This window comes from Physcomitrium patens, chromosome 13, assembly GCF_059467195.1.
Source record: "Physcomitrium patens ecotype Gransden chromosome 13, ASM5946719v1, whole genome shotgun sequence".
Lineage (NCBI taxonomy): Eukaryota > Viridiplantae > Streptophyta > Bryopsida > Funariales > Funariaceae > Physcomitrium > Physcomitrium patens.
In genome coordinates, this window is record NC_143422.1 from 1,462,070 (window position 1) to 1,530,128 (window position 68,059).

General features: G+C 34.7%; 11 protein-coding genes across 27 annotated transcripts; 6 read left to right on the forward strand and 5 right to left on the reverse strand.

Annotated features, from left to right (window-relative positions):
* Positions 1-1,013: 1,013 nt before the first annotated feature.
* Positions 1,014-3,527, reverse strand: LOC112290188 (vesicle transport protein GOT1). 2 transcript variants are annotated; one of them, XM_024536223.3, is made up of 6 exons: positions 3,289-3,527; positions 2,643-2,734; positions 2,186-2,266; positions 1,763-1,860; positions 1,477-1,558; positions 1,014-1,283 (listed from the first exon to the last, which is right to left on the reverse strand). In XM_024536223.3, the coding sequence occupies exons 1-6, from the start codon at positions 3,317-3,319 to the stop codon at positions 1,245-1,247; spliced, it is 423 nt and encodes a 140-aa protein (XP_024391991.1). In that variant the 5' UTR covers positions 3,320-3,527; the 3' UTR covers positions 1,014-1,244. The 2 variants fall into 2 exon arrangements, with proteins under 2 accessions (XP_024391991.1, XP_024391992.1); XM_024536224.3 differs by having other exon boundaries at positions 1,014-1,382.
* Positions 3,528-3,808: 281 nt separating this feature from the next.
* Positions 3,809-5,250, forward strand: LOC112290189 (uncharacterized). Of its 2 annotated transcripts, none has more exons than XM_024536225.3 (4): positions 3,809-3,974; positions 4,328-4,511; positions 4,679-4,769; positions 5,010-5,250. In XM_024536225.3, exons 2-4 carry the CDS (start codon positions 4,343-4,345, stop codon positions 5,101-5,103), a joined length of 354 nt encoding a protein of 117 aa, XP_024391993.1. In that variant the 5' UTR covers positions 3,809-3,974; positions 4,328-4,342; the 3' UTR covers positions 5,104-5,250. The 2 variants fall into 2 exon arrangements, with proteins under 2 accessions (XP_024391993.1, XP_024391994.1); XM_024536226.3 differs by lacking the exon at positions 3,809-3,974 and adding an exon at positions 4,065-4,202.
* A 1,480-nt stretch (positions 5,251-6,730) lies between these two features.
* Positions 6,731-8,481, forward strand: LOC112290226 (tubulin-folding cofactor C). Its single transcript, XM_024536308.3, has 3 exons — positions 6,731-7,232; positions 7,371-8,118; positions 8,326-8,481. Exons 1-3 carry the CDS (start codon positions 7,047-7,049, stop codon positions 8,445-8,447), a joined length of 1,056 nt encoding a protein of 351 aa, XP_024392076.1. The 5' UTR covers positions 6,731-7,046; the 3' UTR covers positions 8,448-8,481.
* Positions 8,482-14,916: 6,435 nt separating this feature from the next.
* LOC112290507 (uncharacterized) lies at positions 14,917-17,710 on the reverse strand. Of its 3 annotated transcripts, none has more exons than XM_073538026.2 (4): positions 17,586-17,710; positions 16,265-16,341; positions 15,870-15,954; positions 14,917-15,672 (listed from the first exon to the last, which is right to left on the reverse strand). In XM_073538026.2, exons 1-4 carry the CDS (start codon positions 17,586-17,588, stop codon positions 15,247-15,249), a joined length of 591 nt encoding a protein of 196 aa, XP_073394127.1. In that variant the 5' UTR covers positions 17,589-17,710; the 3' UTR covers positions 14,917-15,246. The 3 variants fall into 3 exon arrangements, with proteins under 3 accessions (XP_073394127.1, XP_024392595.1, XP_024392593.1); XM_024536827.3 differs by having other exon boundaries at positions 17,452-17,614; XM_024536825.3 differs by having other exon boundaries at positions 16,995-17,599.
* A 163-nt stretch (positions 17,711-17,873) lies between these two features.
* On the reverse strand, positions 17,874-23,709 carry LOC112290506 (putative methionine--tRNA ligase). 2 transcript variants are annotated; one of them, XM_024536824.3, is made up of 15 exons: positions 23,521-23,709; positions 23,180-23,324; positions 22,836-22,989; positions 22,523-22,678; positions 22,168-22,398; positions 21,672-21,815; positions 21,450-21,540; positions 21,010-21,116; positions 20,788-20,902; positions 20,226-20,413; positions 19,931-20,059; positions 19,603-19,743; positions 19,258-19,369; positions 18,861-19,108; positions 17,874-18,619 (listed from the first exon to the last, which is right to left on the reverse strand). In XM_024536824.3, the coding sequence occupies exons 1-15, from the start codon at positions 23,660-23,662 to the stop codon at positions 18,287-18,289; spliced, it is 2,436 nt and encodes an 811-aa protein (XP_024392592.1). In that variant the 5' UTR covers positions 23,663-23,709; the 3' UTR covers positions 17,874-18,286. The 2 variants fall into 2 exon arrangements, with proteins under 2 accessions (XP_024392592.1, XP_090111274.1); XM_090255148.1 differs by having other exon boundaries at positions 23,415-23,709.
* Positions 23,710-25,541: 1,832 nt separating this feature from the next.
* On the forward strand, positions 25,542-27,128 carry LOC112290159 (photosystem I reaction center subunit II). The gene is made up of 2 exons (XM_024536157.3): positions 25,542-25,793; positions 26,214-27,128. The coding sequence occupies exons 1-2, from the start codon at positions 25,683-25,685 to the stop codon at positions 26,754-26,756; spliced, it is 654 nt and encodes a 217-aa protein (XP_024391925.1). The 5' UTR covers positions 25,542-25,682; the 3' UTR covers positions 26,757-27,128.
* A 4,237-nt stretch (positions 27,129-31,365) lies between these two features.
* Positions 31,366-32,590, forward strand: LOC112290187 (uncharacterized). 2 transcript variants are annotated; one of them, XM_024536221.3, is made up of 2 exons: positions 31,366-31,510; positions 31,942-32,590. In XM_024536221.3, the coding sequence occupies exon 2, from the start codon at positions 31,981-31,983 to the stop codon at positions 32,158-32,160; it is 180 nt and encodes a 59-aa protein (XP_024391989.1). In that variant the 5' UTR covers positions 31,366-31,510; positions 31,942-31,980; the 3' UTR covers positions 32,161-32,590. The 2 variants fall into 2 exon arrangements, with proteins under 2 accessions (XP_024391989.1, XP_024391990.1); XM_024536222.3 differs by lacking the exon at positions 31,366-31,510 and adding an exon at positions 31,530-31,655.
* Positions 32,591-32,665: 75 nt separating this feature from the next.
* On the reverse strand, positions 32,666-33,582 carry LOC112290186 (uncharacterized). Its single transcript, XM_024536220.3, has 3 exons — positions 33,328-33,582; positions 33,044-33,132; positions 32,666-32,877 (listed from the first exon to the last, which is right to left on the reverse strand). The coding sequence occupies exons 1-3, from the start codon at positions 33,482-33,484 to the stop codon at positions 32,752-32,754; spliced, it is 372 nt and encodes a 123-aa protein (XP_024391988.1). The 5' UTR covers positions 33,485-33,582; the 3' UTR covers positions 32,666-32,751.
* A 1,424-nt stretch (positions 33,583-35,006) lies between these two features.
* Positions 35,007-39,673, forward strand: LOC112290455 (SNF1-related protein kinase catalytic subunit alpha KIN11). 5 transcript variants are annotated; one of them, XM_090255150.1, is made up of 7 exons: positions 35,029-35,245; positions 36,244-37,131; positions 37,252-37,436; positions 37,711-38,028; positions 38,274-38,459; positions 38,664-38,753; positions 38,895-39,673. In XM_090255150.1, exons 2-7 carry the CDS (start codon positions 36,897-36,899, stop codon positions 38,985-38,987), a joined length of 1,107 nt encoding a protein of 368 aa, XP_090111276.1. In that variant the 5' UTR covers positions 35,029-35,245; positions 36,244-36,896; the 3' UTR covers positions 38,988-39,673. The 5 variants fall into 5 exon arrangements, with proteins under 5 accessions (XP_024392470.1, XP_090111276.1, XP_090111275.1 ...); XM_024536702.3 differs by having other exon boundaries at positions 35,007-37,131; XM_090255149.1 differs by having other exon boundaries at positions 35,102-35,245; positions 38,664-38,992.
* Positions 39,674-49,234: 9,561 nt separating this feature from the next.
* LOC112290858 (large ribosomal subunit protein eL21x/eL21w) lies at positions 49,235-50,673 on the forward strand. The gene is made up of 2 exons (XM_024537641.3): positions 49,235-49,535; positions 50,330-50,673. Exons 1-2 carry the CDS (start codon positions 49,299-49,301, stop codon positions 50,585-50,587), a joined length of 495 nt encoding a protein of 164 aa, XP_024393409.1. The 5' UTR covers positions 49,235-49,298; the 3' UTR covers positions 50,588-50,673.
* Positions 50,674-52,192: 1,519 nt separating this feature from the next.
* On the reverse strand, positions 52,193-55,904 carry LOC112290131 (uncharacterized). 7 transcript variants are annotated; one of them, XM_090255151.1, is made up of 7 exons: positions 55,576-55,896; positions 55,404-55,479; positions 55,052-55,108; positions 54,061-54,764; positions 53,710-53,844; positions 53,227-53,297; positions 52,193-52,899 (listed from the first exon to the last, which is right to left on the reverse strand). In XM_090255151.1, the coding sequence occupies exons 4-7, from the start codon at positions 54,676-54,678 to the stop codon at positions 52,614-52,616; spliced, it is 1,110 nt and encodes a 369-aa protein (XP_090111277.1). In that variant the 5' UTR covers positions 54,679-54,764; positions 55,052-55,108; positions 55,404-55,479; positions 55,576-55,896; the 3' UTR covers positions 52,193-52,613. The 7 variants fall into 7 exon arrangements, with proteins under 7 accessions (XP_090111277.1, XP_024391892.1, XP_024391889.1 ...); XM_024536124.3 differs by lacking the exon at positions 55,052-55,108 and having other exon boundaries at positions 54,256-54,764; positions 55,576-55,904; XM_024536121.3 differs by lacking the exon at positions 55,052-55,108 and having other exon boundaries at positions 55,576-55,898.
* Between the last annotated feature and the right edge of the window lie 12,155 nt (positions 55,905-68,059).

Consider the following 68,059-nt stretch of genomic DNA (forward strand, 5'->3'; position numbering starts at 1 on the left):
TATAGGCAACATAGTTAGCTTGGTCTTCAGGCTAACAACATATGTGGCACATGGCTAATTTATTGATCACATTTTTAATCCAAAAAATTAATTAAAGATACCTATAAAGTCAAAGAAACGTCTATAAAGCTTCTAGGAAGCTTCTATAGAAGATATTATAATTTTTTTTTTTTTTTTTTATCTACTTCTATTTACTTCTACTTATTTATACAGATAATTACTAGCTTACATGCATATGTTCGCAATAATAAGTAAAAGTTAAAAATATAAAAGAATTGATTTTTGCTTTAGTTGACTATAGCTCTAAGATAAATCTTATATTCAAAGATTTTTATAAAAAATAGGAAATGCTAATTATTACAAAGCATGGATAGATAATATAAATAATTAATAATATATTAAGTAAATTATATGGTATTTGCATAGATGTTAAAATCTAGATTGGTGATGTTGTGATAGAATTAATTTTTTTTTTTTATTTAAGATACAATATTTTATCCAATAATTTTAGAGTAGCCATCTAGGGTAATTTTATTTCCATAATGTAAAAAGTTACAAAATTTTATAATCAAATAAAAAAGTTCGATTAGTTTGATTAAATCTATTGTATAGTCATATGATTAGATTAGATTACCACAAAAATCAAAATCAAGCAAGGTTGATAATCTTCAGTGAAGATTATATAATAATTTTCTTAAAATAGTTACAACACTTAATTTATTTTAGAAGATATAACATAAAATGCACCAAAATTTAAATTATAATATAATAAAAAAATTGTTAAATGTACACCCCTTGTGCCACACACCCCTGCACATACACAATAAAATCCTTATTTACACTAAAAAGTGTTAGGATAAATTTAGTATAAAAGATTCTTTAATTGAAACTAGTTATCTTTTTGAAGTGAATAAAAATAATAAATTTCAAGTACAATTTATTATAAAATTTTAATGATTATAATCAACAATCAAACAAAATTAAAAATAAAAACTAAAAAGCATCACAAACCATTGTACACAATTCTTTTAATATAAGTTTGCTCTAAAAAGTTTTAACATCTACTTATCTTGCGTCACTCATGGAATGGAAGTCTCACTCTGTATTGCAACTATCATGAAGTATTGCCGGACTTGCATATGTAACATAAAGAGAAAGGGAAAGCTGAACTCTTCTAACATCAACGGTGCTTTTAATCCCACCATCCTACTTATTTGGGACATGATCAGAAAACTCTAAAATGGTCAAACTGGCACCCTCCGCTCCCGAAATCGATCAAAAAACTGCCACGCCGAAAACCTCGTCAAAAACAATGCCGACATATGTAGATTGTGGTAAATCTCGTTCAAAATTGTGATGAACCAAGTCCACCACCATTATTTCTGACACATTCACACAGTATCTGTTCACTACGTCTAAAGGATTCACTTGTACACAAGGAACAAAAAGGGCGAGATATCGTTCGGTACAACTTACCGAGGTAAAGAAAGGTTGTCGAAGAATGTTGCCCAGAATTGGAACTCTGTATAAAAAGACCAATGCTGTAGGCCAGAAACCACTGCACCATCGCAAGGTGAACATGCATCAGTAATTAGAGCAACATAGTAGTACATGCACACCTCACAATTACATTGCAGGTCCTCCCACGGTTGAACTAAGAATTTCTAGAAGTAATCAACGCTTTCTTACTATGCCCTTAAAACTTCCTGTCTCGTTTGGAGCAAAATTCAACCTGACTGAATCAATAATAAAGTGATCTCACCTAAACAGCAGAACAAAACCATACGTCTCTATTAACATGCCCACAATCGCCCACCCAAAAATGACCAGGGCAAAGCCCGCGGCAAATAATATGGAACCCTGCAAGAATGATTAAACACAAGAGCATTCAATTGTAAGTAGGCAGTGGTGTATACGATTGTCAACTACTAGAAAGCGAGCAAGTGCAAGACGAAGTAAAAAATAAATAAAAACAAGAACACCTTCCATGTAGTCACAAAACAGTGACAGTATGAAACAAACCAAAGATGCAGTGATTATTTCTAATCCGAGAGGGTTATGAGATTGATGTGATACCATATTTTGGTCCTGCACCTACTCAAGTAGAATACAGAGAAGCAATAGAAATCAATGAATTAATGCAACGGCTTCATAAGGTGATGGTATAAGGTAAACCCATAAGTACCTTATAATTGCGAGGCTTGAGGAAAAATGACACCGTCCCTTTTATACCAATGGTGATCATTACTCCTGCTACGAATAGTATCTGTCCAAGAACAGATACAACAGGTCATGGTCAACCTCCGTGCCTTGCCAAAAGACATAGATCTATACACAAAATCAGAACCAAAATTGGCCCATTAATCAATGCAGAACAAGACGGAGGTAAACGCTGTCATGGCCGATCACCTGAGACTTAAACAAGCATGTACAAGAAAATCAATTTGATAGTGACATTGTATGAATCGGTACGAGGTCACGCAAGTTTTAACTCGTTCAAACAAACGAAGAAAAGTCTTCATCTTCTTCGTTAGTGTGGGGATATTCAAATGTTGAGACCTCACGTCTAAACTTGCTGCACTAAGGGATTGAAGAAAAACACCAAAAGCAGCTGGGATTGACAAATTAACATCATTTCTTACATTGCCCATGGCCAAGAGTCCTTTGTCGAAGAAGAAAACAACACCCAAGAAAGTGAACAGAACGCCGAATCCCGTAAGCCCAATTCCAATCTCTGTCCCCACCCAAATTGTCAATTACATGAGCCAAATCCGAGCACATATTGTTTAGAACATCACCTTGTTGATGATCCAGATTAAGAAAAAAAAGATTTTCACACCTTCGCGCACAACTCCTGAACCCGCTGCTCAGGAGGAAATATGGCACTCGCCGTCTAAATCTGTAATGTTACCCAGATTTGGAGCCCTAAAACAATGATCTGTTCGTTTCGGTGCCGAGGGTAGGCCGGAAACCACAGATATGAACGTTGGACATCCTTGGACAAAAAACAAACGTCGAGAATGGAAGGATTTGAACAACCAACTAAGGATCGATGCACGGAGCAACAACCTAACTGAATTCAAAAATCTCATTCTGCTTAAAGGGTTTCCTAGAAAAGCGAAACTAACACCCCAAGTTAGGGGTTGCTTGACAATATCTCCAATCATCATGACATGTCACAGAGTCAAATAAAACCCTCACAAATGCTGCTCAAGGGTTTGCACCCAAAACCAACAATATTAAAATACATGGGAGATGCGTTCGATTAAGGGCGAGAGAAAAGCTTACTTCTTCGATCGTTCATCTCGAACCCCACCATGGTGACTGCCTGCTAGACAACAGAAGAGTGTTGAACAAGGCAAAGAAGAACAAGAACAGAGGTAAAATCTGAGCGATAGACGGCAAGATAGACAGGAGGGAGGCCCAGCAGCGGAGCAAGTGCAAAGACGCAAGCTAAGAAAGAAACGTGGAAAGGAACAGCGAGAGCCAAAAAATGAAGCTGCGAGAGAGAGAGAGAGAGGGAAAGAGAAAGAGTGAAGGTGTCGGCGGGAGGAGCAAGGAAGCGGTAAGTCCTCCCTGTGACCAAAGCTCCACACCCAACAGGACAGAATCCAACAAGGAAACGGTAATGGGCATCAGAGTTTCTGCGATAAGTCAGCCCAGTTTGACTGTGCGCTCTCCAACCCTCCTTTTTCAAGAATTTTCCTCCCACTTTGTAAGCAAGACCTTTTCCGAAATCCAGGATCTCGACAAGAACAACAATTGAGCATGTGCATGTAGAGATACTGTCGAGGCTAATTAAGAGTCTAGGAAAACTCGGGTCAAGCTCTCCGAGTAGAATGCGGAGAACTTCAAGCAACATTCCGATTCCGTAGAAAAAAACAAAAACCCAACAAAGTCTACTTTTAAGTGACTGGAGTGAGCCGTCTGCAACAGTCGGGACCTGTTTTGGTGCAATTTTATGACCTCCACAAGTAAGCAGATATATCTCGTACTGCTCTTTTATTAAGCATTCTTTAACTGCCCCACATTCCTCATAACTAGTCGACATGAAATGTCTTGATGTAGCAATAGCAATTTGAGATCATGTCCGTCTGAGCTGTGTAATTGTCGAACCGGTTGCATGCCCATGTCGTGTTTAAAACACATACAGGGGCCCAACGAGTTGAAATGAAGCTTGGAATCTTCGTAAGGACCAAAAGGTTTGTAATGTTCGGACTGGGAGATGGAGGATGTCAGAAGATTTTGGGTTTGATTGTTATGAAATTCACAGTGCTTGTGATTCGATCTTAAAGTAAATTTGATGGGTGACTGGGCGTGTCAACAGATCTTCATCAATGGGATGTGCGAGAGCAATGTTGGTCAGGTTCTTAACAGGAGTTCAGAACCTGGGGTTTGGTTCGTGTTGAGGAGATTGATCACTGGATCTTACCACTTTGCGATTCGATCTTTCCAGCAGGAATATTGTTTGCGTCTTCATGATTGTCTGGCGAAGGCACTTACTGTTACTGGTGCAATTCTAGCGTGTTTCTGTTGAATTCCTTCCGACTGCATCCTTGAAAAAATTTTAGTTTCACGTGACAGATTGTTCCACTTCAGAAAGTACGCTTCCTCAATTGCTTTATGCATGGTGCATAAATCCAACTGAAAAATGCTTCATCAAATTGGTATTGCACAGGTTGCACAGGATCCATCGACGCTGGTGGTTTTAGCAAGCACTTCCTCACATCTTACTGGTGGTCGAGCTCGTTTCTCTCGAAACTATCCAGGTACGTAAGGCCAATCACGTTAACTTCGATATCTTACAATTTCCACCAAATTTAAGCTGCTGCAACTCATCAGAGCGCTTCAATATTATATTCCACTATTGTACTATCAACGTTCTGAATAGCAAACAGGAGTTAGCAATGATCGTTGTGTGTGTGTTGTATCAATGTTGACATGCTGCGTCGATGGACTGGTCAAACCAAGTCATTATAACCCCCTTGTTTGCCTGGAACCTCTTGTAGCAACCTCATTTGCCAGACAAATGACGGCCTGGTAGAAAATGGAACTTGGAGCGGATTAAAAGTTTGTGTTATCCTCATGGCCTTGGTCTGTTGATTGTCATCTCGCAAATGTTGCTCGATGTACTCGATGTAGGTCCTTCTACCAGCTGATTTCATGTCAATTCCCACCCTGGTAAACCTCCCGAACGCTGAACCCTAAACCCTAAACTTCATGGAATCTGTTCATTGGACAACCTGGATCTGCGTGGCTGCTTCAAGTTAGTTGTGCAGATTTCGAATGCTTTTGACCTTAAACTGTTGTGGGTTGTACCCATTTCAGTCTTTCCTTGATCTCGTTAGAACAGAAATGCTAGGCATGCTAGGCATGCTAGCCATCCTATTGCATGACAGGTTTAGAGTTCAGCGTTATTGATTGAATAACAACTCTTATACCATAACTTAACTAATCTAGGATTGAGGGTTGTTTTTATTCTCATAGATATTTAGTGCCTGTTTTGTGTTCAATCCCTCTGGTCAATCTACATTGGTTAGGTCTAGGTTTGTGAACTGTCAATGCCTCCAGTTCTTGTCCTCACTTGTTAATTCAATTCATGTGCATTGAGCATGAGTGATCTTTTTTTTAAGTGATGATTGAATTCATATATATATATATATATATATATACACACATGTGTGTTTGTGCATGTATGTGTTGAACTTTTACTTAACCCTGTTGTACATACACTTGCTCATCCAGCACCTTTCTGTGAATGGAATTCTATTATTTCTGTTTTTGTTGTAGATTTTCATGCATTTGTCAGTAGTTTTTGCCTTTGATTTTTTCAAATTTGGAAATCTTGGTAATGAATGTTGCTTTGATATTTAAAAATTTGGAATTGTTTGTTCATCTATACTTTTGTTATCCAATGTATGTAGAAATTTTGATTCAGCCTTCATGTGCAGTTTCAAACTTCTATTTTTGTATGTGATCATAAAAAATTATTGTTCTTGTCATTATTTACTCTAAATGTCGTAAAAGTTAAATTAAATTAAAAACTATGGATTTGTCAACTTCAACATCCATTTTGAAGATTTTCTTTTGAGTTCTAAATAAGTGTTGTTATTGGGATTGTTTATTATAAGATATCTCTTCAAAGGTTTATGATTGGTTTGTAGCAAATTTATAACATTGTTTGTTTTAATACATCCATGTCATATATATATATATATATATATATATATACATTTATTTATTTATTTATAAACACACACACAGTTATTCACTTATTTCTAAATCCTTCCTCAAATTAAAGTCATGAGACATCACATTGATAATGGATACATGATGCCAACCTTCAACAACCATACACCCAGAGACTTATTTCACACACTTTGAAACCTCACACATAAATGAATTACCAAAATTGAATGTCCCACATCTCCAAAGTAAACACCATTCACTAAAATCAAACCCACTTGAAGAAACTTAAACGCTATAACACAACACATGAATACAATCGAATTAAAAAAAAAAAAACAAAAACAAAAACAAAAATTCGTCTCTGAAATACATAATAACATACATATTCACCTTCAAAAAATGACACCAAATAAACAAAGCATAATTCTACTAAAACATTTAAGAGGAAGACATAAATTAAAAAGTTTCAACAAGCACAGAGAAGGGCATCTTAGGGCATCTCTCTCTCTGTCTCTTTGGCACAAGATTTGCATCGACCACACGAATCTTGTGCCTCCACCGTTGCGCTTGATCGACGAAAACGAAGACGTAGTTGCGGTTACGCGATTTGCACCAGCCATCACTCGAAGCGTTTAATGTTTGTGGGTGTGCGTATTCACGATCACATATGCACATATATTATATGTCTATACATATAAGTATACTAAGTTAGTCAGATAGATTGTGAGATTTGTGTTTGTTTTTGGTTTTGGGTCCTGTCTCTCCGCCCGCTTTTGTGTGTTGGAAAATTGGGTTAGAGGTGGAACGACTTGGTTGCGCATGTGATTAAGGAGATTACCGTGCGGTACGAAGGGGCGATGATGAGTCAGGCGCTATCCCCCGCTCTGGAGAAGAAGCGGGCCAAAAAGGAAGAGCGATTGCAATCGCACCTGCAAACCTATTTGAATGATTCTTCCGCGCGTCGTTCGCTGGTTGCCGCTTCCTCTGACCCGAACGAATCTGTTGATGGGTTCCTCGCTTCCTTCTCGCAATGTCGCGACCAGGTTCTCGCGATCCCTGTCGTCCTGCGTTGTGTTTATTTTTATTTTTATTTTTATTTTAAAATTTGCCTTGTCGCTGCAGTTGTGTTTTCTTTCCGGAGAGTAGTGATTGATTTCTCAATCTAGGGGTTCTATGTGTAGGTGGAGGATAAGCTGAGTGCAATCCTCGCCAAAAAGTCGAGCAAATCCGATGAAGGAGCCTTGGAATGTGTTCGAGAGGAACTGAAGAGCTTGTCATTGGAAATCGTCAACATGGAATCATTGGTTGCAGATTCTTCCTTCTTTTTGCCCACTTATATTATGCAAAGCTCTCAGTCGTCGATAACGAAGTTGAAAGAGGAGATTGAGGCGACCACGGCCGAGCTTCTGCCGAAGAAGAAGTTCTCTTTTCGTAGCAAAACTGCCAAACCAACCAAGCCCGTCGAGAAGAGTCAAGAAATTCTTCCAGCTATACCTGCTACTGTTAGTGATAGCAATTCTATTGGCCCAGTGCTGAGCTTTTATGGTATCAAGGATCAACATGACTGCACTCTTGTACGCTATTCACAGGATCTTGAGGACAGAGAATTCATGCTTACAAACCTTAGTAACTGTAAGATTTATCTGAAAGGTATGTGCAGAGCTCTCTATGTGAACAAACTTAGGAATTGTCTCGTGTGCACTGGTCCTGTGACGGGATCTGTGCTCATTGATGATGTAGAGGGCAGTACATTGATGCTTGCATCTCAACAAATTCGAATACATTCCACGAAGAACACCGACTTTTATCTTCGAGTACGCAGCCGACCTATCGTTGAATACACAAGTTCTGTTCGATTTGCTCCTTTTGCATTTCGTTATCCCGGTATTGAAGATGCACTCCAAGCTGCCAATCTCCAGGAGGAAACAGGTGCGTGCTGAATCTCAAACTACCTATCCTTTCGCTTGGATTTTCATACGTGATGTGCACCTAAGGCCATAGTTTTCATGTTAAAACCATCAGTTGTGAAGGTATCCTGCAGTCTCCTCTTGGTCGTGTATGGAAATCATTTTGCACATTCATGGGTAGCCTGACCTCTCATTCTCACAACAGCTACTTCTCATATAATGATGGCAGGGGAATGGGAGAATGTAGACGATTTCAGATGGTTACGAGCAGTGCAATCACCGAATTGGAGTATCTTGCCTCCAAGTGAGCGGATTTGTATAGATGAAACAGACAATGCTTTGAAGATCTAATCCTATAAAAGTGCGTTTGCACTTCTTACAAAAAGGACGGACTTATTGTTTTTATTCTGGATGCAATTCACTTCACAAACTTCCTACTGTTAGAGAATGCTGACATAGACGGAACACAAGCTAGACATCATGCGTCTTGGATGTGGAGTTAAGTGATTTTGAGTGTGCTTTGAATATAAACAGTCTTTATGCTCAAGTAAGCACAGCTAAAAGTTGCAACGAAATTTGGTAATTTTATACAGTATACCCGTGGCCCTTGCGTGTAGGAAGTGCGCCAAATAGACACATGTTTTAAGATGAAACTACGGCGATTTTTGGTGCTTAGGGTTGTGTCAGATTGGAATTAGGGTTGTTACAACCAAGAAAGCGTGACGTCCTTGAATGAATCGCCTCACCATGACAAATATAGTAATATTAACAAAGAAGTTAGTTTGATTATAATCGGACATGCCCAGTAGGTACTGCATTTTGGACAGTGAATGCGAAAGAATGCTAAGCGATTGAACACGATTTTGCTCCTCCTGGGTTCTGAGGGTGATCGCCAATTCTATCTCGTTCTTCTTCCTTGGTTTCTTGAGGTTTATCATTGGAATCCGTATCAGTCTCGCACGGGTTGTATGCCGTTGAGGGTGCTGACGCGCAAGTCGACACTGGAGCAAGCTGTGTTGGATCGTAGTACCCAATTCAAAGCCCTCGGGAAGTTGTTGAAGCAACGGTTGCAACAAGTCGGGCACGTCGTACTCCACGATCATGCTCTCTCCGTGAGGAGGATTCCATGGAGACAGTCCTCAGAACCTTTTAGGGTCGATGCAGAGACGAGGCCCAAACGTGGGTATTCACAGGTAGACCAAAGATTGATTTGGTTTTCTGTGATTCGACACAAGCATCCCCAGAAATTCTCAGTCCTGAGCAGGCAAAAGATGAGGTAATCCAAACCTCACCAAGTGCTGTTGTGGTAAACGAAACATTTAGGGAGTTAGAACAGCAGCAGAAATGAACAGGCTAGAATTCTAGAATATTACAATAACTAGAACCATGTACAAGTTTTTAGTACCGGGTGTAAGTGGAGCTATGGAAGTCCATGTTGAATGCCCAAGGATCCCAACCTTAGGTGAGTTGCTGAGGCTTTTGCGCTTCACCAACACCACAAACTTCTGGATTCTGTTAGCAAATTTACATAGAGATGTGGTTGTAGTATAGGATGAGCACTTACAATGTGCATCTATTACCTTGCAAAGTACCCCATGAAAATGAAGGCAAAAATGTTAGTGAAAGTTGGTACAATGCCTACACCAAAAGGTTATGAAGCACGAGGGGTTATCACCTGATAATGCCACAAAAGTTATGATGCCATTATTCTAAGGCAAAAATGACATTCACAAGTTTGGAAGACATAAATAATTCCTGTGGCAACACTGAAGGTTTACAACGATTGCACAGAAAATTTTGAGCGCGCAACAAGTGCACGGATTTGTGTAAGCTGTTATTCTAAGATCCCAAATACCTTGTCGTTAATGTCACAACAGTTGAGCTTCTCAGTGTAGATAACATCATATGGAGACAATTTGAACTGATCTGTGCAGCGTAGAGAGCCATGTCAATTGTGTAAACAAAGTGGGTATTGATCCAATGATAATTGATTCAACAACTATATATATATATATATATATATATATATATTCTCTTGTTTGTATGGATTTTTTAATTTTTTAATTTTTTAATTGTTTTCACTTGAGTTGTGCTTCATGGTTTGCAAGATTTTCACAATTTGTAGGTTTTTTCCGTGTTTACAATTTGTTGTTTGTAAGTTGTTTCCTTGGATATTTAGTTTGTCTTGTGTGGAATGATAAGTTGGATATTGTTGGGTTTTTACCATGTATGTTCTGTTGTGATGTTTTGTATTTATTTTCACTCCTTAGTTCTAATCTTCCACATTAAACTGTGCTGTGATGAACATTACAAAAAAATTCTATCATATGATATTTAATGTCAATGCAAAAGACTAGCAATTGAAATATGTTGGGATCTTCTAAAATAAAAATAATATCACCAAAAATTCTAGTAGATTTTTATCTTTTGCAGTTGAATAAATGTTTTTAGAGACAGTTCACTTCTTTTATTGAATAGTCTTTTTTTTACTTATAATTTTTTTTTTCTTTTTTTCTTTTTTTAAAAAATAAATTTGATTATTGCTAACTCATGAGTCTCAGCCCAAAAGCTTATAAAACGAATTATACTTGAATTACAATCAAACCACAACAAGTTTTTTGGAACGGATAAAGAAAAATAATAAGTTTAGTAAAGAATATAGATTTTTTTAGCTTCTTAGAAGTCTTAACAAACTAAACTTGGATGCTATAAAACCTAAGACTACATTTTATTTTTCTAAATTTAACAAAATAGTTGTGTTATGTACATAATTTTGTTTTAAAAATGTATCTTGGAATTTATCGTCAAAGAAATGTTTTATGCAAATCCTATTTTTTTTTTAAATCATAAAAATTATTGAAAAAAACCATAACTTCTAATTAATAAATTATAAAAAACAGGGTCTCTTATAAAATCATTGAATTAAATTTCATTTTCTTTCTTTCTTTTTTTTGGAAGTTATTTATGTAGTAACAGAATTTATGACCTATTTTGCTTACAAATTAATAGATGTTGCATTAAAATCTTCATTGATGCTGTCTAGAATTCTATTTTAAGTTTGATAAAGACCTTTATTTGCTATGTTTTCTAATACAACAATTAAGAGTTGTATTAGAAAATATAGCAAATATTATGAAAAAATCAGTTTAATATCTTCTAATAGATTATTTAATTTCATCTTTATTAAGATTTTTATTTTTTTTAGATATCTATTAAATTATAATTGACCTTGATTTGAAAACAATTAGAAATTTCTTGCAAATACAATTTATCTTTTAACTGCACCATTAAAATAACTCAATGTTTAATAAGTTTAATAAGCATATAATTTACTTAGATTCCTACTCTATTACAAAAAACCATGTATATACTAAGGAAGAAATACCAACAATAAATCTGAACTTAAAATTTTATCTTTACTACCTTATAATCATTGTTGCAAACAAAACCTTTATAATTCTTTTATAGTTCTTTTGATAGTCTTTTCTAAATTGTAACTTTACAACCTTATACTAGAGAAACCATCTTAAAACTAATTTCCTAATTATATCTTATACTTATGAAAAACAAATTGCTTGTATGTCATAGATTCTTTATTTGGAGCTTTGAGATTAAATTTTGACCTTGTTTTATAAACCAACGTCTCCTTGGTACTAATCCTATAGTTTTTATGGTTGATATCAAAAAAACATAATCTTAATTTTTTTTCATAGAGTAATTACATTATTTTTTTTAATCTAAGCTAATTTTTCTTGAGTTATTTAAAATGCTATTAAAGTAAATATTTTAAGCTGTAATCACATCTCTTTTTTTTATTATTATTTTATTTGATTTTACTCAATTGAGCCTAATTAAACAAGACCAAAGCCAAGGATAATTAAAGATTTGGTATTTTGAACTTGTAATATAGTCCAAGTTGGATTATACTTCGAATCTCTAAGCCAAATTACAAATAAGAAACTAGTTGGAAATTTTGTGATGGAAAAATAGAAGCACTTTTTAGAAATTTAGGAATTTAGAAAAAAAAAAAAAAAAAAAAAAAAAAACCCAAAAAAACCCAAAAAACACAAAAAACCAAAAAACCAAAAAAAATAAAATGTTATGACTCTTAGAAAAATATAATTTTTTTTATAAAAATTATAAAAAGAAATAGAGTAATTTAGAAGAATATAAAATTGTGTATACCAAAGAAGAATATAGTAATTGAGCTACTATCTTATGATTAAAAAAATATATCATTTATAACATAATTTTTACCTTTAATTTAAAACTTTTTTATTCTTTGAGAGAAGAATAACTAGAGATTATATTATGTATTGTGCTACTACAAAAGTATGTCCCCAAAAAATAAGATCAAACCTTTAAAAAAACTAATTAATGAAAAAATTGATCATTTAAGATTAAATAAAAATTGATTTTTTAATCAGAATTTTTGATGGTGTAGAAGTCCCTTAAAAACTTTAACAAATTAAAACTCATCAAATTTAGAGTAGTAAGGCAACATAGGTAATTGGTTGAAGAAAAGAAGGTCTTTAAGCTAGTTGAATGGTTTAAGACTACAACACCTTATTTCTCTTTTTTGAGTAAAGTTTTTAATTGCCTTGTTTACATTACATCTTTTTGGAAGTAATTTAGTAAAGGTCATAGTCACATTACAATCAAATGTTCCTATTTAGATTCAATTTAAGTGATTTCTTTCTATATTTTTATTTTTTATTTAAGTAAATTTATAATTTATTTATAGTAATTAAATAATTAAAATAATAGAAATATATAATATAAATTTTTATTATTTAAATGATAAATAATTATGTTATCAACAATGAATAAATAATAAGAATTTATAAAGATCAAAAGAAATAATTTAACAAATAAAACTTAAGATTGAAATTAAATAGAATATATTATTGGATTCTTACAGTAAAAAATATTATCTTAATTTATGATTAATTTTTTTTCTTTTCTAATGATAATTAAAATAGAATATTATAATTAATATTAATATCCTTGCTTTAAATTAATTTTACATGTTGAATTAATTACATTTATTTTCTTAAATAATAGAAAATTGATTTTATGCCTCTTGAAATTTATTGGAATTTAAAGTCCTAACACCAAGTGCTAAGAAGATTTTTAATAGATTAAGTGAAGATAAAAATATTTCTTAGAAAATAAAATTAATTAAAAATAAAGAAATGATAAGAATCATTAGACTCAAAGGTGGATTCGGAAGATTGTAATACATAAAAACTTGATTTAATCTTCTATTGTAGGTTCTCATAATTTTGCATATTTGATGGCCTTAGAATAAGCATAGACTTCTAAATACAAAGAATTGTAAAATGATAAGTAAATTAATTTGCTAAGAAATGTTTTCTTGAATATAAAATAAAAAATATAGTGTGATTTTTGTATATTGTAGAATATAAAGCATTTAGATATTAATACTATAGAAAAGAAACACACTCCAAGAAAATTAATTATAGACATTTAAGACTATATATCAAAAAATAAATATCTATAATTGCAAACAAAAAGTACATTTTAGTGACTATATATTTAACAAAATATGAATGACTATAGATTAAAAACATGTATTGATGGCTATAAACTTTTACAATACATCAGTGATTTTAGACTTAGAATACGAACTAAGAATATAGAATTAAAGAACACATCAATGACTATGGATTAACAAGACATATTAATGACAATTAATTAAAACATGTATTAGTGAGTACATGTATTAATTAAGAGGAAAATTACATATATGCACATATCTATGCTATTCTAAGCAAATCCTAAGCCTCGGGAATTATAGAAGATTTATTAACTTTTCATCAATAACAATTTTTAAATAATCGTTTCTCACAACTTGATTGTTTTCAACTCATACAATAGAATGGACAAACCAAAGCGTTTGAATGCAATTGATAAGATATAAAAAAAAAAAAAAAAAAAATAGATCTTATAAATTTTTAATATTCATTTAACTCATTAAAACAAACACAACATACTTGAATAATCAAACTTCATAAGTTAATACTATACTATGATAATTTTTCCATATAATGTGAAATTTAAGAAAACCAATAGGTAGGTACTTTCATTTTACTACATAGACATCCCTTATCTCTCCCTCTTATCTCCCCTCTTATCTCCCAATGCTACACACTCCTACAAAAATTAACTAGTTTTGATTTTAAATAAGTTTATTCTATTCTTTAGTTGATATAACAAATCACAAATTTTTATATTTATATTATTCAAAATATAAAAAATTGACAAAAGTTTGCAAGCACAAAAAAATTGAAGACTTCCATAATATGGAGCCATAGAATGCAAATAAATAAAGATATATCAAATTTTGGTATTGGATTAATGAATACAACAAGAATCACGGTTTGAAATCATAATTGGTTATTTTTTGTAGAAATGCATATGTGGAGGTGAATAGCATGAAGGATGTCTCTGCAATAAAAGAAAGGGTATTCATTTAATAGTTTCCAATTCTAATAACCAACATAGCTTTGTCATATTGCATAATTGCTACCATGTTCTACACTCTCCTTCCCTTGGCTTGGCTATTTGAAAATGATTAAATGACAAAAACACAATGCCTATTAATACAAATGTACCTAGCTTTCTTTATTACTTTAATGGATGAAATTTTTATTAACCATGCAAGAAATACTAATTAAGGGATATAAGTTTAAAACTTAGAAACAACCTCCATTTCAAATACATTCATACAAATACAAAATGTTAATTAAAGAATATCAAATATTTGCAATACATTGATTGATACATGACAACAACGAACATTGAAAAGATTCATAATCAAGTTTGAAAACACCACCAATTACATATCTACCCATAACAATAGCAATAAAAATAAAAATAAAAGACTACAAAATGTATCTGTGTTCTACAAAAAATAAGCTTCAAAATGTGGAGTTTTTTGCACAGAATTTTGGAAGGGTCACTTGTATCAGAGCTCAAACCTGAAATGTTCGTGCATAAGCAGATGGTACCGCATCCCAAAACCATATCAATCTGACTTCAAATGTTTGAGTAATACTGCTACCGAGATTTTTAAAAGGGTATGCGAGAAAAACGTCCTGGTAAAGCAATAAACTGGTTGCAATGCTTAGTCGGAGCTTTTCAAGTAAGAAGCCTCAGAGTCCTCTCCAGCAGCTCCATTGCCTTCTCTCGCTTGTCCCAACGGAGAAGCCCCCGCCTGTGGACCATCGTTTCTTGTGCTTAAGCTTGTTGGGGTCCCCTCCCGGGATTCCTCAGGCTTTCCATACTCGGATACACTACCTCCTGTCTGATTACCGTTGCCTCCTGTAGAGTTTTTCACCAAGTGCATGTCTGAGTTTCTCTGGGGAACCATACCTTGCGGCTGCTGGCTGTGGTAGGACTGCTGCTGCGGTGATGGTGCGTTTGGTGACCCCTGTTGGCTTTGTTGCATGTATTGTGGGATTGAGTTTCGCTGATTCATCATCATCATCTGCTGCTGCTGCTGCTGTTGAATATATTGCTGAGAGGGCTGCATAGATTGTCCTGATGAGACCTGCCAACGCAGATTATATTGATTGATGATCATGAGACTTAAAAAGAGAATTTGAAAAAAGTACGTCGACAACTTGAAGGTTGTTTTGGTGCACCAACATTGTGTAATGCATGCATGGTCCCCCAGAGAAACTCAGACATGCACTTGGTGAAAAATTCTAATCACCTAAGTGGGGTCAGTGGGGTCAGACTAGGCACCTGAGTTGAGTTTTGGCTCACTTGAGGTTGTGCATCCGCAATGGCTGCGAGGTACATAAGATTCTGCTGCAACTTTGCTTGATACCTGCATACAGACCGTTGTAAGAATTGCTGCTCCAGCTCCACCACTAAACAGCAGATATTCTACACTCTTCGCAGACATGAGACATGAAGACATATATCAACAATGCCGCATATGCCGCATGACCAACCATGGTCACGGGCTCCAGGAAAGCTGGAATTCAAGTTTGTCTCAAACAATCAACAGAATGAAAGTCATCAATCTACAAGAAATTCACCAAACGATAAGCACGGTTCCCTCCTTTCCTGGTAGTTCAGCTCAAATTTGCTACTATTGTACTAACGAAAAATATGATTGGAAGTTAGAAGCGTACATAGCGCATTCGTTCAGCTTTCCAAGGTTTTGATTGTCAAGAATCGCGAGGATAAGCTGCTTGTTCTCGTCCAGATACTGCACGTCAATTAAGACACACAATCAGAAAAAGGTCAAAGTGGGGGATTGTGTCCTACAAGGTGCTTCTTTTCAGAAAAATAAAAAAGATAGAGTAGACCGCTGCTGATACCGACTGGTTACTCACGATGGGACAAGTATGTAGCCCTCATATCTTCAACTGTTCGCCAAAACCCATGGTATGTTTAAAAGATAGCGATACATTGTGGGTAGATCTAAGTAAAACCAAAACCTCCAAAATCCTAAACCCTCTGTTTCTAGCTTTTAATCAACAAATATCTCACAATGCCACATGTTTCCCACCTCACGCGCATAGGGATGAATGCGGGGCAATATGAGTGAACAGGGAGACTAACCACCAATGCAACTAGAGATCTTAGCTTTACTTTCAAAGCCTTTAGTTCCCGTAGAACCGCATCACCGGATTTCAACACTGGTATTATGTATTTATGAGTGCCCATTCGATACAACATTGACCAACAATCTTACATTCAACACGAGTGCGCCCGATGTATTCTCATATAATGACAGTTCCAAATTAACACCGAACCCTAAGTGATCGCTTCACATTCCTGCACAATTAAATGTTTTCCAAAAACACCCCAAAAAACTTGAGATCTCTTACAATGAAGAAAACCAAACATACGACAGACCTTCTGGATTAGCTCCGTGGTAATAGACGTCCCCGTATACGCCGCCATTTGCTGCATGGTTCTCAATTTCCAACACCAGAATTTCCTGTTTTTTTTTGTTTTTTTTGTTTTTTTGTTTTTCGTTCAACTTCTACCCTCACTCCTCATCACTCGCGCCAAAACTCCAAGCACTAACGCCCGAGAGCTCACAAACCCTACTCCTACGACCACAAATGCCACAAAGCACACTCAATCTAAACCGAAATACATCACCCGGGAACAGAAAGCCCAAATTTACGAAGGAAAAACTGGCTAGCGAGGCGCAGAGAAATAACTTTGTGAAACGAAGTATTTGACTACCAGTTCGGTAGGTAGTGAAGACGTGAAATTAGCTGAACGCCAAAACAAAGGCAGAGAACGGCGAAAACACGGAGCAGGCTGAAAGTTGCACTCCGCCAGTGCCTGTCGTGTACAGTACCTTGGACCCTCGAAGCATCGGATTGTGAAACAGTTTTAGAATACACTGGAAGCACTAGAATGAACATTTTGCCTGCTGAATGTCCATACAGTTCTCTAATTCTGAAATACACGTAGTTTAGATGGAGCTATTACCATGGGAAATTCAAGTGAGGAAACAAACAAAAACGCATCACTGTAGAAATAAGTTTATTCTGTGATTATATGTCAGAAGTATATGGCTGTAGCATGCTTCTAGTAATGAGCTCTGATAGTTGAGTAAAATATGCAGGAGCGTCTTGTCTAATTTATGCTCGGCCGTTCTCTTGAGATCGTGGATTGTCCTCTGTACCTTGTATTAAAACAAACTTACATTTTTAGACAATCATTTTGTCGATCTCGAGTAACACCGGAGATTTAGAAGGACGATACGAAACCAGTACAGAATCAGGAAAATTTCAAGCTTTGATTTAGGGTCTTCAAACAGATTCCGTAGCTTTTCTAAATAGACATCGTAAAATAGCCACTAAATACCTCACTGAAACAATTCTGGAATAAATATCTGTTTGTCGCTCTCTAGATGTGTCACCTTCTAGAGTACCTCGCACGTTTTATTTTACGATTTAAGGCTCATTGCAATTAAATCCCTTTTGAAAGTACCTTCAACGGCCATAATTTGGCAGCGTGATTTTGAATACCCAACTCAAAAGACGCTATTATACATTCTTTCACAATCTAGACGACGGTTGAAAAACTTGAGCACAGGGCCAGTTCACTGCAAAATTAGAACCAATAAATTGTATCCGTTGCTAGGAGGGACACTTCAATGAGGTGCACTGGGGAGGCACCTCGTCAAACTACTTGATCCCGCCGTTAGCAATAGTTTGGACTCTACAGATTCCAGAAGATGTGGTGAAAGGTACATCTTTATACTGAGCAACTAGATCACTTCCGGTGTGAAGGTCAGGTTGCACACTCTCCCATATCTTTTTCTTGGGGTTAAGAACATCGTCTGGTTCGCCAGTATAACCAGGGAATGTTACCCTCTCGCCCACAGCAGCGCCTTCAGGAGGGGTAACGAGCTCAACCACAGTATGGTCAGCGTTTGAAGCAGCCAAAACCATTGCTTGAGACTTGATTCCTCTCATAGCTGCTGGCTTCAAGTTACAAAGCACACACACTTTCCGATTCTGTAAAAACATTACCCACCATATTATTCATAGGCAAGCACGCAATACCTTTTTAAGACGTACAGCCACAGTAGCTAGCAACTACATGCTTTGAACCACAAAACTTCGAAGGACGAAACAAAAAAACCACATTGAGTAGCAATAACACAAATCAACCAATATACTAAAATCAACCTCCCACATGAACATCAGGCAGATGTAAATAATCTTGATAACGTAGTCTAGAAGGTAAAATACGTACCTGCATCTGCTCAATAGGGATGAACTTCACAAGTCCACTGACGACCGTCCTAGGAGTAGACTCTCCTACATCAATCTGCTCCACATAGAGAGAGTCAGCATCTGGATGTTTTTTCACGTCCGTAATAAGACCAACCCGTATATCAAGCCTTGAAACATCCAGAGGCAGATCCTTTGCAACAGCCGGAATCTTCTTTCCCGTTGCAGCATTTCCACCTTTCTTTCCCTTGGTGTTTTTCTCTGGTGCAACTGACACAACACCCCCAACACAGGCGGAAAATAAGTGTTCCATAAGAGAACAAGATTCAACACAAATAGCCAGCATCTCAAGGTTACGTAATCGACAACCAATAGGTCGGGAGGTTCGACATCATTCCTCGTTGAAAACACTAGCCTACCTGTAGATGAATTCGACACAGACAGAGCCTCAGTTGCAGACTGCAAAGCTGCCGCTCGGTCGGCCTGGCTGCCAGCAAACTTTTGTCTGTAGCCTTCCATTTCGTCGTCTTTCTGCAATTACAGAAAATTCAAGCTTTAGTGAACTTCGCTACTGGCTTTAAACAATCCCTAAGAAACACAACCACGAATGAAGGCTTCACACTTTTACTTAAAGAATACGCACCAACCTAAGGTACGGTACTTTAGGATACAGAATGCAAAGTACAGAAGTTTGAAGCACTGTATCTTAACCATAGTCAGGATTTGACAGCTGCGCACAAACATGACGGGAGGGCAAGAAGTACCATTTCAGCAAAAATAGGCTCAGGACTGCCGATGGAGTGACCTGATTGGACCAGCATCCAAGGCTTATAAGCTCGTTCCAGTTCATCGTTCTCTTCCACGAGAGACAATGTTGATACAGGAAGATTTAGTTGCGCAAGTACCTGATAAGGTAAAACCGCAGTTTAGTCTTAAGAATTGTGCAAGTACGTTCACAAAAGAACTAACACATACTAACGTACTCAATACCCACATCTCGATACAGAAAAGTTTGGTTACCCAGCAGCTGTCTACATACTCTAACAGCCACCTGAAAGGAACGAGAAAAGCCCTCATTTACTACAAGCATACCTTGTGAGAAAATGATGGCATAAAAGGCTCGAGGAGTGTTGCCAACAGATGTACCAAACCGACTGAAGTCTTTAGCACTATTGCACACGAGGGCTTGTCCTCCTTGTATAGCTTCCAGAATTGACTATCCTGTTCTCAATTAACGACGCAAGAAGTCAGAACAATTTGTTATACCACACTGAGGAAACCTCGTTGTGTACAAAACACTCACTAAAGAAAAGAGGAATAAACTTCAGTTTCACCATCAAAATTCATCTTGAAGCACTGAAACGATATTATAATCAAAGCAACATGCCTGCAGATACTGGTTGCCAAGACTGGATACTTGCATAGCGGCCTTCAGACCACCCTTCAACTTCACAGCTTCCATGCTTTTAATATATTCATCTACTGTGCTCTTGACCTTAATGGCAAGATTTCTGGTTAGTTCATGCTCCTCTGGATTGCCAACTTCTGGAACAACCTTCCCAAAGCCTCCTTCCCCTGCACTCAAATCCAATTCCAAATGATTTTGCTGTAGAGGAAAGTCGAGAAATAGAAGGTTGTTTTCCACCTAGCAGTATAAGGTATCAAAAGAAAGGCGTGGTTAAAGTAAGTTCAGTGCAACATATGCACAACCGTTCACATATTGTCGGACTTCTAGGCCAGTAGGGCTGCAACGAGAAATTAATCAGAGTGACTGACCCCCTAGAAAAACACCTTAACCCAGAAAAGCACCACCGATCTTGCTTGAGGCTTGGGATTATCGAAAACTAGGAAGCTGGCAAACTTTAAAACAATTAGCAATGAATGACATAGATCTACATAAACACGTAAATGCAACATTCATGCATTACCGAAAAATCAGGTACTTGTACCTAATGGCTTCGCTAAGAAAGATAGCGTCCGATGAACGAAATTGCCTAAGTTCTTCAGCAATTCGTTATTTTGTTTGGCTTGTAAATCCACCCATGTAAATAGTGTGTCAGAAACCTGCGAAAGTACACTTGAGGCAATAAGCAGCAGAAACAAGCAAAAATATTTGAGAAGCTTTCAAGGGTTAAACACGATGCTGTGTAGGACAGTAAGGAGGGAAAAACCTCTGGCCGGTTTGTAAGAAGGTAATATCTCCAGACTTCGACAGGTATGTTAGTACTTTTAACATCATTGCCAAACACACCAACCCCTCGACTTTTAGAGAACTTGCCTGCAGAACAGGAAAATCCATATATGAATTACAAAGACAAGCAATTACTACCCAAATAACACCATAAGCAAAATACGTGATTCATATCTGATATTTCCATCAGCCACCACACACTAAGGCCAATATCAGATATAAAATTAACCCAAGACAGGTAGTGCAAAAAACTAAAACCACCATATACAGACACCATAGATCAGGCTTCGCCTACAAACTAACAAAGAAATAGACTATGTATAAAACATAATGATTACAATGCTAACTCTATGGGTAACACACTAGAAATGTGAACACTCAGATGTACAAATATGCGAAAATTCAAACAAGAATTCAGACCTGACTCGTAGTTTAGATATTCAGTGACACTGATAGTCTTCATCAGCGTCCACGGTTCCTCCGTACCCAAAAGTGTCGAGGGAAAGATAACCTGACAAAAGTAAGCTCATTCATTAATACTCCAACCTATTCAAGATCATCTTAGACAACGGTCGGCGAACATGATAAGTTGACCCTACTGAAAATTGGCAACCGAGAGATGATGCATGTTGTGTGCTTTACCGTATGGAATGGAACATTGTCTTTTCCCATAAACTGTACTAGTTCGACGTCTTCAGGGGATTTCCACCATTTCTCCCATTCAGGACTGTAATTGGCCGTGATCGAGATGTAACCAATCGGAGCATCAAACCACACGTAAAATACCTGAAAGTTCCGCACACAATCAAAATCAGGGAAATGAATCTACCATACGTCACAACTAACAATGAGAGGCGAGGGGCAAGTCTTTCGTAATAATGCTCATTTGTTCCTGTAGCGTAACCTGTTAACCACTCCAACTTCAGGAGTGCCTCTAATACATGAACGTAAAACTGTATTCATAAGTCCGAGTCAAAAAGGCAGTGAAACTAGTGCTTGTTGAAAGAAGTATCATCTTATTCAAAAACGAAAAATAGTTGATTTCATGAAACCACCTTCAGGCACAATGATGATTAATGCCAAAGTAGGAAAGGCGGCTAGAATCTGTGCCTCATGGTTATGGATTATGATAGAGCACCTTATGCTTGTACTTTTCCAGCGGAACTGGGACACCCCACTTAAGATCACGAGTAATACACCGCTCTTTCAGTCCATCACGAATCCAAGCGTTGGTTTGTTGGATGGAATTGGAACTCCAGCCTCCTCGTTTCGAAGTATTGTTGATATACGACTGCAGCTGATCATTGAGGCCAGGAAGATCTAAAAATAGATGGTCCGTCGGACGCTTCTCTGGAGTGTTGCCACAAACCTGCCATTGAAATATACATCAGGCGCTTACAATCTCTAAGCACGGCATTAGAACGATCCTAAAATCAGCGAATATAGCTCAATGGCATAACGGCTCTAAGGCACAAGTCTTGTGAGAACCTCACCTTGCACCTAGGATTGATCAGGTCATCTGCATTGAGGAGCTTCCCGCACAAGTCGCATTGATCCCCACGAGCATCCTCGTAACCACAACCAGGTGTTGGACATGTACCCTCCACCAACCTGTCCGCCAAAAATCGGTTGCAAGTTGTGCAATAAGGCTGCATAAATTCGAAGGCAGTACATGTGAATGACGCATTGAAACCGTACAGAATTCACCACGTCCATCAATACCTACAGAACGATTGCTGCCTTCGCCAACGTAGTACAGGATTCTCAGTTGAATTCATGCCAAATTGAAAAGCCGCATAAACTCACCTGAATCATTGTATTCTCATTCAGCCTTTTCTTCTCGTACAAGGACATGAAGATAGCCTGTGCAATTTCAGTCTGCTGAGGTGTGGATGTTCGTCCGAACTTATCAAAGTCGATATCGAACCACTCGTAAATGTCTCGGTGGATAGCGTGGTATCTACGACAAGAGAACACGGACTCAGCTAAGAAACCCTGGAAACTATCAAGTTCCTGTATACACAGTTCTGCAAAGGAAAGACTGAAGGGAATAAATCGATTAAAAGAAGCACAAACAACTCGCAACTCAGCTCGAGTTACAATTCGAAGATCAGAATCAAAGCACTTAATTGATACAGAATTTGACGTACTTGTCACAAATCTCCCGAGGAGTGAGGCCCTCTTCCATAGCCCTAGTCTCAGTAGCAGTCCCGTACTCGTCAGTCCCACACATGTAGATAACATTGTAGCCCCGCCTCCGGCAGTAACGAGCGTAAACATCAGCACTCAAAACACCTGCAATTGCGCAAATCTTCACCTCAACCGACCAAATACAAGCTCAGCAACTTACAACTCACCGGTCTAATCCACACCCCTCAAAATTACCTCCAGGAACTTTCGGCCCAGGCCGAACACATCAAAACACGGCAACGGAAGGGGAGATTGCAGCACAAGCTCCGTCAGGAATGGAATCCACAACTGAACCACCTACATCCGATTATGTTGCCCAGGTGCGGCACATTGTTGACGTAAGGCAGCGCGCTCGTGACCATAATATTGCGCTTGCCGGGAATGGGAGCCCTCGCAGGACGATGCTCACGCACCGCATGGAAGCAGTCCCCCTGGTTGGCCATGCTTCCACGCTCCTCCTCGACACTAGAAAGGCTGCCTCCAAGACAGGGCTCGAATCGATGTAATGCTCTTGACGTGACGAAGTATAACGAAGAAGGCAAAGGGGTTTCCAATGAACTCTAGGGTTAGGGTTTTTGAGTCCAACAGTGAGGACCTTGTTCCCCGTCGTGGTATGCGTTTTACTTTAAAGCGATCGGGTTCGTTAAAGTAAATGTTAGAAATTACATAATTCCAAGCATCAAACATGGGCTCCGTTGTTGGGCTTAACTATTCTTTTGAATTTGAAAAAATAAACATCATTATTAATGTTAAAAATAAATATACCGATGTCCTCCCTCTAAGATTTCGCCGGCATGGGTTTCGTTTAAAAAAAGTATCAATGATCTTTCTCTAATTCTTTATCTGAACTAACTAGACTAAATTTTGCCCTTGAACATTTGTGAGGTTTTAACTTATATTAAATTCTTTAAGTTGTATTCTTTGGTTTTTATACCTTGATAGTGTTTCAGCATAATACATATGATTTTTTTTTATTTATTCATTTCATATTTAGATGAAAAACACATGTTTTATTTTATTTTATTTTATTTTTGACTTTTGAATTTGGATTGAAAAAATCACCATTCTAAACTCTTCCACCAGGTACAACGCTGTTAATTCTAAATTATTATTTTTTCTCAAGTTCAATGCAGAACCTGAATATGTTTATACATATAAAAACTAGCAGACGCTTGTATTTAATAACATCACAAAAAATAGTTTTGAATCTATTAAAGTTTTGTATTTCAATTTTGATATATATATATATATATATATTCATATTTCTATACATTCTAATACTTTGTTTATAATCTCAAGAAAAAACAAACAAACTCTTATATATATATATATATATATATTAATTTCATCCCTTCTTGCAAATTAGGTCATTAGAACATTCAACAGTAACATTTTAATTTTTTAATTTTTTGATTAAATCTATATCGTATTCTTCTTGTTAGAGTTCAAAGTAATTACAAATCAACAATAATCTTTCTCTGTAAATTAACTCAAGAGTAATGCAACATGCATCATTCTTGCTTTCTCCTATTTTTTTTGAGTACATAATACCCTTCAAATGTTGTAGCTTCCAACTGTTGTATGTTGTTGCTCTTTCACATTCAATTCCTTTTTAATTATCTTCCTTCAATTTTCCTTATAAGTAAATTTTGTAGTAATTCAAGGCGCAAATTTAAAATTTATGTACAACTAGCCATTAAAGCTTTGCACTAAAAAATTTCAGACTTCTTGATTTCATTAGATTTAAAAGTGTTCGTGTCAAGCTCCAAAATACCCAGAAATTTAAGTTCTTTAATTTACAAATAAGCACTGATTATATCAAATCACTATCTCAAAAAACCCCATTAAATGATAAAATCAACACTCAGTTTAATTTAAGAGTAAAGGAATATCACACTGCTCTAAGAACACTTTTTCTTAACAAAATATTTACATATTGAACACAAACACCAACATTGATTTTGATTTTTCTTATTTTATTTTGTGAAAATTCCAAATATTCTGAGAAAATGAAAAAGGAAAAGTAAAAATGAAATATATATATATATGAATTTGAAGAGTAGAAAGTAAAAGTTAATCGTCACTTTTTTCCCTCGTGGCTCATCCATCCATCGTCGCCTGAAAAGCGGACGTCAGTTGACGAAAGAGGACATGAAAAGTGGGGGGGACATGAAAAGCGGTGTTCCTTATCCACAGCTATCCTATCCCCGCGATCCTATCTATCCCCGCGAGACTCATCACGCTCAATCAACCGTGCCCGAAATCGCACTGCTACCACTACTACTACTACGCCGCTCTGATTCTCAACTCAACCGCTGCATCAGGATCGATCCACAAGGAACATTCTCATAACTTGCACTGCGGCTGCATTGAGTTCGCATCTGGGGTAGTTCGTGGGTGTGAGTGTTTGTGTCTGTGTTTCACACTCGTTGTTGGCGGTGTAGAGTTCCAGGTCCTGCAGTCATGGCCGCAATCGCTTCCACCGCGATCACTACCGTGGCGATTGCTTCGCCGTCCTCCGTCGCAGTGTCCCGGCCCCGCGCTGCCGCTTCCTTGGCGATCTCTGGCTTCCAGGTACGTCTTCGATAGTGTCGTGTGTGTTTTTGTGCGAGTCCGTTCGCACGTTTTCGCAGACGTTGTGCTGTCGTCGTTCAGGTCGAGTTTTCTAGTGTCACTCTTGGATTGCTGAGCGATGCCGATGTGGGTTAGCTGCAGATGGTGTAGTTTGTCTCGTTGCGAGGACTTGGACTTTTACTGCGGATGGTGCTGTTCGTCGCAATCCGTAATTGGTCCTTCTGTGATTATGGGATTCATATGTTTATACGTATTGGATAGTGTGTCTATGCTCTTGGAGTATTTAACGGCCGTGATAGTATATCTCTAGATTTTAGTTTGGGCGTTGATTCGTTATTCCATTGTCTTCTCTTTTTCTTTTTTCTTTTTTCTTTTTGAATTATTTGCGAGAACTAACTCTTTGTATTCCTGGAACATCAGGGACAGAAGCTGGCATCCGTTTGCAATGGTGGCCGTGTGACGATGGCTCAAGCTGGAGCTGTCCCTGATGGCGTCGCTGATCGCAAACCCGATGCGAAAGAGGCCCCGAAAGGCTTCACTCCTCCAACCCTGAACGCCGACACCCCTGCACCGATTTTCGGTGGGAGCACGGGTGGTCTACTGCGCAAGGCCCAAGTCGAAGAGTTTTACGTCATCACCTGGGAATCTCCCAAGGAGCAGATCTTCGAAATGCCCACCGGTGGCGCTGCGATCATGAGGTCCGGACCCAACTTACTTAAGCTGGCCAGGAAGGAGCAGTGTCTTGCACTCGGCGCCAGGCTGAGGACTAAGTTCAAAATTCAGTACCAATTCTACCGTGTTTTCCCCAATGGCGAGGTGCAGTACCTCCACCCCAAGGACGGAGTCTACCCAGAGAAGGTGAACGCTGGAAGATCACCCGTCGGAGTGAACAACAGGAGCATTGGAAAGAATGCTAACCCTGCAGAGCTCAAGTTTGCCCACAAGCAAGCCTACGATTTGTAGACGCAGGGTTTCCTTCGCACTGCAAGTTAATGAATGTAAAGTAGTTTCATACACCACGAGAGGTTGTTCAGCACATCTCGTGGTTTTTGAGAGGTTTGCGGTTGGTGTTTATTCCGACATGTAAAACGACTTTGGTAGAGTTGTTCTTGTATATCTTGTGAGAGCAGCTCACCACATGAGAATGTATGATCTACCAGGTTTAGAGTCAGGTGCACGAAAAGCTAGTGTTAACTGTCTAGCTTCCTCATCTTGATTAGGTGACAAGAATAGCTACTAAAAGCTACTTCAGACGAATGTCGAAATCGAAATCCCTTTCAATGCCGAGAAGACCCGAGATGTAGAAAATGTAAACACTCTCAAATTTCCTCGCTATCACTCTTGGCTTTCTGTTTGAAATATTTGAGATGCTGTTGTTCTACTTAAAGCGGCCTTATTCTTTAGTCGAGTGTTGCGAATAAACTACTGTCTGTCCAGCACCGGCATGTCTTTTACTCCGAAGGAATTTCGGCATAAAATTTTCGCATGACTGAGAAAAGCTATGAGCAGTCTTGATAATGGCGACTGTTTCTGATGTCTCGCCGTCACAAACTTCTAAAGCTAAGTAGTGTGAAATCTAAAACCCCATCGCAGTGGGGTTTGTGGGTTACATAAAGTCCCTTCTCATCAACACTACTTTACCAACTGAAAGAAACGGAAGCACCAGCTGGCACTTTTCATTTGCACCGTCACACCTACACACATGAACAAATCGATACTTATCCCATGAACCTATCAGAAGAGTGCAAGAGTCGAATAGACACCTTTCACTAAACCTCGGGATTTGTTTCTTTTTACAATCGATCATAAGTAGTTACAAATCTGGTGTGTCTTGATATACTCGAAGAGAGGAGCAAGCACTGCGCCAGCCAAGCAAGGAGTGCAATACCAAGGTGAATCAAGCGGATTCTAGACGGCAACATTTCCCTCACGAACCCCCACCCGATAAAAATTAACTAGATTTAGCGTTGAGCTGAACAGAATAGAACAGCTTTCAAACTCGATATCCGCCAAAATCCGCCAAAAGACCATCAAAAGTGCGCATTCTTTCTGTCTCTACTGGTTGTGGTGGATCGATGGAACTCCCCCATCGCGCCAACGATCCTTGCAATGCCTTGGAATATGCTCCAGTTAAGTCATTTTTCATCTGCTTTCTAGAAGGTTTCTAACACACCCACAAGTCGATTGAAACATATCTGGTGGAACTTTGCAGCTCGCGATCGGCACCGAACATAAAAAGTGAGAAAAAACGTTCATTGATTTTCCTGGCAGCAAAAAGCTCATGGTGTCTGACATCACATCCTCCTCAAAAGTGACAGTTTTGGCATTAAGTTCTGGAGGTTATTTTTTTCATCAGAAGCAAAAAAAAAAAAAAAACAAAAAACAAAAACAAAAACAAGGAAATTCACGATTGTAATTCTTGTTTAGTGTTTTTGTTTTGATGTAGATTTTAGGGAATATTATACGGGTCTTTAAATTCAAGCGTAGTGATTAACCTGATGACTTGACAAATTCCTGAAGTGATTCGTTTTGTGTCGGTATTCTTGTAAGGGTTGTGTTGCATGATGCAGAAGATTTTGCCAAGCATGTATTTTTTTAGTTTGAAATAATTTAATTCGAGATTAGTATGTGTTTTAGGATCACGATCCCAAATTTTTGGGCATCTTTTTTCTTAATCGTGGATTTGCTTGACATTTGATTTATTTTATTTCATTTTAGATATGCTTGGTTATCGGCAACATCTTACGATCAATTTATATTTGACATTAAAAGATGATTTTGATAAGCTTTTATATATTTTGAGATATACATTCTAAGTTTGATATTATTTCCATACTTTTCTCCAAGTTTTATAAAATCCAAGAATGTTTGTAATACTCTATTTTTTTCTTTCACTTTTAAATTAATTATTTGAAGAATCCTAAATATTTTTGTAAGTATAAGTTTGAATAAAATATAGTAATGTTTTATTTATTTCTAATTTTGATATTTTATTTTTAATTTTACCTTTATTAATATTTATTTCAATGATTTCTATTTAAATTGTAAATGAAAAAAATAAAAATAATAGTTTTATTATACCTTTACTAACTTTATGTTATAATATCATAATTTTTTACAGAGGCAATTTTAGATAATTATAATATCTAAAATGTTAAAACATGTCTCAAATTAAAAGTTATTTAAGAAATTTTATTGTACTCATTAACTAACATTTTGCAATGCATATGTGTTTTGTTTAGAAATATTTAGATTTCTAATGCATTGCATGCTTGAGCATAGAAAATAATTTCTAAACTTCGAAATAACTAACATTACCACAATAATAAATGAAAAAAAATGGATATTATCCCAAAGAAGATAAATGCTACATTCATATTTAAAGTCATGTATTTTAGAATATTATATACTTTGCCTTAGAATTACTTTTACCTTGAAACTCTACTGGTCTTAAATTTACACAATTAATTTCTATAATATTTGAAACCTTATAAAAAATGCGCTTAACGTTTAAATAATATAAAATGTATTTATGACATAAATAACATCATAAATACAGACATCTATATTAAATATATTATATATACAGATGTTATGATAATATATTAAAAATAAAATATTATAAATCACTGACAATGTGATCAATTTTGACATAACCTGTTTTGCATTAACTTTTATAGTGTAATCTAAGTGAATACTAATTTCAGTACTATAACTACACAGTGTCCTATATACCTCGGAAAATATTGTATTATACCTTTAGTTCAAAGATTTTAAAAAATAAAGTAAAATAATTCTTTGTGGTTTTCATGTGATATTTTTACCATATTAATTAGATATTCAATTTGCTCTAGTTTGAATTTGGGTTTAGAGTTACAATGGAATTCTTGTTCGTTGTTTAATAAGTATTTGATGATATAAGGTTTATCTCTAAATTTATTGTAAAACAGTCCATTAATTTGACTTAACATTAAAGTTGAAGTTGATTTATTTGACATGTAAAAACAACTATGGCGTACAATTCAAAAAACATTTATTCTAAATTCTTATGTGTTTGTAACCCAGAAGAGTTAAATTATACAAAATTTAGATTAATTTAAAGTACAGAATCGATTTTAAAAAAATACAAAAATCACCGGCAGAAATAAATAAGAATATTATCTTTTTAATTTCAAGATAATAAATCCTCTTATAAGTAAACATGTGATTTTTATTCTTATTTATTCTAAAATTTAAAAACTTCAACTCTTTAGATCCAACTGAAGGATTAATTTATTTTGTGTAGGATATATTCTTATTTATTCATTTCTTATTATATGAAAGTACTATCTAGGCCAAACTATCTATTAGTTCCCTGAGCTTGTTAAAATCAAAAACCAATATTTAATCTTGTTTAGTTTGTTTAAAAGTATTTGATCTGCATGAAAAGTTTAACTCTTTTTGAAATTTGTGTAGAATTTGATCAAGCTGTATTGTTTCTCTAAGGTTCTTTTTATTCATATATATATATATATATATATAGATATATTTTCCATTTTTGTATTTTTTTTCTTTTGAGGAAAATATGTTATAAATGAGAAAATGTATATAAAATTTAAACTGTTTTATTTTCTACATGTACTTATAAAAGATAACGATACCAGTGTATATCACAAATTTTATCAAATTTATCATTAATTTGTTTCAAAAGATCGTCCATTCTTATTAAATGTATATATAATTCATTTTCTTACAATTACCATAGGAATATACACACAATATACAATAAGTAATGAGAGCCAGCAATAGTTATACAATAGTTGTGTGTTTTTATTAGAATATAACATATCACTAATAGTAATCAAAACTCCATTTCATGGAAATCTAACAAACAAAGTTTAAGCTGTTACCAATATTTATTATGTTTAATCATATTCCTTATAATACCCATCTAGAAATACCAAATATAACCTTAATGTTGATCTCAAATCTAAGCAAACATGATTATTTTTAAATTTTTTTTATTTAATATGTAAGTGTTTTTTTAGAAGTTCAAATTCCCACTTGGTGTAAAATAATTTGAGCTAGATGGTGAGCTCTTATGCATAGCCCAAACTAAACCTCTTTACTTCCTCTTTCAATCTTATTTATTTTACATAGATTTAAACAACAACACTCGTTTTTGTAAGGGGAAAAGTTAAGTAAGAATGTAACACGAATAATAATAATAAAAAAATAATAACAATAGACCATATTTTCTAAGTGCCAAATGTAAGAGAAATAAATGTCTAAAAATATATAAGTAAAAAAACTAAATTATAGTAAAAAAAAAAAAAAAAAATGAGGCTTCACAACTTGTGGGTGACGTGGAGTTGGTGCTTGCCAAGGTGTCACTTAGCCTTCATCATCGATAATAAAACACCAATAACATGCACAAAATGAAATAAAATAAAATATAAAATAATGACGGTTATAGGTCTCACGATCTCCGTGAACCCAAAGCCGGCCCCAGTCACCACCCTCAACCGCGGCCAAGGATTCGAGCATTGCTTACACTAATCTCATCGTGCTCGCATGGCTCACTTGCTTGCTTGCGTCGCAAGCACCGAATTCGTAATTAGATTTCGAAGATCGAAGCGGTGGTCTACTTCACGAGCAATTCGTTCTCTGACGGGCTGAGTTTGGATTCATCCAGTGAGAGTTTTGGTGATGAGCGGATTTTGGATGTTGGGTCGCAGGTGATGGATGCATGCTCCTGCTTGTTGTTGTTGTTGTTGCTGGATTGGTTTTCGCGTTTGCATTCGTGGAATGATCTATCGTTCCCAAGCAACGTGCAGAACACTGTAGTGCTGTTTTCAACCTTGCGGGCAACTCATCCTCGTGGTTTTTATCTATTGTTGCCTTTGTTAAGTTGGAGTTTGAATGGCTGACGTTTGAATGTGTTCGAGAGTGGAGTATTATTTTAGTGATTTGTCGAAGAAGTTCAAGTTCTTTGGCTTTGAGGGTCCGGTGATCGGACTTTAGGGTACAGAGGTTGAACTGAGTGATTGTGTGGATTTGGAATTCTCTGATGTGCGATAGAATTGAGAAAATGTTTTGAGATAAGAAGGTTGCATAATTTGTTGCATGTATGTTGGTTGTCTCATGGGGTTGTGATTTTGTTGTGCAGGTGAATTTTGGGAACTGAATTACACGGCCAGTTCACGAGATGGGATTGATTAAGAGCACTTTCCATTTTGCTGGAGGCGCTTTGGTCGGTATTTACGTGGCGCAGAATTACAATGTGCCGCAGGTCACTGGCCTTGTCAACACTGGCTTGGCTATTGCCAAGCATTTTGAGGAGCAGTATCGGAAGCCTTCGAATTCCAAGCCCGAGGACAAACCCTAATTACTTTCTTCAATTTCTCCTTAATCGATCTCTTCAGTATCCTGCGGGGAACATCCACGTTTCGGTACAGTGAGTTGCAAGAGGGCATCATCTGTTTCAGGAATAGTATAAGCCAGACTTTATTTCTGATTTGGATCAGTTGAGCTGAGTTTGAACAATAAATACAATGGGTTTTTGTGACTGCAAGACGCTAGCGACTTACTGGAGTTATGATGTAACTGGTAGAATTCTTTTAGAAAAGATTCTTCTGCTGCATTCCAATTTTCTAGAATAGGCTAGGGATTCCCAGTAGCCAAGTTACGGGATGGTTCTCAAACTAAGTGTTCGTAAACTTGGGGGTGCACTTCCAATGCTAGCAATGCTGCTGTTGCTAGTGTCTTGATTTCTATCAATTGCTCCAGATGTGTGAGATGATTTCCTTTGATCGAAATTTGGCCCATCGTTGTCTATCATCAAGTAAATTATCATTAACACGTTAAATGGTATCATTGAACATGTGCTTGGGTACTCAGAGCAATTCGATCATAACTAGTATGACCCTTTTACACACCTCTTCCAACGCCATAACAGAAAAAACCTGCCATTAAGACATCATGTAGATGCTCTACGAATCGCTTCATAAACTTTGTCCACGGTAAGTCCTTCCACAGTCACGAGCTTCTCTCTTGACCGTGAACCTGACCCTAACGACACTTGCCTCCTCTTGATACCCAGGACCTGCAAAAATCAAAGCCATGGATATTTAATCATGCTGGTGCAGTCTAAGCATGAAACGACGTCAAGCACCACTCGAATCAAAAGCCAGGATCCTTGGCATGACATGAGAAAATTGACTTGAATACGCTTCAAGGAGGATAGCCCTAAACTGCAAAAAGAGAGTCACCTCTGCGATATATTCTAATAATGCAGCGTTCGCCTCACCCTCTCGCGCAGGAGCATCAATCTGCACGCCTACAGCACCATCGTCCGTGTCTGGAAAGCAAGAGCAATCCTCATAAACTTATCAGGAAAACTTTACTGAAGTTATGGCACACATTTGACCGACATAGACAAGCACCTCTTGTTCGATCAACCTCAGAGTGAACAAAAAACAAAAGACAAAAAAAAACAGAAACAAACAAACAAACAAACAAACAAACAAATTGGGAGGTAAACCAGAAACGGCACCAGTGATGGCCGACAACTTGCTGCCAGGCTTGGCATGGACGGTAATGGCCACGGTTGAATCAGCGAGCGAGCGAATACATCCCGGTATGCGAGATTTCTCGGCAGTGGCAACGGCCTCTGGTTTCCCCGACGACGCTCCCTTCGATGGACGATTCATGGCCGACTTCAGTGCATGAAACTGCGATTTGGTTAGTGCGCTTTGCTTTCGACCAAAAACAAAACCCTAAACCAAATCAGAGTTTTGGGAGATGGAGACTATATACTTTCTGAAGCTTTACTTTATTTGATTAAAAAATAAGTTTGATGCAAATATATATTTATATATATATATATATAATGATGCCCTTCACAAAATAAATAATATATTCTAATTTATAAAAAACTACCTACAAAGTTTTGTCTACCACTCATTTTCTAAATTCTTCGTGTTAGATTTTGTGTCTTTTCAACAAAGAGGATGTGTGTTTGACATTTTTTGACCATCTTCAATTTTATAAAAGACTAGTTGCAACTGGTAAAGAATATTCAATCATTCGATGAATTTAAAAATTAGCACTTCCTTACAATTTTCTATCATGCTATACTCTTTAAAAGTAAATAAGAGTAAACAAATAGAATATTATGTAGATTTTTTTTTTTTCCTGTTTAATTACAATATTAAATGAAATCAAAACCTAAAAGAAATTAGGGGGTTAAAATTATACATTGGCAATTTAATTGAAAATGTTTACAAAGTGTTTTTTCTGTCCCATCATCTAGCAAAACTTATCTTTCTCAACATGCTCACTAGTTTAGAAATTCTGTTCATTAAGATAATGTTAAAATTTTCATCTTGAAGCATTACCAATTTAATTCTCGAAAAAAATAAAAAATACACTAAATAGAAAACAACCGACATAATTTGAGGTATTTTGCCATGTACGAGATATTCATTTATTTCTCGAGGTCTAAAAACATATAAAATAAAAAGTATAGTAAAAGTAAAAGTAAACATTATCATAAAAGTAAAATTGTAGTATATTTAAAAGTAAAGAGTAGTTTTAAATTCAAGATTCTTTGGGGCAGCGGGAAAGCGATTCCATGAGGTTCTGGAATACGAAGTTTCTCGTAGCCTTTCGGAGATTGTTCGAAACTTGAAGCAGGAACAAGGGCTGAGAAAAGATCAGAAGCACCGTGATCAACGCTGCCGAGTTTTTTTGACGAGTTTGCTCGGCAATGCACGCCGGAATGGAGAAGTAAGAGCTGAGTGAGTGCCTTGCAAGGGAAGGGAAGGGAAGAGAAGACAGGGTGATGACTAGAAAACAGGAGAGGGGGCACAGTCGAATGTTGTTCCGGGGCCAAGGGAGGTGTGCAAGCAACAAACGTATCGCTGCACAAGGATTTATCGTAAAAGGGGCCATGGAGCCCGACCTTGCCGCATCTCCGCAGCTGGAGGATCTATGAACAGCCAATGACCATCCTTTTTTCCAGAAAGCGTTGCCGCAGCCTGGTCCCACGCGGTCATGAAGCTCTCGCTCCTCTCGTTATTTGTTGCATCTATGCCTCGTTCTATTCCCTTCCAAGCATGTGTAAAGGCCCGCTACAGTACATCCTCTGATATTCCCTGTCACCAATTTCCCCCGCCACCAACTGCGTTCCTTCTCCGTCGAAAAAGATATTTGTGCGGAATAAGAGTTCCTGGAAGTCGCCACAATCGAAGCCGGGAACATACGTCTATTTCACAGAAGTTCTCCTTTAAAGCTGACAAGCAAACGCTGGAGTTTTTTCTGGTTTTAGTGTTTTGGTCTGGATTTCTGTGGTGTTGGTTGAACTCTTGCTAATATGAGTTCGGGTCGTTGCTCGTACATGTTTCATGTGCGTGACATGACTAGGTGACCTGCGCTGGTGATCCTGACTCACCGGTGTTCCAAATGGCCAGGTACTGAGTTCCTCGAGCTAATTTGGTTTTGATGTGTGAAAGACACGCTGCACGCCGAAAAAACGAGAGAATAACTTTTCAGAATCTAGAGTTCAGAGTTCAATGGCATTGAGGAACCGCTGTGAGTGCACGTGGAACCTTGCCTTTAGTTTAGTTCTTCGTAGATTATCTTCGCCACACCTGAACTTCTGCGAGAAAAGCCAAACTGAGATTTGACACAGTGTGTGGGGATTTCCCAGCCTTGTCTCGTGCGAAAGCTGGGGCATTGCGGCTTAAGTGACCTGTTGACACGAGCGAAGGCCTACGAAATTCTTTATCGCAAGTCTTCTATAATTTCGGTGTATCTAGCAGAAATCGTAGTGTGACGCATGGGTATAGTCTTTTTGTAGAACAATGATGGACACCTTCACTTGCCTGCATTACTAGTCACAGTCGCGTTTTTATTTATTTATTTATTTTTTTGGTTTTGGATTTTCTTCGGAAATATATATATATATTTGAATTGAATTTTACTGCGATTTGTAAGTGGAGTCCACACACGTTAGAGTGGAGGTGGCCAACCAAAAACCTGCATATTTTGTACTTATAAAGGAGTGAAGTCCCGGCTAAGGTGGCGTTTATCAGGTTTAGGCTATGTAGCATAACAATATTGAATTTTGTTTTAGTGAGGGAGCTTGCAGTCTGTTCTTTAATTGCAAGCGAACCATTGTATGGGCTGGCATGTTGTAAGTTTAGATTTTTCACCAGGTTCGTGCTATGGTTGATCTCAGTTGGTACAATTTGTGTAATGAGTAGTCCACAAGTCGGCTGAGATTTTGCTGAGGGTGAAGATTCGCTGTAAGATGTGTTGCATTGCATAATGAAATCCTTGTACATAATGATGCAGTATCATTACGCTCTCCCAACTTCTTAGAGTTCTCGAGAATTTTGAATATATTCTATTTTATTACATGTACGATGAGGCTTGCGTGTTTTACTGAGACGATTAAGTGTTGTAGATTTTTGCGTGAAGCCCTGATGAGGATAGTGGACGTCGATTAGTCGTTGGATGCAGCTAATTCACTTTCGAGGGTAACCTTTGGGCGTTATAGATTTGCTTCGGGCTGTCAATCCTCGACGATCATATGGTTGCTGCAGCTTTTCTTCCATCATGGTGCATTTTCGATAATTTTCGTAAGGAACAGGAACTGGAGTTTGGGTTGGTTGATGTGCATCGCCAACACGATCCTGAGTAGCTGTAGAGGAATTGGGTCCGTATGGAAGTTTGTGGTGGATGTCATAATTTGACATGGCAGCTGCACCGTCTACATGCAAATAAATTCATTTGAAAGGAATGGCGTTTGTACTTGGTGGTCAATCAACGAAAGAGCTTCTGTATCTTCAGGCTTGGACTCTACCTTAATGGACTAGCAGAGGCGCTACAGTTGTCCACCTGTTTCTTTGTGAACCCGAATCTAGTCTATCGAATGAATTCAGATACAGTGATGGCTTCTTTGGCACATTTCTCCTCGATCGCCTTGTCAGAAATGTTTGTCTCGACTTCATACATGTCGTTGGAACGTTGGTAATTGGCTACAAATTTTTTTGTGGCCTTGGTGTCAAACTTTCCTCCTTTTCAAAGCAAAGGGAACCCTAATGCTCGTCAGAATTCATGGAAGGGAGCAAGCAAGCAGGAACAATGACTGCAGGGGAAAGTAGCAGAAGTGAGCATATTCTGATACCGCAGAGCAATGCAGCTCTGTGCGAAGAATTCAATTACCGGTTAGGGAAAACCTTGGGGATTGGGGCTTTCAGCAAAGTCAAGTCTGCAATTCATATTCTTACTGGCCAGAAAGTTGCCATCAAAATTATCAACAAAGAGAAGATGAAGGATATGGAAGACAAAGGTCTGTTTCTTTGACTAATGTGTGTTGACTTTTGTTTTTCCCTAAATTCTGACTCACTTTTCTCACCTTCGATCCTAAAAATTCTGCATCTGCTTTACTTTTCCTGATCGCATATTGCAGTTAGGCGAGAGCTGAAGATTATGCAGATTGTCACGCATCCACATGTAGTACGTTTGTACGAAATTATTGAAACCTTTTCAGACATATATGTGGTTATGGAATACGTTGAATCCGGAGACCTGTTCGATTTCATTGTGCTTCATGGCCGTTTGCATGAAGATGATGCTCGTCATTTTTTTCAGCAGGTACAATGGTTTTTTATCATTTATCAAATTAGTCTGGTAACAGATCCAAGCAAGTATAACATAAAATAGATGTATCACTAACAACTAATCCTACGATATGTTCCTGCAAGATCTTGGGAATAGCACTTGTAGTCCTGCAACATGTGACCTTCAACTTGCCTCATGCTGCAGGAACGATGTCTAAATTGAATAATAATCGTGATCTAGTTCCTTGTACTTCACCAGAATTTTACTCCTGACAATTGAACTAATGTTTTTGTGTAATATCTTGTAGTTAATAGCAGGTGTGGAGTATTGTCATAGGAACAGGGTTGTACATAGGGACTTGAAACCTGAAAACTTGCTGCTGCATGCGAAGAGGCGGAGTGTTAAGATTGCAGATTTTGGACTAAGTAATGTTATGAACGATGGACATTTCCTCAAAACAAGTTGTGGAAGCCCCAATTATGCTGCTCCAGAAGTAATACAGCGAAAGTATTACGCAGGTCCTGAAGTTGACGTTTGGAGTTGCGGTGTGATATTATATGCTATGCTGTGTGGAATCCTGCCGTTCGATGATGAGAATATTTCCAGTTTATATCAGAAAATCACGGTATGATTGTATCACACTTTTTTAGTCTTGTTAACCACGTCTATAGACGAGCAAACTGCCACCAAAGACATCAGAGTATGTGCATTGGCGATGTTATATCATTGATGATGTAAATACATAAAGCTTATGAAACATACTTGCTTGTTTTCTGAATAGAGTCTTGTATCATTTGCTGTTATTAACCAATCAAGTGATTATTTTTTTGAAGAAAATTGGTTCAAACTCTGATCACGTCAATTTTGTAGGATGGTATTTATACTCTACCAAGTCACTTAACCTTCCAAGCTAGGGATCTGATCACTAAGATCTTGAAGACAGACCCTCTCACTCGAATCACCATACCCGAAATACGGTGTCATCCCTGGTTTCAGCTGCATCTTCCTCGCTATCTTGCTTTGGAGACTCCTCAATATATTAAAAGTTTGAAAGTTGTATGTGTAACTTCTTTTGGCTGGCCTCTATTTTGAAGAGTTACATTTCTTTTCAAGGTCACATGAACTTGTCGCTACTTTCGTACATGAAAGTAGGTTTGAATTCCTAGCATGATAGAGAGATTAGAAAGTTTGTGCTAAATGACTGCTGACAGATGCTTGTTCTTGTTATGAAATAGTTGATAGCTGAATGTATCAATGCAGATTGATGAAGATGTTTTAAATTTAGTTGAGAAAATCGGCTTCGACAAGGGTTGGCTGATAGATTGTCTTCAGAGGCGAGAGCATAATAAGGTGGCTTCAATACCTATTGTTGATTGTTGGCTCTTGTGGTGTCTGTTCAAGATTTGCTGTGATTTCGTGAAAATACTTGCTGGAGCATTTATCCCGGCCAGATGATATATCTGTGGGGTATGGCGTGGTGACTTGGGGCAGGCAACGGTGACTTACTACCTATTGCTAGACAGTCACCTATCTCACAACCCAGAGCATTACCTTGAAGGTAATCTTACTCTGAAGAACTGGTGAGCTACAGATTCTGAGTAGCAATGGGGCAAGGAGACACGCTTTATGTTTGATGAAGAAATCAAGTGCTCTTGTATTCATGGCGTCATTTAATGCGCAATTGTTTCTGGAGGTTGATCTGTGGGTATACTTGGTGAAATTTGTCATCTGAAGGTACCATGGAACTTTTGTAATGGAGTTATTCTACCTCAACTGTATAAATTTAGATTTGTGGTACATGATGGTTGGGAGTCTAGCACCTAGAGCCCCTAAAGAATAGTTCTATATGGGTACTGCCCTACTGAAATTTTCGCTATACAAATGAGGTTCATTCAATAGTGGGGTATCAATGTGATTAACTCTTGCACTTAGGGGATCAAATTGTAAGATTCTATAATTTTATGTGGAGGGCCCCGAATGGGTCAGTGGTATGTGGAGACCCCCGAACGTTGCGTATGTGTTAAAATTCATTCCACTTCTTCATAATATTTTGTAGAATAGCCAGGCCTCATTTCTGAAGGGTATTTAGTTCTTTTTAATATTTCTGTGAGGTTACTATTACTTCAGTCTCCTTTATTGACGAATTTTAGCTCATAATCTGAAAGTACAAAGTAGACTTCCAGAATTGCCTTAGTGGTTACACCTAGGCTTTAATTGCTTAAAATAAAATTTGTTCCGCAATCAAGGATTTTTAATCCTTTTCTTATCAACGCTGTGCTTTGGTGGCGAGTCCAATGATTGTAACATTGTTGCCAATATATTTTGCCCCATGTTTTTCTGTTTCGTAGTGATACCCTTGGCACAACAGCTACTTGTGGATTGTGATATCTGGTATTTTTCACCTTACGAGTGACTGAAGACGTTCTGCTGAAGCTGCTGTTCCGCTGTGGAGCAGACGATTAACGGTTTTTGAAGATGGATAACAGTATTCTGATATTTATATTTAACTAAGACGATAAACAAAATATATATCTGATCACTAAGAATGCGTTTGGTAGAAAATATCTGTGAAATCCACACATTAACTCTTGATCTTTAGTGGATTGTGGTATCTGGTATAAGCTGACAACAGAATAAGTTGGAGTTGGCACTTAGGGTGATCCTTAGACTAATGCATCCTGCACTGTGGAATCGGCCCGAGACTCAGCTGAAATTTGAATTGCCTAAAGATTCTAATAGCGGCTAACTCCGCTTCACCCTTAATATGCATCGTGCAAAGCGGGGGTTGGAATGTCGATCTTCATGTTAGTAAGTTTCTGTACATTGTTGCTGTACGTTTCTTTGATCTCTGCAAATACCTTCGTTAGGAAAGCAGGTCATTAAATCGAGTCTTCTTACATACGATGATCAGTTGCGTAGTTTTTATGTATAGTTTGAGTTTTCGTGCCCTGGTGTAGTCTGAAGTCCATTCTTGTGAGGTTTTGATGAAGGTATTAAAAAACTTTGCAAGACTGGAAAAACTTTGGGCCCTACTGCATCAGGTACAAAGTCCTTTTCAGATCCAGCACTGCAACTGAAAGCGTCTTTTGTCATCGCAACATCCTTGGACAAAAGCTCTGTTCGACTTGTTTGTTGTCTGCTCTCATCTATCTTTCTCGACCTTTACGCTTTCTTAGTCAACAGTATTTTGTAAAGTTAGTTTTTAGGCTACCATATAATGTTTTACGTCTTAGGCCACGTTTATATAACTTTTTCAAATATCTGATCGAATACACTCAGGATCTGGTATCTCTCACGAAATGTTAGACCGGGACTGATACCTCTGTGAGCAAATGTTATTCGCTTGGTAAAATGCCCATGAGAAAAAGGCATTGAAGAGAGAAGAGGAGCAAAAATCATGAAGGGTAATCGAAAAGGAAACTAAAGGGTATAAATTAGAATAGGATTAATCTTAGGTAGTCTCATCTGAACATACTTGGGCTGCTCCATGGATAATGAATAATCCACTTTATTTTTGGAAATTGCAAAGAAAACCAAAATTAATTTATTTTTGGATCAAAATAAGACTTTATTATTGATTTTTTTAAAATTTACAAGATAATAGTAATTGTTTTATATTCAAATTCTTTGAGCAAATAATTCTTCTTTGAGAGATATAGATTTGGTATCATTAAAGATATCTAATAAAAGTAATCAAGTTGCCTAAGAAGTACTTGTCTAAAGGATTTGTAAAAATTTGTTACTTGAATAGATCTAATTAATGTAGATCGTACAAGATTTTAGATAAAACAACAAATTCAATTTAAATAACAATACCATTGATTTTACTAGTCATGTTCCAATCATTATCAATTAATATACCAATTATATATTATTTTTATGTAGCAAAAAATACATCCATAAATATAGTCATCATATTAAAGATAATTTTATTAATGTAGCAATCAAATAAAAGAAGAACAAGCAGATGAAAGTTTTGCAAGGCTTTATTGTGATAAAATTGATAATATACATGTAAATAAGACATATCTTGATGTATTGGATTGTCTAGTATAATTGAAAATACCAAATCTTCAAAATAATATCTAATAAAATTGGCAAAGAAATTATACAAAAAATCATATATAATTTGAAGCTATTGTATTGTTGATTCTTTATTAAATAATTAAAGATATAATTCTCCAATGTAGTTTAAATCAAACACATTGCCATTTAAAATATAACACTACATGAGAGGTACTTGATATTTAATAAAAAACAACAAAAGATTTTTATTATAACAAAAGATTTCACCATCATTGTTATCAACCTATGGTTTGAAGATATTAAAAACATAATTATGCATTATATTTTTAATGTTGTTGGGATGAATTATTTTTCCCAATATTAACTTCAATAATTGATTTGTTCAAAAGAAATACAACATGCTTATTTTTGTCAAATGAGAATCCAAGAGGTTGACAAATAGAGTGTAAAAAATACAAAAGAATGATTCTTTGTTTGTATTGGATGTCAATTTTTGAGACTTTGTCTAGTTTTTTAAATATTTCTTTGATAAATGTAACTATAATTATAAATTTTAAATAAATTAAGATATTTGACATAGATTGTTGTTTTGTACTTGCACCAAATGTCTTCTTCTTTACAAAAGGCAATGCACAAAATAACAAGCAACAGTAGATATTTTGAAAAAAGCCATATCTTGACTTATCACCATTAATTCAAACTTCTTTGTATTCTTTGTATTAAATTCTTCTTTGCTTTGCTATAACATATTATTGAGTGCACCTCTATTTGCTTCATAAATGTATTAGAGATACTATGAATTTATAAGAATAAAGGCATAAAGAATTAAAAGTAAAAAATGAGATATATAAATTTAAATTAATAATAAAAAATATGAATAGCTATAAATAAATTATGATATTAAAGAAATGGTGGATATAATTGTATATACGACTTTACTGACTTGACTCCATATATAAGTTATTATAATAATTTGAAGAGATTTGGAAGCCAAATTATTTGTAAAATAAGTCACAACTACCTTTGAAAAATAAAAACATGGTGAATCCAATTCAATGTTATTTTTTTGATTTTTTTTGTTTAAATGGCTCTTTTATCAATTAATTTCAAATTAAAACATAAAAAAAGCCTATGGTCAAATTTATAACAACTGATTTCTTTACAATCTTTACTTGATCTTATCTATATCTTAAATGTAGTAATATTATTCTAAATCTAATATCAATGATTGCTACAAAGGTTTATTATTATCAGTATTCATGAGAGAATTTAAACAAAAATTAGATTTACTCACCAATTTGCATACATTGAGTTGACTTGAAAAGTTAGATCTAAGAAGTTATAGTAGAAAGAATATTTTTTTATCTCTAAATAAGACCTAACAATGTGCTAAAAGTATGGAAATAGTTCATGCAATGGTAACAATCATTAATTATTATTTGAATTATTAAAAATACAAAGTAATGTCACATTAAGAGCTATTGTAATTAGTCTAAATATTAGAAATATGACATTATGAATAAGTGGCTATATACTTTACTTAATAAGATTTTACTATATTTAGATAAATTTGTCTTATAACTTTTTTAGATGAAATGAGATCCAATACAAGTTTAGACTTTTGAAAGATATACTTAGAGATGCTACATTCTCGATAGAAGAGATAATCTTATTCTTTTCAAGAAGTAAGAAGAAAAGAACTTAGTGAAGACGAAATATTTTTTAGTGGTAAACAAATACAAAGATGATCTTATTTCTTGTTGGAATTTTTTTCATTAATAATATAAAGGCTATATATTGTTTAAATAATTAGTCATAAGAAGGGGCTACAACAAATTTTAATGAAAGAAGGTGGCATTGTCAAAGAATATATGAGAAGAGTAAATGAGTTGGTAGAACAACTTGTTGTCATTGGAGTTGATATCAACAATAAATACTTGATTTACTATTTGCTTTGTGGATTGTTTGTCAATTGGGATCCATTAATGATTATATCCTAGTTTAACATAGATTGTACTTTAGCTCCTACATAAGAAAAAATTGCAAAGAAAGTACAAACATAGAAGATGTTGTTGTATAATAACACAACTATATGGTGAAAGATAAAAAATGATATAGATTTTATTATAGAAGAGCCTTATAGAAAGATATAGTAGCAAAATAAGAATAAATGATAGGAAGGTAATAAAACATTTTAGTCCTATTGCTGCTTTTTTATAGAAAAGACTTCTACTTACTTTGTAGGGGCATAAATGAGCCAAATTAAAGTAGATGAGATAATTAATTAATATTAGCATGCTTAGGAGAGAATTAAGAATAGGTTGTAGCAAATATTATCTCAAAATATTAAGAATTGATACCCCAAAGAGGATGGGTTGTGAATTAGGATCAGAATTAGACACTAAGGCACAAAACTATGCATTGACAACAATTTCAGAGCTTTTTGATTAATCAAAGAGTAAAATTTGATAGCAAACTTATGAAAGGATTTTTGGGAGTTGATTTCATGTGATTTGAAGGCATATTGAGTTTTTGAGGACTTTTCAAAATGAGAGATGTACTCAGTAATTTTTGATTTTGAGAAATAAAATGAAGTTTATAAATTTTAGGATTTTGTGAATTTTGTAGCACATTTACAAATGCAAACTTGTGATGTTGTCATTGTATTTGATATTAATATGTTTGAAAAATTTGATATCAATCAAATATTTAGACTGAAGGATATAAGAATTTTATCAAGTTAGGATCTTAGACACTTAAAATTTAGGATTAGTACGGATTTTTGCAATCTTGCAAAATCCAACAATTGGATTGAAGAAAAAATTTATAAGGACTATTTGGATTTACAAATCTATACACTAGCCAATTTTTAAAGCAATTGAATAATTCAACAAAGAGAAATCACTACTGAAATTTCAATATTTAGATTGGAGAAGGGGAGACCCCAACATCTGAAAGATTTAAGAGCTTTTTTGTTCAATTGGTGAGTTCAATTTTCTTCAAATTTTATATGCATGTTAATTTTTAGTGGATTGAAGTGTTAGTAAAATTTTAAATAAGATCAAAAGTTTGATTAATATTTATTAAGATTTTAAAACAACCATAGGAATTTATTAAGATTTACTTAGAATTTTTTTGGAGTTATTTAAGATTTAATTAGAATTGGTTTATGATTTGATTAGTATTTAATTAAAATTTAATTATGATTTAATAAAGATTTAATGAGGATTTATTTAGAATTTGTTAGAGTCTCATTAGGATTTATTTAGGACTTATTTTGTATTTCTGTTTTTAGTATTTAAAGAATTCTTTGTTATTTTTTTAAGATTTATATTTTAGTATTTCTTTAAATTTTTCAATTATTTTTCTTTGAGATTTATTTATGACTTCTTTATGTTTCTTTATTAATTTTTAAAAAATTTCTTTTGGATTGGTTAAAATTTGATTAGATTTTTTTAATGATTAGCTAGAATTTATTCAAGATTCTATTAGACTTTGTAAGTTCTTATTGTTGCATTTTTTATTTACCTTCCATAGGTAGGTGCCAGATGTATTTTCAAGTAAGAATTTATATTATATTATATAGAAGCATGACAAAAAAAATCTTATACACTTTTTAAAGATACAATGAAAGTTTGAAGTGGTTCTCCGCTAATAAGATTTTCCAAGATAGAAATTGTAGAATCTTTTGTACATCTTTAATTCTATAATTTGAGAATTGTTTCTAATAATTTGAAAAAGATTAGAAAAAATGATCACTTTGGAAGTGAATGTGACTTATAAAAAAAAGATGAGCAAATTGTTCAACTTTAGATATATGCAGCTATCACAAGAGGACTTAAAAGTCATAGACATATGACTAAAGTTGATAAGAAGTTAGAAAAAAAATCTACTAATAATTTTTTTAAAGACAAATAGGTTATCAAAGTGAATTTTATAAAAATAGATACTTATGGCCATGATTACTTCATAGATTTAAACTACATTGAAAATGCTAGCAAATATAGGATTAAGTTTTTTAATTTAGCTTTTAATTCTTTAAGTCGTGCTATTTCAATAACAAATAATAGAAGACTAATTATTTTTGGAAAAAGGTTTGTAAACATTTCAAATAATAAAATACTCAAGTACATTCTTTATATGTTTTATTTGTATGAAAGCTTGATTTTTGTAGGTCAATTCATTAATAGTAGCTATACTTTGAAATTCAATTCAAAATGCTACACAATATATGATAGCGAAAATCCTAGTAAGTCAATCTTATATGCAATTTGTGACCATAAGAATAGACTCTATTGCATCATATTCTTTGATATAACTATATTGAGTTTTAATACTAAAGCTCACTCTTCAACTCAATTCTACTACACTAATGTTATTGATTCAACTCTTTTAGTGACTATAGAGCAATTTGATTTTATTAAATTGTTGCATAAGTAGTTGAATCATCAAATGATTTCAAACATGTATCATATAAACCTAACAAAAGAGCTACCGCAATATCCACAAATAAAATACACTTGCCAAATGTGTATTCTTATCAAACACCATTAGAAAAAAATCCCTTAAGCTTTAACTACTCAATAAACTTAGCCTCTCAAATTGATTCCTTTATATTTGTGTAAGCCATTGCATAATAATAAAAAGCTAAATATATTCTTATACTTATCAATGACTTCTTAAGATATATCTAAATCTACTTCCTATAATTTAAAAGTAGAATATTCTCTTATTTTAAATAATTTATTTAGATAATTGAAAAATAGTGATTTCTTAGTGTTTCATGCCTTAGGTTTGATTGAGGCTGAAAAAACGTGTTTTTTTCTTTCCTTGCTTACTGCTATTCTAAAAAGATCTATCATCAATTAACCACAATACATTCTCTTCATTAGAATGAAATAACAAAAGAAAAAAATCGAGTACTGCTTGAAGCAACTTTCAATATTTTCATGAATGCTAATATTTCCATTGCTCTCTAGCCTAGAAAAATTAAAATATCTAATTATATTTTTAATAAATATAAAACTAAATCTTTAAATTTTTTTTATATCTTTTGAATTTTTTGAAAAAAGAATATTATATTGCTAATTTTAAAATACTTGGTTGAAGTACTTATGTTCATATATTTTATGCATTTTAAACAAAATTTCGATCTAAGTCATTTATTACTACTTTATTAGACTGTAAAGAAAATTCAAAAGCATATTGGTGTAATGATCCATATTCTAAAAAAAACTATATATCTTATAGTATTTTTTGAGAATGTCACAAGACTTATAAATTTAATTAGAAAGAAAATATCAATTCAAATTTTGGAGTTTGAGACTTTTGTTGGTGAGGCACTAGTGATGGATCTCAATGGTGCTTCTTCTATGACATTCACTCGGTTAATTCAAATTAAACTGATGCCAATAAAAAGATCACACTATTTTTATCAATTCTTTATTAAATTAAGAAAAAATGACTTATTTTATTTTACAATCTAATTAGATATTTTTTAAATATTTATTATGGAAATATCAAATCCTACCAAAGATGACATTAATACAATAGATGTTTTCAAACATCCATACTAGAAAAAAAAACTATGCAAGAAGAAATAGACTCTTTAATCTAAAAACAATACTTATGAGTTGGTGGAATTGCATATAAGAAAGAAGAAATCATTTGGAAAATAGGTCTTTAAGTCAAAACCTATCTTATATTTTGTACACCTTCAATTGAAGACTAGATTAGTAATAAGAAGCTTAAAAAAAGGCATAGAATTGATTTTAACAAGATCTTTGCACTGGTAGTGAAATAATCAACTTTGAGGACTATTATAACATTTGCAATATTATTAGGCTAGAACTTACATCACATGAATGTAGTCACAATGTTTTAAAATGAGACCTTTAAAGATCTCATTTACATGCAATATTTTATTAAATTTGAAAAAAGTAGGAAAAATATCTTTAATTTGCAAAGTCAAGCACTCAACTTATGAATTGAAACAATCATCTATAATATAATATAAATAAATCAATGGTTATCTAAGGAGCTTGGGATAGATCAATAGCTTTGTAAATCTTAATTTCTATTTTTTCAAGAGAGACTAAGAATTGATAATTACAATGCTTTATGTACATGACCTTCTTGATATAGATAATAATCCAAAGTAGATAAGAAAAGTGAAGCTTTATCTTAAAGAAAAATATAAAATAAAGGATTTGGTCTTGATCCAAAAATAACTTAGCATTGAATTTTATAGCATCTCAAAGGCAATGTTTATTCACCAATGTACTTATTACTGCCAATTGATCAAAGAATTTGGAATAGAAGATTCACACCCTAGGCTAACACCACTACTAGAAAGATATATTTTTTAATAGATGCAAACATAGAAAAGATGGATGTGATATATTAGTGTTATGCATTTTATAAGCTAATCTTTTTTATGTATATTTATTCAAATATAGCAAAAACTACAAAATAAAAAACTTATAGTAGATGTATGAAAAAACTACAAAATAATTCTAGGAGTTAATTTTGTACATTTTGTAAATTTAATAATAACATTTACACCAATAGAGTTGGACATTCATTTGAAATATGACGATTAAGGCTCTATAAAGATTGCAAAGAATCTTTTATTTTTATTTTTTTTAATTTTAAGACAAAATACATTAAGACAATAGTATGAATAGATACTATCATACTATTGACCTCATTCCTTCACTAAATTGAGTTTTTGCCAAACATTTTATATGTCATGTTCAGCAGTTCTTATTAATAATGAGCTAATTCTTGTTAGTTCAATCATGTTGAGTTTACTTCATCCGTGCAATCACCTTCTTTGCAATCAATGCCATGAACTGTGAAGGATTATTGAGTATATTATTCTACATAACTATATTATAACTATTTAATTGGTATTAAAGTTTAAATTATAAATATGCATATTATTTGAAATTCTCTAAAAAAGCGTATTATAAATCAATAGAAAATTATTCATTTATATAAATTTTTTTTATCTGATTTCTATATATTAAAACACACAAATATCAAGTACTTGTTACAAATGATTGTTAATTTAGTGCTCTCTCTCTCTCTCTCTATATATATATATATATATATATATGTATATATGTATAGCCTTATACCATGTAAGAAGGATGATTGTCTTTGTAAAAATAACATTTTTGATGATGGACCAATTAAAAAGAAAAAGATGGTTTATGACATTTCAGCTGATACCAACAAAAACCAGTTATGAATGACTTAAAGAGACGAATCAATTTTGGGTTCAATTTTATGCTTCAATTTTTAAAATCTTTTTACTCCTCAGTCTATTCTTATTTGAAATGTAATTGCTACAAAACGATATCTTGTTAAAAATCCTGCTTACGTGGTCATCATCATATATAAACTAATAACAAAACTATAATATAATACAAAAATAACATTGCCAATTTCAAGTATGACATGAGTTTTGTATAGTAATCGTATTTATTGAGTTTCATTGGATACAGAGCCGAAAAAAAATGATGCAGAAAAGCTAATAATAATAATAATAATAATAAAAAGAAATGGTAAGAACTGGACAATTTGATGGCTGCTCAAATTATGGCACTGGTATGTTCGATTCCAAGAGCAGGTGTGAAAAGGGTTCCTCAATCCCCAAACTGACCCGAGGTGGAACGGTCGACCCGAACCTAGGTTCTAGGTTCGGAAACTTTCCAGACCTAAGCCGAGGAAGTCTCTTCAGCAATTTTAGGGTTTAAGTCTCTGGAGCAAGTGAGAAGCTCTTTCCCCGCCTCGTTTTCTCTTCTTCCTCTCGCTCGTCCCAGTTGTGTGCAGCAGGGTCCGTCACACTCTGCAGCGGCAACAATGCCGGCTGGTCATGGGTTGCGATCTCGCACGAGGGACCTGTTCTCCAGACCCTTCAGGCACAAGGGTTACATCCCCTTGACCACCTACCTGCGTACCTTCAAGGTTGGCCAGTATGTGGATATTAAGGTGAACGGTGCTGTCCACAAGGGTATGCCTCACAAGTTCTACCACGGACGCACCGGCATCGTCTGGAACGTCACCAAGCGCGCCGTTGGTGTCGTGATGAACAAGCAGGTATGGTCTCTTTGTACCTCTTCGGCTGTCGTCTACTTTTGGAGATGTCTGTCTGGCTTAATGACTTTCGTCTGTGGGTGCGTCTTCGCCACTATTCTCGATCCTTCTGCTGTCAACATTGTGTCTCCAATGTCTTTGGAGACCGGGATACTTCTTTTCGAAATATGGAGAGTGTATCGTTACCATATAGTTGTCGCTTCGACCGTTAGGGTTTTTTCTTGGGAGTGATTTTTGCTGATTTGCAATTATGCTTTCGAAACCAAGGTAGGTTTTGATGATTTTCCCCTCCTTGAATATCCACCGTCGTCTCAATCTTTGGGATATAAGTTCTATTTTCCATGTGAACATGTTATGATTTGATTGCTGGTGTTACTAATTTTTTTTGCGGACGGATGGATTTTATTCACATTGGTCGTGAAGCACCCTGATAAACTGCTTGCGACACAGATTCTGGGCTGTCACCTTCACATTTATAACATACGGATAATTTTGATTTAGACTGTAGAGTGAGGGTGCGAATCGGGATCATTGATAAAAATCTATCACAGATACCTGCAGTTTATCTTCACAGGTTTCTTCATTGGGGATGTCTATATTTTGAAACACACTTGGACTCACTGTAATGAGTTAGATCTTTCCATTTTGATATCATTTCGCCATTCGTTTAGAATCTCCGTACTGTGACGTATTAGATGAGTATGCAACATCGGCTCGTCTATGGATTAGAGAATCCTACCTGTTCGAGACCGAGGTCTACAGGTAATGTAGCTTACGTAATGTTTGATTTTGTACAGGTTGGAAACAGGATCATCCAGAAGCGTCTGCACGTTCGAATTGAGCACGTGCAGCCCTCTCGTTGCAGGGAAGAGTTTCTCGAGCGCCGCAAGAGCAATGACATCAAGAAAGCTGAGGCTAAGGCTAGAGGCGAGACAGTTGACCTCAAGCGGCAGCCTGCTGGTCCCAGGGCTGGATTCGTCCTTGACTCCTCCACCCTAGAGACCGTGACTCCCATTCCTTACGATGTCGTCAACGACCTCAAGGGAGGATACTAAGTCTTGTCTCTTAGCTTTACTGTGGTCGAACGTGGTTGTATCTCAACCTTTTGAATACATGGTTTCGACCAAGTTTCACTCCTCAAGCACGTCTAAAAGACAATGTTATCTGGTTTCAGGATTTCCTGGATTTTGTGCGTGCACTGAAACGCCAAGTGATTGTTGCAGTAGCTTTGCTTTCACAGATCTAAATGTAATACCGCTGCATTCATCATTCAAGTCAGTACTCAACCACACCCATTCCAGCTGTTTGGATCACCACCTTTGAGACTAGTTGATAACTTCAACATTGTAACGCTCAGAATCCGTACTATAGAACAACGCTTTTTGCTCCAGTCATGTAGTCTTTACGCTTAAATCAACGCCTGTGTGCTAGTGATGATCTGGCAAGTAGGGTCTAAAAAACCAATCAATGTGGGAAAATTGAGAGTTCAAAACCCTGTACCACCTTCAGGGTGGAGTGGGTCATGCTTCAGTGATATTACAGAATACTAGTATTTTGAGAAATTGAACCTGTAGTCACCGTGATCGATTTTGGGATCGTTGCTTCCCATGCGACCGAATCAGCAAACGTGATGCTGCGTAGAGCAGTTGAGCGCTCTAGAAAACTATTTTTAGATAGTTCGTAAAATGCCAAAAATATATTTCGAGTTACCACCTCCACTGAAAGCAAATATATAATCATTCATTAGTAATGTCAATAAGTACTAGATTGCGTTCGTTGACATATGATTCAGATACTACTGTAGTCAATTTCTCAAACACAGGTTATACATATGTATATATATGTTCTAAAAATAAAATTGAAGTTACGTGTCTTCACATGATTACTAAAAATATATGGAAATATTGCAATATGAATTATATATCTTTGTAAACTATAGAGGATAAAAACAAATTAATATACAAGACTTTAATCTAGATGTTCGCATCACATTTGTGAATTTTCTCACATTATTTCCTCACATTATATATTATATACTTTCACATTAATTTAGTCAGGTCTTTTTCCATATATACTTATTTTTTCCTTTATTTTTCACTTTTTCAAGTGTTGATGTTAATATCCTATTATTAATATTTTCGAATATTATTTGACATTTATATGTCAGAAAGTGCTATACAATAATAGTTACTAATATTACAGTTGTAGTCCATAATCTGCATAATGGTAATGACCTCTATTGAACCAAATTTGAAACCCATTACACATGCATGTGTTTCACAAACACAACATATATGCCATAAGTATCATTTACACATCAGCATGATAAGAATACACACATATATAAACACACATATATACTCTTCTGTACATCTATACAGAGATGAATGCTTTTAATACCAAAATTTATTTATATTTTCAAAATGGGCAAAGTAATGACTACTTCGAATCAATGATTTCACAATAAAGTACAACCGGGAGTGTTAACTTAGATTTGCTTAGGAAGAATGATGTAAGTCAGTTCATTTGCTGCTGGTTTGTCAGAGCAGCATTAGAAACCTGCTAAGGTTATAACTATCACTAGTAAGTAATCGGCATTAAGTAGCATCCATCTCCACACCTAGGAACTCAACTACATATAAACATTTGATCACCAACGATGACGTTTCTTGTACTGGAATATACAAATTAAAAAGAAAAGAGAGTACAAAGGTACAGGACTCAAGGGTGCCTATTTAAATCATTGTGATACTCAAATCAACATTCCTGCATGTGATTCGCAAATCTATGTACACTTCGCAATCCTCAAGCTTGGCCCTACCCAGAAAAGTGGGTGGGTCACTGTGCTTGGTTGCACGACAATGAGTTCAAAGCTCTGGAATTACAATTACTGATCTAACAGGACACCTCTGTGGGCTGAATCCTATTCCGAAAAACTGTCGCTGATACGAAATTTTCTTGAATAATATGTCAAGTTTCATGCTCTCCGGACAGCGAAAATTGTACACTGGAGGGAAACAATGGATCAGAGCAATCCTCAGAAATAATGAAAAAAGTTCAAGGGGCAAAGCAACTCGTTCTCTACGATTTTGACTTCTTCTTGATCGCTACTTTTGCGAGAAAGTCGTCATCACTATCACTTTCAAAGCATTCCCTCTTTCTCTTGCCCTTCGATGAAGAGCCTCCCTCTTTACTCTTGCCATTTGAAACAGGAATAGATTTCTTTACTCCCGGAGATCCATTAGATAATCGCGAAGGAATGGAAAACTTGCTTATCGTGCCATGCTTTGAAGACTGCCCTTTTTTCTGCTTGCGCTCGAACGCCTTCTGAGCCTCATCGTGAAGAAGCAACCCATGCTCCATCAACCTTCACAAAAGATGCCTTTAGATATGAGAAACATTCAACCCTAACCTAAGATCAGGTTGAGGTAAACAGAAGTAAGATCTAGAAAACTACTCCAAATTAATGATCAACTCTAAGTTTAACCAAGAGCGGAATTCTGCAACCAGGTAGCAATGACAAAAATCAAGCAGGAGATGCACACCGACTTTTGAACATAGAGGTTGACATTGCAACTTTGATATTAGGAAGTTACAACACAAATATTTTTCACCAAATAATCTCGAAAGGATATTAAGAACAGGGATAATGATTATTTCGAAGACTTAAAATTGAATGAATAAGAAGACCCACCAGATTTCAGCCATCTCGCTTTCAGGAATCTGTTCCCGAAGAGTGGAATAAAAGACCCTCAGAGCGTCCCTCTGCAAACAACCATCACCACTACGAAAATTACAACCCCGATATGAAGATCACTCGAAAGGATCAACTCCTGCGTAATGTCAGCGTCGTTTTGTAATGTCCAAGTTATGCACAGATGATACTTTAACAAATCAAGCCACAGATGCTTTTACAAAATTTCTGTGATCATTCAAATAGGTCTACAATGCTGTTCCCCAGTTCGTCTATGCTTGGTGCTAAGATCCATCAATAAAATGTAGCTTATCACCCTTACCAATATGAATTCTAGAATAGATGCTACGACGAATTGGTGACAACAATACTTACAGGTAGAAACGGAAGAAGCACAAATTATACGAAAATAAAATCCCCTCAGTACAAAAAAACTTTACAACACAACTGGTGAATTAAAATATATGGAAGTTCAGTAGACACCTCTTCTGGAGGCTCATGTTTCTGTCCTGGCAAGTCGTACACTTTCTTCTCTTTTCTCTGCTCCACCAGGGACTTTGTGGTTGTCACAGTCGTCGTTGTAACCTTCCTCTTTATCACACTTGATGATGCCCCTGCCTGCAACATTCATTTAATCATCAACCCATAGTTAAATCAAATCATAAGCGTAGTAAGAAGTCAATAAGAATAACAAGAACAATAATGACAACAATCATCATCATCATTCTAAAACGCTTCAATTCGAGTTACAAAAATATGTACAAATAGTGTCTGTAGGCTTCACGTGCGCGAAATGAAGATGAGATTTTTGTTTTAACTTTCAAATGAGATTACATTTGTTGATTTCGGTGTCACTTTTGGATTACTCGCTGACCTCACTTGTGTTTCCACAACAGAGACCTTCCTTTTTTCTCTCTCTCTTTCCCGGTCCTTGATTTCATTTTTCGGCTTTATGAGATCCCTAACCCCTCCAGAAACTTTTCCATTCCCCATGACCGACTCCTTTATGATCTGTTCCTTCCCATTCACCTTTCCCGCATTTTTACCGACGCTCTTCCCCAGTTCCTCGCCATTTACATTTCCATCCTTCTTGCTCAACACCTTTATTTCCTTGCTCGACACCTTGACCAGTGACTTCGCCTCAATCTTCACCGACGCTCTATCCTCCTGCTTCACCGAGACCTTTCCCTCTTTGCCAGCTACTCTTCCCTCCTGATCTCTGGCGCCGCCCTTTGAAAATTCTTTCCCGACCTTCACTAGATTTGTTCCTATGTTGCTCCTCACTTGGTCTCTGTTACCACTGTCTTTTCGATCGAGAATACCCTTCTCTTTCCTGTCTGAAGTCTCTGCAGAGGGCCTTTTTAAAGCGGACTTCAAGAGATCCGGCTCCCCAGAATTTCCCGATTCCTTCCTCACTTTCACTGATTGAGTCTTTGGTTTCTCTTCTGCCATTGTTAATTTATCCTCTCCACGACCTTTTACCGTGCAGGTCGTTGAGAGAGAGTCACGTCTCCTTTCTAGCTCTTCTCGTAAAAAAACTGAACAGCAAATTAAATTAGTCTTGACCTGAACATATATACTCGAGTCCTCCTCTTATCAGTCACAGCTAGTAAAAAAAGTGCAATGTAGATGCATCTTGAACATCAAACATATCTAAAGTTAAGCAGTATAAAAAGTGAGAATACTCTACGAGGGAGTTTTACATCATCATCCGAGAAGCAGTGCAAAAGCTAACAGCCTACTCTAGAGGTCTAAGGACATAATCTTCCACTCTACTGAGTTTGAATGAGGTGTCAAACCCTCAAGTTAGTGAGCTATTTCTCACCACGACGAGAAAGCCCTAGTTGAAGGGAACAGGGCAGAGGAACCTAAAACATAAACTCTGTGGAATGGTGGAAAAATCAGTAACCATAATTCCCTGAGAAAATGCTACAAACAGCCTACAAGTGTCAATAAATTGCACTCGAGGGCTGAAAATTATACAACATGCCAGAGGTGGTTATACATGTTCAGCAGAGTTTCTTTGCAAATCACGAGACATGCTAAGCTAACGAGCTTCCAGCATGATGTACCTTAGGTTCCTTCAAGAAATTGAATTAAAATTAAAAAAACTAAAAACTAAACTAAAAAATTAATAAAAGCACGCGCCACACCAAATAGGTCTAAGCATTCCGCACAGAATGCAAGCCTCCAAAGCACGTAATTCATCCGACACCTCAAAAACTCCCTCCGAAAACCTCCATCCACTCGCAGCTACCCGGAAAAATCAATCAATCAACCAATCAATTAATCAAATAAAAAACAAAAACAGAAATCGAGAGCATTACACAAAGAGTTAAGCTGGCCTACCTTCTCACAGTTACGTCTCCAGGATACTCCACCATGGCATCTCGAAGCCTGTCGGCACTCAAACTCCGGCAGAATGCAGAAAGAATTTCGAACAAATAACTTCTGCCCGCTCGCTGCTGGTGCTCTCTTTCTCTTCAAACTGTGCTATCTATGCAAGACGAACTCGCGCAGAAAAATCGTTCTAGAGGGCAGAAGGCGAGTTATGAGAGCGGTGCGTGTGCACCGAAGCGGCGATTGTGGCAGCGATGGCGCAGAATCGAGCAGCCAAACGAAGCGCCCTTTCCCATCTCTCGTCTTTCTTTCTTGCGACTCTGCGTTCAAGGCCATGACGAATGAATGAAACGGAGCCCCTTTGCTTTGTTCATCGAACGAATGTCTCTGTTCGTTTCGTGCAGTTCATCTCTTTCATACCTTGCATAAAAGCCTGATGACCTCATTAAGAAAACTAAAAACATTTTCTAAAACATTTTAGTATGTAGGTATATATATATATATATATATATATAAATAAATAAATAAATAAAGGGAATTTTTAAAGTTATCCAAGCATTTACTAAATCAATCCATCATCATTAGTTGAAGATCCATATATATATATATATATATATATATATATGTTTTTTAATTTTTTTTTAATTGGTTTTTGACCAATGGGGATTTGGGAGTCGAGAATTATTTTTGATGATGGTTCAGATGGATGGGTTTGATCACTTTAAAAATTTCCTATATACATACATATACATACATACATACATACATACATACATATACATATATATACATATATACATATACATATACATATATGCATACATATATATATGTGTAGATATAGAATTGAAGCCTTTTGATTTGCTTAAGGAATAACATTGCAATTTCTCAATGTATTTTCTATATTTTTAGATATATGTCTCATTTAAATTAAGCCCATGAATTAGGTATTTATAGTAATATTTTCTATTATTTTATCCATACATAGTTACCAACTTTCTCTTTAAAAATGAATATAGAATTAACTAAATATATCTAAGATCTTTTAGATATATTTATACATACTACTATTATTAACATATAACTAACATTGAAGTTTCTTATTTTATTTTAGAAATAATGTGTTAAGATAATAGCATCCTAAATGTTTATGGAGAAGAAAAAAATTATTTTTTATGAAAGTTTTGATATGCATTATAATAATATTGAAATAAATAAATAAATAAATAAATAAATAAATAAATAAATAAATAAATAATATTATATATTTCTTGCAAAGTAGACAACATACACTATAGTTAAAGACTACAAGATGTGGCTCTTGGTGTCAACAAGACCTTTTAATATAGGACATTGGAAACTTTTTTCTACATTGTATGGTATAAGACATAACTTATTCTACTTTGTCATATATCAAACTTAATATAAGATACAAATGACTTTAAATGGAGAATGCAAATATGAATAGAGTTACATGAGAAGAACAACTTGGCATTTAAGCTTAATAATCATTTTTTATTTTTTATTTTTATTTATTTATTTTTTATCTCAAAATTACCATCTTAAAATTATGAATTCAAAAAATATTTTCTTATTCTTATAATATATGATACAATTTTTGATGATTTCATGTAAAAGGTCTCACTTTAAAAAAAACTATTTTTCATTAAAAGACTTTAACATCAATCTTAGATGATAAGCTTCTCTCTATTTTTATTATTTATTGATACATTTAAGTAAGATGCAAATTAATTGAAGATTTTGAATAAATTCATAATTAAATAGAAATATGAAAAAAATATAATATCTTTTGGATAAGTAAAATTATATATAAATTTAAATAATTTACAAATGAATAAATAGATGAACATATGAATAGATATATTAATACATCATGCAATTAGTACTACTAATAACATTTTATTTTTTATTTGATAATATCCATATCTACTCTAATCAAATGATAAAACCTTCAGAATTATGAAAATAATCTATTTAGCATATTTTAATACATGCTACATTATAAAATTATTAATGCAATCATTTTCTTTCCTTTTTGCATTCTCTAATGTATTTCAACAATACATATTTTCTAGTATGATTTATTTATTGGTATATGTAAATTTATTAATACAATATATAAATTTGAAGAGTCTTGTAGGACTCAGAATCACAATCCAACATTGTATCATAGACATACATATTTATCTAGGTAAGAAGTGTTAAGTAGAAGGTAATAAATAGATTTGATAATATCTTTTGGTAAAAGCTTCTTAGAAGCATCATAGACATGTATTTGACTTTATATGTATTTGTAGTTAATTGCTAGGATAGAAACTTAGCCAAAAAATTAGCCACGTATCACATGTATTAGTAGCTTGTGATACAAGCAAATCATGTGGTGGATATATAAGAAACTTGTCTTATAAGTTAGATACATATCAGAGGTCTTATAGAACATTGCCACATATTTTCTAATTAGTTAGTAAATATAGAAGCAAGAGTGAAGCTTTCTTCACTCTCATCAATGCTTTTTTTATTCTGTCTTATTTTAAGAGATTCTAATTTTCTTGTCTTTGATAAAAATCATTATAGTTTAATATTATACTATTTTTGAGTAATTATCTAGTCTTGTTAAGTAACACAAGAGTCTATTGATCTTTGACTCTTTGAGATTCATGTCCTTGATATGCTATTGCAATATTCTTCATATGTAGATTGCAGGCAGAGCCAAAAAATTAGCCAAAACACGTTTATAAAATAAATGTTAATAGTACAATTATCATGAATTAGTGGATGTATTACATATTGCTACTCTACATTATTCAATAAATTCTAACTAAACTATAACCATTGAATATATATGAGACCAATCCACAAATTGTTGATATTTTTATAATATTATATACTTTGAGAATGAGTAGATTACATTATGCATTAAGTGTGAGTGTCAAATATGAGTGCATTTAATACTACTATCTCTTATTAGATCTCTTGAACTTGTGTCTTATATAAATAATTGTGTAAACACTTCATTTTTGCAATGAAAAAGTAGTAAATGGCTCATAAAGAAAACAAGAAATTCACACTTTTTGATTGAATATATTGAAAGATTGAGTAGAGTGGTTTTTTAAGATAATCAATTAAAATATCTTTACTTCCAGATGAATTGTTGTTTCTTTTGGTAAGAACTACTGATTTCTAAGGAAGGTATAAATTAAAAGATGGAAAGTACAAAAAAAATTTGTTAGAAAAATATATAATCAGCTTAAAGGATAAGTTGTACAGTATTGTATTTACTATTTTTTGGATTTTTTGGTTCATTGTGTGTTCTTAAAATATTTTCAAAATAAATATTTGACAAAATTGGATAAGTATGATGATATGAGATTATCCAACTATTTGTTGATTAAATCTAGACGAATAATTTAAAGTATTCTATTTTTTGTGGCACCATAATAATTATATCATAGAACTTTATGTTCTACTTGTGGTAATGTCAAGCCTATTACTCATCCTCCTTCCTAAACTATTATTAAATTTATTTCATTAAAATATTTATTATTTTATTATGTAAAAATTAATTTGAAAACACATTAGGCATCTAGCTTTAGAAGATAAATTCTACTTGCAACAAACAAAGAATCAAAAAGTCTTAATAAAATTTTACATAAATGTTAATTAAATATTATTAAATATATTCAAATTTAATAATATATTTAATAAATTTAATAATATATTTAATAATATAATCAAATTTTAAAGAATCTTAAAAAAATTCTAAAAGAATCATTAAATTATTAAAAACAAAGCATCAGAGAAATTATAGAGCAATTGTAAATAAATCCTTTAAAAAAAACTCTATAAAACCATAAAGAAATCCAAAAAATAAACCTCTAAAAAAATTCTATAAAATAATTATAAAGTAATTATAAAAGTTTTTTAAAGAATTTTGAAAAAAACCATAAAAATATATTAATAAAATCCCAATAAGACTCTAAAGATATCCTATAAGTTTTAATGAAACTTTAATTAAAACCTGATTAATCTTAATTAATTCTAATCAATCTTATCACTATCTTAAAACCTCAATAATTATTCATTAAAGCATTGATCTTACTTAATATTTCATAAAATATTTAATCTAAAATTTAACAATAACTACAATAATCTAAAAAAAATCAAATTTATGAATTTAGAGAATAAACTTATTAATTTCTTGGATGTTGATAATCTTACTTCTCTAACCTTGATATTGATCTTTCAACAATAATTACTCCTTATTGAATTATTTACTTTTAATTAAATTTAAAATTATTTTTTATACTAAATTCACAACTTGCTTACAAAAAAATCCTTTAATCCAAATTATAAATTATTTAAGATCAAAGAAACATTTATTAATCCTTGCAATTCAAATTTGAAAAATTTAATTCAATTAGATTTTAATAACATTTGATCTAACTATTAGATTGATTTTAAATTTATAATATAAATTTAAGACAAGTAAAGACATAAGCCTAAAAATATTTATCCATCAATATGCTAGAAAGTTCATTGAATTTTCAAATATATGAACTATCTTTTATTTCTCAAAAATCCAAACTATTTAAAATACGTCTAATTTTGAAAAGCTCTAAAAAATTCATTATTAAACCAAATCAATTTAAATAACTGATCAACCAAATTCTTACAAGAATTTTCTCTAATCTTGCTCTTTAATCAGCAAAAATATCTAAAATTTGTCATAAAATCATGATTTTGTGCCTTATAGTCTAATTGTAATTTAAGTTTATTACTAATCCTCTTTACATATCAATATCTAATTTTTTAAAGTAAATTTTATTAGAAGCAATTATTTATTTCTACTTCAAGATATTGTCATGGATATATACTTATTGCAATTATCAATTAGGTAATATAAATAAGTAGAAGTAGATTAAAGTAGATTAATTTCATAATATCTTCTAAGAAAGATTTCTAAAAGCTTTTTAGATGTTGCTTTGATTTTACATGTGTTTGTAGTTGATTGGTACATTAAAAACTTGGTCAACAAGTTAATCATATGCCATACGAGTTGATAGTTTAAAAAACAAGCTATCTATGTGGCTCCCACATAAAAAACTTGCCTTGCAAGTTAAGATATATTTTGTGTAAAGTCAACATGTTTTGGAGGTCCTATAGAATATTCTTATGTAGCTTATAAGTAGATAGTATATATAGAGATACGAGTGAAGCCTTCTTCACTTTTGTAAATTCTTTTCTTACTTCAAGTTTAGTTTCAAAAAGTCTAAAGTTTTCTTGTCTTTATACAATAGCCATTCCAATTTTTTTTTAATACATATTTTTTCTATTTTGTCATATTTTTCTTGATTAAAAGTAGATTATCCTTTTTTTAAATAAGACATAAGTGTATAAAAAGTTGTAAGTTATTTTCTTCTAAATTGATATTATTTTTAGTATTTTTTTATTATTTTAAATTTCTTTCTTTTATTTTTCTTAAATAATATATATATATATATATAAATATATATTTCTAAATATTATTATGAAAAAAATTATCAAAATAAAGAGTACAATGGCACAAATTGTCACGAACATACACATGTATGCTAGTAATTATTTATATAAATAGGTAGAAATAAATAGAAGTAGATAAAAGTAAATTAATTCTATAATATCTTCTATAGAAGCTTTTTAGAAGCTTCATAGATACTGCTTTGACTTTATAGGTGTCTATAATTGATTTTTTGAGTTAAAAAAGTAATCAATAAGTTGGCCATGTGCCACACATGTTGTTAGCTTGGAGACCAAGCTAATTATGTGGCCCACATGTAGAAAAACTTGCCTTGTAAGTTAAGGCATGTATCCTATAAAGTCAACAAATATTGGAGGTCCTATAGAACATTGCTACATAGCTCCTAGTTAGATAGTATATATAGAGACAAAAGTGAAGCCTTCTTTACTCTTGTCAACTTCTTTATTGCTTCTAGTCTAGTTTCAAGAGTCTCAAGTTTCCTTTTCTTTTGGCAATAAGCCATTCTAGTTTCTTTTTAATATACATACTTTCTTATTTCTATTTTGTTATTCTTTCTTTGATACAAATTTCATTGGTTTATGCATCATCTTTTAATTCATGTTCTTGATAAATTGACAAGAATACATTTACAATATCAGAGCTTTGTCTTATCTTTATTAAGAGTGGATTATTTCTTTCTCATGATAAGATATAAACATATTAGAAGTTACAAATTACTCTCTTCTAAACTGATATTGTTCTTAATATTTTTTTTATCCTCAAGTCCTTTCTACTATTTGTCTTGAATGATATTAGATATTTCTTTGAGTATTATCATAGCAAAGCTTGTTGAAATGAAGAGTGCAATGGCACAAATGCAAGAGCAATTGAGGAAGTTAATGCTTGCGATGCATCAACTTAGCTTATTACTACAAGAAACAATAAGAATGGTAGGAAGTGGTAATATAGAGTTGATTAGAATCGCTTCAACATTTGCACCAAATCATATCCCTCCACCCACATTGGAACATCCTTTAAGTGTTAGAGAACCAAGAGTTTCTTTGCACGAGAAGTTTGATGGTATAAGATCCAAATTTTGAAGATTTATCAATCAAGTACAACTTTTGATTGAACTTCAACCTCAAAGTTATCCAACTCTAGGATCACAAGTTAGATTCATTAGTACACTTCTTTCAGATTTAGCACAATTAAGGTTTTCATCTTTTTTTGAATGATGAGATTCAATATTACATAATCTAGAGGTATTTTTGATAGAATTCTAATCCATGTATAGAGAATATAATGCAATTCATGTTGTAACCAATAAGATCCATATTTTGTAACAAGGCAATCAATCTATAATTTTATATGCTTCATAGTTTTGATAACTTGCAACTGATATCAAGTGAGATGATGCTGAATTTGTTAGCCAATTTTTCTATGAATTATAATATGAAGTAAAGAAATTAATGCTCAACATACTTGATTCTCAAACATTGAGTCAAGTAATTGACATTGCTGTGAAACGTGACAATTAACTTTCTAAATTTTGATCCAAGGGTCGTACAAATGAGCCTTGACATTACCACAATTTGATAATAACACCAACATCTCCTCAATATATATATTCAAAAGTAGAGGATATACAAATTGATGTGGTACATTTTAAACCTCTTACTGAGCAAGAAAAGACTCGTTGCCATCAAGAAGGATTGTGCTTCTATTATCGAGAATCTAAACACAATGTTCAACATTATCCAAAGAAGCAAAAAAATCACAAAATGAGGAGCACATCTGTCAAAAAAGACAATGTGGCAAAAAACAAATTTGTCTAGCTAAAATAAGGATAGTGCAATTGAAATCTTGTATAATTTTTAATGAAGGTCCTATCCTCTCTTCAAAATCTTCTCCTTATTTTATAATAGATGTATGTTTAGGACCTAATAATTATAAAGTCTCCACTTTGATTAATTTAAGAGCCTTAACTTGTTTTTTAGACATAGAATTTGTTAAAAGTCATAAAATACTATTAATACAAAAAACCAAACTTGTTCATATAAGAATCATAGATGGTCGTCCGTTATCTTTTAGAGATGTTATTCATGAAAGACTTCCTATATATAAAGTAATAAATGATCATAGTAATTGCATAATCTTTAATATAATTAGATCTCTGTCTAATCCAATCATTTTAGATTTATCATGGTTAGAAAAATGTAAACCTTGTATAGATTAGATTTCTTGTATCCTTGACTTCTCTAAAAGCATAATTAAGAGTAAAATTAATTGAATAGAAAGTCATAAGTCTAATGGAATTAAACCTATGTTTGTAAGTGCAAGAGTTTTCTTGCATGCTACAAAAGAAGGATCACCTTGTGTCATTTATGCCACATCTGTTTCTAATGATGCAAAAGACTTCAAGTGGCATTCTTAACGAATATCAAGAATTTCAAGATGTATTTGAGAAGAAGAATGCAGATACTCTTCTAGAACATCGTCCCTAAAACTACTCAATTGACCTTCAAGAAAGAACATAACCGCCATTTGGACTAATCTATAGTTTATTACAAAATGAATTGGCTGAATTCAAGGAATATATTGAAGAGAATCTGGCCAAGAATTTCATATGCCATTCCAAATCACCAGCAAGAGCTCCAATCTTATTTGTGAAGAAGAAAGATGGATCATTGCAGATGTGTATTGATTATCAAGGACTCAACACGATCACCATCAAGAATAGGTATCCTCTATCTTTTATATCTGGACTTCTCAATCAACTGAATCAAGCTAAGATCTATACAAAAATAGATCTACGAGGAGCATGCAATCTAGTATACATTAAAAAAGGAGATGAATGGAAGATTGTATTTTGAACTAGGTATGGGTATTTGTCAAGGACAAGAACTCGATGAAAGCTAAAGAGTAAGTGAGACTTTTCTCAAAGAAATAGGACAAAATAGAAATATGTATATTAAGAAAGAAATTAGAATGGCTATTGCCAAAATACAAGAAAACTAGAGACCCTTGAAACTAGACTAGAAGCAAGAAAGGAGTTGACAAGAGTGAAAAAGCCTTCACTCTTGTCTCTATATATACTATCTAACTAGGGGCTATGTGGCGACGTTCTATAGGACCTCCAATATGTGTTGACTTTGTAGGACACATGCCTTGACTTACAAGGCAAGTTTTTCTACGTGTGGGCCACATAGTTAGCTTGATCTTCAAGCTAACAACATGTGTGGCACATGGCCAACTTGTTGACCACGTTTCTAATCCAAAAAGTCAATTAAAGACACCTATGAAGTCAAAGCAGCGTCTAGGAAGTTTCTAGGAAGCTTCTATATTAAATATTATACAATTAACTTATTTTTATCTACTTTTACTTACTTCTACCTATTTCTATATGTAATTATTAGCTTACATGATTATGGCCGTGACATTACCCCCCCTTCTAGAGACGAGTTCCACGAGGAGCAGTCATCATATGTTGAGGAAATCTATGATGCGACGAATTGTATTCGCCACATACTCTGATCTCTGTTCTCTTCGAAGATGATTGATAGGGCCTCTCAACCATCGGTAGTGTCCCATACCAGGGCGGGAAGACCACCCAGTTATTTGATCATTATTGAGGCCTTCATAACTTCCTTCGAATAGAATATTCGGAACACCATCAGGAGTTGTTCCTACCTCTAGCAAAATCACCAAACATCGGGAGTCCCTTCCCAAATCGTGATACCAAACGCATTGTATCTCACCATCTGTTCGAGGAAGAACATGTCGTTCTTGAAGATCTTCATCTCGATTACGTCGTCTTGAAGGTTGTGACAATCGTAATGTCTCGTCCGGCAGGTCAGCAAACGAAGGTTCTTGAGTTGAATCTGCTGGTTGTTGGCTCTCCATCTAATTAGCGTCACAAATGCAAAGAAGTTACAAACAAGGATAGGAAATTGAATGTTATCTTGCCTCAATCTTGTCTCTTTTATAAGAGAGATTTTCATCTTGGTTTTGATGGATATCGTTGATGAAAAACTTTGACTTTAGTTGATGCATTTGCTAGATTCCTGGATGGCTCCCATGTGCGTTCACTAATATCATATCCGCGCCAATTGTCACGGACATACATATAATTACCTATATGAATAGATAAAAGTATGTAAAAGTAGATAAAAGTAGGTTAATTGTGTAATATCTTCTAGAGAAGCTTCTTAGAAGCTTCATAGACGCTGCTTTGACTTTATAGGAGTCTATAGTTGACTTTTAGGTTAGAAACTTGGTCAACAAGTTAGCCATGTGCCACACATGTTGGAAGCTTAAAGAACAAGCTAACTACGTGGTCCATCCATAGAAAACTTGCCTTGCAAGCAAAGGCATGTGGCCTAGAAAGTCAACATATATTGGAGGTCTTATAGAACATCGCCACGTGGCTTCTAGTTAGATAGTATATATAGAGGCAAGAGTGAAGCCCTCTTCACTCTTGTCAACTCCTTTCTTGCTTCTAGTCTAAGTTTCAAGGGTCTCTAGTTTTCTTGTATTTTGGCAATAGCCATTCCAGTTTCTTTCTTAATATACATATTTCTATTTTGTCCTATTTCTTTTTGAGAAAAGTCTCACTTACTCTTTAGCTTTCATCGAGTTCTTGTCCTTGACAGATTGACAAGAGTACACTTACAATATCAGAGCTTTGTCTTTTCTTGATTAAGAGTGGATTACCCCTTTTTCTTGATAAGACATAAGCGCATTAGAAGTTGCGGATTACCCTCTTTTAAACTGATATTGTTCTTAGTATTTTCTTTGTTATCAATTCCTCTCTTCTATTTGTTTTGAGCGTTATTAGACATCTTCTCTTTTCTAAGTGCTACTATGGCAGAGCTTGTTGAAATGAAGAGTGCAATGGCACAGATGCAAGAGCAATTGAGGGAGTTAATGCTTGCGATGCATCAACTCAATTTACCACCACAAGGAGCAACAAGAATGGTAGGAAGTGAAGATATAGAGATGATTGGGGCTGCTTCAACATCTACACCAAACCATGTCCCTTCTCCCAGAATGGAACACCCTTCGAGTGTTAGAGAACCGAGAGTTGCCTTGCCCGAGAAGTTTGATGGTACCAGATCCAAGTTTCGAGGATTCATCAATCAGGTCCAACTAGTAATTGAACTTCAACCCCAGAGCTATCCAACTCCAGGGTCACAAGTTAGATTCATTGGTACACTCCTTTCAGGTTCAGCATTGTCATGGTTTTCATCTTTTCTTGAACGACGAGATCCAATATTGGATAATCTGGAGGCTTTTTTGGCGGAGTTTCGATCCATGTTTGGAGAACATGATGCAATTCGTGTTGCAACCAACAAGATCCGTATTTTGCGACAAGGCAATCGATCAGTAACATTATATGCTTCGCAATTTCGACAACTTGCAACTGATATCAAGTGGGATGATGCCGCACTTGTGAGTCAATTTCTCTACGGATTACAATATGAGGTAAAGAAATTGATGCTTAATTTACCTGATCCTCAAACATTGAGTCAAGCAATTGACTTTGCTGTGAAGTGCGACAATCGACTTTTTGAATTTCGATCCGAGAGTCGTACAAGTGGGCCTCAACGTTACTACAATTCAATGGCAACACCGACGTCTCCTCAACACATACCTTCGGAAGTAGAGGATATGCAAATTGATGCGGTACGTTTCAAACCTCTTACTGAGCAAGAAAAGTCTCGTCGTCGACAAGGAGGATTGTGCTTATATTGTGGAGAACCTAAGCACACTGCTCAACATTGTCCAAAGAAGCGACGTAACTACAAAATGAGGAGTACGACTGTGAAAGAAGACAGTATGTCGGAAAACGAGTACGTCCAGCTACAATAGGGACCGTGCGGCTGGAATCTTGTACAACTTCTAATGAAGGTCCTATCCTCTCCTCAGAACCATCTCCTTGTTTTATAATAGATGTGCGTTTAGGACCTAATAATTACAAAGCCTCTGCCTTGATAGATTCAGGAGCCTCAGCTTGTTTTTTAGATGAAGAATTTGCTAGATGTCATAGAATATCATTAATACAAAAAACTAAACCTGTACACGTAGAAGTTATAGATGGTCGTCCGTTGTCTTCTGGAGATGTAACTCACGAAACACTTCCTGTAGATGTAGTAATAAATGGTCATAGTAGTTGCGTAATTTTTAATATAATTAGATCTCCCTCTAATCCAGTAATTTTAGGCTTATCATGGTTAGAAAAGTATAATCCTCGAATAGATTGGATTTCTCGTAAACTTGATTTTCCTCGGAGCATTAGTAACAGTTCTATTAATCAAGTAAAAAACCATGAGTCTAGTATAGAAAAACCCGCACTTATAGGTGCAAAAGCGTTTATACACGCAGCAAAAGAAGGATCAACTTTTGCTATTTATGCTGCACCTATTTCTGAAAGCGTAAAGACTTCAAGTGGCATTCCAAGTCAATATCAGGATTATCAAGACGTTTTTGAGAAAAAGAATGCAGATATTCTTCCTGAGCATCGCCCATACGATTGTTCAATCGATCTCAAGGAAGGAACTCAGCCACCATTTGGACCAATTTACAGTTTATCGCAAGATGAGTTGGCTGAACTCAAGACATATATTGACGAGAATTTAGCGAAGAATTTCATACGTCATTCAAAATCTCCAGCAGGAGCTCCAATTTTATTCGTAAAGAAAAAAGATGGATCTTTACGAATGTGTGTTGACTATCGAGGACTCAACAAGATCACAATCAAGAACAGGTATCCATTACCTTTGATATCAGGACTCCTTGACCAGTTAAATCAAGCTAAGATCTATACAAAAATAGATCTAAGAGGAGCATATAATCTAGTACGGATCAAAGAAGGAGATGAATGGAAGACTGCGTTTCGAACCAGGTACGGACACTTTGAATACAATGTCATGCCTTTTGGACTCACGAATGCACCAGCTGCTTTTCAACATCTCA

Bases quoted from the DNA above. Each gene is read 5' to 3' on its own strand.
- LOC112290187 (XM_024536221.3), top strand. From the start codon at position 31,981: ATGGGATTGATTAAGAGCACTTTCCATTTTGCTGGAGGCGCTTTGGTC.
- LOC112290159 (XM_024536157.3), top strand. From the start codon at position 25,683: ATGGCCGCAATCGCTTCCACCGCGATCACTACCGTGGCGATTGCTTCG. The intron at 25,794-26,213 runs GTACGTCTTCGA...CTGGAACATCAG, and splicing joins TGGCGATCTCTGGCTTCCAG to GGACAGAAGCTGGCATCCGT.
- LOC112290455 (XM_090255149.1), top strand. From the start codon at position 36,897: ATGGAAGGGAGCAAGCAAGCAGGAACAATGACTGCAGGGGAAAGTAGC. The intron at 38,029-38,273 runs GTATGATTGTAT...TCAATTTTGTAG, and splicing joins GTTTATATCAGAAAATCACG to GATGGTATTTATACTCTACC. The intron at 38,460-38,663 runs GTATGTGTAACT...GTATCAATGCAG, and splicing joins ATATTAAAAGTTTGAAAGTT to ATTGATGAAGATGTTTTAAA.
- LOC112290858 (XM_024537641.3), top strand. From the start codon at position 49,299: ATGCCGGCTGGTCATGGGTTGCGATCTCGCACGAGGGACCTGTTCTCC. The intron at 49,536-50,329 runs GTATGGTCTCTT...GATTTTGTACAG, and splicing joins GTGTCGTGATGAACAAGCAG to GTTGGAAACAGGATCATCCA.
- LOC112290507 (XM_024536825.3), bottom strand. From the start codon at position 17,051: ATGCAGCAAATGGCGGCGTATACGGGGACGTCTATTACCACGGAGCTA. The intron at 16,342-16,994 runs GTCTGTCGTATG...ATTGACGTGCAG, and splicing joins CCACGGAGCTAATCCAGAAG to TATCTGGACGAGAACAAGCA. The intron at 15,955-16,264 runs GTACGCTTCTAA...GTCTGTATGCAG, and splicing joins AAGCTGAACGAATGCGCTAT to GTATCAAGCAAAGTTGCAGC.
- LOC112290186 (XM_024536220.3), bottom strand. From the start codon at position 33,484: ATGAATCGTCCATCGAAGGGAGCGTCGTCGGGGAAACCAGAGGCCGTT. The intron at 33,133-33,327 runs GTGCCGTTTCTG...CTTGCTTTCCAG, and splicing joins CAAGTTGTCGGCCATCACTG to ACACGGACGATGGTGCTGTA. The intron at 32,878-33,043 runs GTGACTCTCTTT...TGATTTTTGCAG, and splicing joins TATTAGAATATATCGCAGAG to GTCCTGGGTATCAAGAGGAG.
- LOC112290188 (XM_024536223.3), bottom strand. From the start codon at position 3,319: ATGGTGGGGTTCGAGATGAACGATCGAAGAA. The intron at 1,559-1,762 runs GTGAGATCACTT...GCGATGGTGCAG, and splicing joins GGTTTTGTTCTGCTGTTTAG to TGGTTTCTGGCCTACAGCAT. The intron at 1,284-1,476 runs GTAAGTTGTACC...TCGGCGTGGCAG, and splicing joins GACAACCTTTCTTTACCTCG to TTTTTTGATCGATTTCGGGA.
- LOC112290131 (XM_024536121.3), bottom strand. From the start codon at position 55,434: ATGAATTACGTGCTTTGGAGGCTTGCATTCT. The intron at 53,298-53,709 runs GTGTCTACTGAA...GGTTGTTTGCAG, and splicing joins AACATGAGCCTCCAGAAGAG to AGGGACGCTCTGAGGGTCTT. The intron at 52,900-53,226 runs GTGGGTCTTCTT...TCTTTTGTGAAG, and splicing joins AGCGAGATGGCTGAAATCTG to GTTGATGGAGCATGGGTTGC.
- LOC112290189 (XM_024536225.3), top strand. From the start codon at position 4,343: ATGTGCGAGAGCAATGTTGGTCAGGTTCTTAACAGGAGTTCAGAACCT. The intron at 4,512-4,678 runs GTGCAATTCTAG...GGTATTGCACAG, and splicing joins GAAGGCACTTACTGTTACTG to GTTGCACAGGATCCATCGAC. The intron at 4,770-5,009 runs GTACGTAAGGCC...AACCTCTTGTAG, and splicing joins TTTCTCTCGAAACTATCCAG to CAACCTCATTTGCCAGACAA.
- LOC112290226 (XM_024536308.3), top strand. From the start codon at position 7,047: ATGATGAGTCAGGCGCTATCCCCCGCTCTGGAGAAGAAGCGGGCCAAA. The intron at 7,233-7,370 runs GTTCTCGCGATC...TTCTATGTGTAG, and splicing joins TCTCGCAATGTCGCGACCAG to GTGGAGGATAAGCTGAGTGC. The intron at 8,119-8,325 runs GTGCGTGCTGAA...TAATGATGGCAG, and splicing joins CAATCTCCAGGAGGAAACAG to GGGAATGGGAGAATGTAGAC.
- LOC112290506 (XM_024536824.3), bottom strand. From the start codon at position 23,662: ATGGCCAACCAGGGGGACTGCTTCCATGCGGTGCGTGAGCATCGTCCT. The intron at 21,816-22,167 runs GTGCTCTATCAT...CGGAACTTTCAG, and splicing joins TGGAAAAGTACAAGCATAAG to GTATTTTACGTGTGGTTTGA. The intron at 19,744-19,930 runs GTATGCTTGTAG...TTACCTTATCAG, and splicing joins TGCCATCATTTTCTCACAAG to GTACTTGCGCAACTAAATCT.